This window comes from Dermacentor silvarum, chromosome 5, assembly GCF_013339745.2.
Source record: "Dermacentor silvarum isolate Dsil-2018 chromosome 5, BIME_Dsil_1.4, whole genome shotgun sequence".
Lineage (NCBI taxonomy): Eukaryota > Metazoa > Arthropoda > Arachnida > Ixodida > Ixodidae > Dermacentor > Dermacentor silvarum.
The window spans coordinates 63,064,225-63,136,313 of record NC_051158.1 but is presented as its reverse complement, the minus strand read 5'-3'; the positions used below and the strand labels follow the sequence as shown (position 1 = coordinate 63,136,313).

Here is a 72,089-nt window from a genome sequence, read left to right as displayed (position 1 = left end):
TGATTCACACATGTTGGTGTTAAATTTTCGTATAGTGCGGAAAGAAGCAACCTAAGGAAGTGAAATAAGCTACGTAAGAATGACATTTTTGTCTTTTTCTAGCGCAATTATTTTTCATTTTTATTATATTCCAGCACCGTTTCAACAGGTGGGCATGGATCTCCTCGGTCCGTTTCCTACGTCACCCGCAGGAAACAAATGGATAGTCGTCGCAACGGACTACTTAACACGGTACGCAGAGACCAAAGCTGTGCCCCGCGGAACTGCTACAGAAGTCGCAATGTTTTTTGTGCATGAAATCGTGCTACGTCACGGGGCCCCTTCCGTCTTAATAACCGATCGAGGAACTGCGTTTACTGCTGACTTAATGCAGGAGATCGTCACGCTGACCCACACCAATCATCGGAAAACCACGGCCTATCACCCACAAACTAATGGACTAACCGAACGCCTCAATAGAACTATGGCCGATATGATCTCGATGTACGTTGACGTAGAGCACAAGTCCTGGGACCAAATTCTGCCATACGTGACATTCGCATATAATACGGCTGTGCAGGAAACCACCCGATTCACACCATTTGAACTGGTTTATGGGCGCTCCGTAACAACACCTTTAGACGCCATGCTCCCAGTAGACAACGGAACAACAAGTGACAATGCTGACGACATCGTCGAGAAAGCGGAAGAAGCTCGACAGCTTGCTCGCAACCGCATCCGCAACCAGCAGAGTGTCGACGCCCGCTGTTACAACAGTGGCCGAAGGAACATTCAGTACGAACCCGGCGACTACGTTTGGGTGTGGACACCGTCCGTCACCAGGGGCTGTCAGAAAAATTACTGCGCAGATACTTTGGCCCGTTCAAGATCGTCAGGCGACTCAGCGACGTCCCTCAGAGTACTAATATGAGCTCTAGCCGACGGCGGGCACTAGCCGAGATTGTCCCCGTAGTACGGATGAAGCCGTACTACGCCCGCGAAGAAGTGCCCCTCTGATCCACTCTGATCCCACGCCCTCTGTCGCCCTTAACCCTCTCCTACCGGCGACCGGGACGGTCGCTTTTCACGTGGGGAGTAATGACGCGAAGTAAGCTGCCCACTACAGGCACCGATCGTCAGAAGTCGGCTGCCCACTACAGGCACAATATCGCCAGAGAAAAGACGACGAAGGGCGCAGGTGTGCGCGCGTTCTCTTGAGTGTCGGCCACCATTAAAGAAGGCTGTTATCTTTCGGCGAGCCCTGATTAATTATCTTCGTGACAATATAAATAAATTCACAATCATAAAAACTCAAAGATAATTCTAAGTAACTTGCTGCGTAAGAACCAGCCGTTGATATTGAAGAGGCCAAAGGCTCCTAATTGCATATATAATAAGGACGGCGTTCTAATCCCACACATGCTGAAAAACACCTCGCGAGTCAATCTTGAGAACTTTAAAGATAGTCGAACACAGCAAGATTTACTGAGTCATTTATAACGCCAATTAGGCAGCAGAAGAACGTCAGCAAGGGGCACCCGCGAAGAAAGGTTGTTGCTCATTACACACCGAGAAATAAACTAAAATAAATATGGGGACTATTCCAAAATTCTCACAAGGAGGAAATAATTTATTCAAATGATGACTCTGCGTCTGTGTGGAGAAGTTGGTAAGGGGAAGAGAAGCTTACTCACTAAGGAAGCTTTGCACACGACGTGCTATAGTGAGATAAGTGCTCTCTTTAATCTAGGTTAATTAAATATCAGAGGCCAACTAAGCATTGCTTAAGAGGTGTGAATGCGGAAGCTTAATGTGCAATTGGATACCGCTGATCTGTTCTTCGAATTATTAGCTACTCGCGGGCAAACGAACGTGTTGAAACGTTTGTCTTACGCCTCATATATAGCAAAGTACGGTGCACTTCGATCCGAAATGCCATGCTATCTTGCCCGACAGCCACAGAATATAATGCGCACTCTTCAGAATAAGCAGTAGTTATTTTGGCGTCACCGCTTTCATGCCGCGGGGCTTGGAAATGGAAATATCGGTCCATTAAGCATGATTTCGTAAAATACAGTTCATAGGCCTGCTATCCAGGAGGTGCTGATTTAGCCCAGTGGGTAAGACACTCGGCTTGTGAGCGTGGGGCCGATGGTTCGAGAGTCAAGACTGCCAAAATGTTTCCTTTTAGAGTGAAAGCTCTTCTATGTGTTGTCTCGCAAGGTCATTCATCACGTCGCAATGACCTTGAGCCATCGGAGCGCAAGGGTGGCAGGTGTGACGTCACGCCGCGTGGTCCACTGCCGAGAGGCGTCGCAGCTGCGCTCTCTCGGAGCCTCGAGGCAAAGTCAAGCAAAATGTCAACCAAAGGCAATGTTGGCTGCTGAAACACTGTGTGCATGAAATTAAACACTGTATGCATAGCCTTTGCGAAACCATGCCAAACAGATATTTCGCTCGCGATAACTAGGTTTACAAGAGTTAACCACCATCCAATCTTTGAGTTTATTCTGCCTCTATACTTTATTTCTTTATAGGGATTGCCGCGGCGATTACCGTGCGGACAACGAACGCGCGGATAACACAGGCTTGCGAGAGCGACGGTTACATGGCGTAGCGGCGATGCCCTCTGTCCTCAAGTAACACGTGGCGCGCTAGCCCGGCAGCAGGTGTTGCCTTTCGTGCGCTCTGTTCATTCGAGGCACGCACGTGAAATAGCGGGGTAGCCAGTGGGAATTTAGGTACCGATTCTTTGACACAGACGCCGGCTTTTTATCTCAATGAGCAATCTGGCGCTTTTGCGTGAAAACAATTAGGGGTTGTTATGCACCCAATCCCCAATTTGATAATGAGACACGCTGTAGAGGTGGACAGCCGGAATAATTTTGACTACTTGAAGTTTTTTTACGTGCAGCCAATACATGGTACACGTGTTTTTTTTTTAATTTCACTCCCCCATCAAGCTGTGTGGCCGTGCGCATGATTTAGTCCGTTGACCTCTTGCTTTGTAGCACATATCCATAACCGCTAAGCCATCACTGCATGTATACTAGCTCATTGTCGAACCCATACCTGGAACGGTGCCACCTCCTTAAGCCGGAATCATATGTAAATGTCTTTCTTCCTTCACATTTTCACACCAGGTGATGAAAATTTGGAGCTACCTCCTTCAAAATGCATAACATTTGAGATGCGGAGGGTAATGTGGGTGGTTATCGCAGCCAAGAGGTTTTCTCTGTGACCTTTCTGGAGGCAGAACCATTAGTGTTCCTGGACAAGCTGTATTGTATCTGGGGACGAAAAGATCAGTTTAGAGTGGCAATGAAGTAGTACCTCATTCACAAGCTTGTGAGTTCGCTCTTTAAACGGACCTTTAGCGTGGCCTGGTATTCATTTTACAGAAGGCTTATGGCATGTTTACCTCAAATCTTTATGTGGTACATGGCAATGTTCCACATTAAAGGTGGCTTTAGATAACGCAGTGCCATATGGATGATATGATTGAGGGCAGGCTGATATTTACAGGATAAAGTGCCCGCGTAGCAGAACTTAATCTAGGTGCATGCTGCAAATTTCCTAGGTTTCCTAGGTGCATGCTCCAGCAAGTTGATCGACCATTGAATATGTTCAACATCATTGTGGTATGAGGCTAAATTTGCTTTAACGATTGCTTCTCAAAAAGGGGGACTGCATGTTTCATTTTTCACACTGATACCTTTCCACATTGACCAAGCATCACAAAGGAACCAGCTAATGAAGGCTTTACTATTGGTCGTAGTGGTTTCGCGTAAATAATGAGCTTATTCTTGTGGATTAAGCCAAACATATGAGATTCTACAAATTGTCCGAACGAGCGTAGCCCAGAAGGTACATTTCAAACCATTACAAAGTACCTTATCTGTTCGTGTATTCATGCTCTTTGCGTTTTCAGCAAAATCATTTGTTGGTACATGCTCCTCTGGTTGGTCTTGTGATGCCGAACTTGCGTGTTTACATTACCTCTTATTCGATAAAAGACTAGTTACATCAAAGTATTCCTTGTACATTGCTGAAATTTTGCTGCATGGGGGGAGGCGGCGGAGTAGTTTCCACAGGCTAGCAAGTATTTAGTCAAATTGCTTGTCGGCACACGGAATCATAATCGATTTGTTCAACATCGACATCATGGTGTAACGCAATCCCAATTATGCACCCAATTCTTTCGAACTTTTCATGCAAGCTTCCAAGAAGATATGTATAAGAATGATAGGCTGCCTCCCTGCAAGTTTGCTGGAATAATACACAAAGTTCGTTGTGTTTACTTTGCGTGTACTGCGAAACAAGCAGTCTCGACAGGTCAATAAATTTGCGTAAGAACGGCGTGAAGAAGGCGGCGTCGTTCTTGAACGGCTTGTTTTCCTAGTTCTGGCGCACTTATTTTGCTTTTTAGGTTTCTTTTTTTGGCACTTCACTAAACTCACAATCATATGAAATCTCACGTGTGATAAGTTCAGAGGACCTTAATTGCATATATAAAAATCGCGGGGTGCATTTGCCGCAGATGTTGAAAAGCGCGCTGCGAATCAATCTTGAATACTTTGAAGATAGTCACAGACAATAAGGTTTCTGCAATCATCCACAAGCAAATTACCCGGCAGAAGAACTTTAGCAAGGAACACGTGTCATGAAAGGTCGTTGCTTAGTACACACAGAGAAATAAACTGAAAAATATAATGCCTATTTTTTAATTCTGAGAGAGAGAATAATTTATTAAGATGGCTCTGTCCCTGTGTGGAGAAATTGTTAAGGGGAAGTGAAGGTTCTTTACTCACTAAAGAGCCCTCGCACGCGCAGCGCTATAGTTGATAGGCCAAATAAATTTCCGAGAAGAGCTACCTACTTATACTGAGTTGGGAATGCCAAAGCATTAACGTCCAATTGGATGCCGCTCAGCGGTCCTTCGAGTTATGAGCTCCTCGCGGGCAAGCGAGCGCGTTGAGTCGCTTGACCAACGCCTACTAGATAGCACAAGGCCGGGGCGCTGCGATCCGTGACTTCATGATACCCTGCGCGACTGTTGTATAATTTAATGGGGGGAGTTTCCTAGTAAGCTGCAGGCATTTTGACGCCACCTCCTTCGTCATGCGGAACCTAGCAATGTAAATGTTGGTGCAAGTAGCATGATGTCATGAAGAAAAATTCACAGGCCTGCTTTCTAGAGGACGCTGGTTTAGCCAGGTGATTAAGACCCTCGGCTTCGGAGCTTAGGCCCGTAGGTTGGAAACTCACTACCGGCCGCTAGAATAATTGGTCGCTTAGTGCATTTTGATTTGTGCATGCGTTTCATGCTCATTACTATGAGGTGTTTGGTTGCACAATGTCTGCACCTAATCTGTTCTGAACATTCTTGCTGGTAGTCGGTAACAATTAAGGGTTTAGATGGCCCGCATGGTGTCAGTCGTGGTTTTAATCACATAAAGTCGGCCTTTTACAATATTTACCGATCCATAAAGAATGGCCGTAAAACGGCAACTTGAATACATATGCACGGCAATAACCGAATGAACCTGCAATCTACCAGGAGATTCCTTTGTTGTCTAAACCAAGAGTTTTATTGCGATATCAAATATATGAACACTCCAGGCGCATTTCTGCTGTCGCCGACACCGTGAGGTTCCGTATAAATTCCAGCGGGGCTAAAATTGTCGCCGCGTGCCATATGCTGTAAGCACGTGTGAAAGCGTGCGAATGAAGCGCGTGCAAGGGAGTACAGCGGGAAAGGAGCGCGCCGTCGCGCGCGAAGCTCCGCTAGGAGAGTAGGAAAGTGAGTGGGGGGGGGGGGAGGGAACGTTCTACTCCTAGCGGCCCGGCCACAAGGCTACGCGGGGAGGGTAGTGAAGGGGAGGCGGTGCTACTACGGGCGGCGCGGCTGGCCGCGCGTGCCCGCCTGGGCTGCTGTTTCTAGAAAGCCGTTTGCGGAGGGCGTTGCGGAAAAGGTAAACGGCGGCGCTAAGGCAGAGGATGGAAATGTCAGGATAAAGGCAGGATGCAAATGGGGGTGCCCATTAAACGCTCTCGCAACGGCGGCAGCACGCTCGCAGCATGATCACGTGCCTTCTACACGTCGCCGCGTAGGCTCAGCGCTTCATCCCACATTGCTTTGGGTGTCGACGCACCAGAACACAGTGGCGGGCGGAGAAGACAGAGGAAGTACGCCACGGCGAAAGAGGATACATCATTGTGAGGTTCTGAGCTCGTAATGCCGCTCGTCGTAACCGGTTTCGGGAGGAAGCGGCCATGGATGAATTAGATACACGTGTTCTGGGAATGCAGAACTGTTGGAGGGGCTTGGTCGAGAACCAACGAAGCCTTCGCCTTCACATTCCTAGAAAGTTCTAAGCGTCCCCCATAATTTAGTTTTTTTTTTTTTTCACCTTATAGAGTCTGTTTACAGCGCACCAAGACCAGCTTAAAATACAGTTCCGAAGTTTAGATTTGCAACACCGATGAACATGAAACTAAATAAATAATATCGAAACCACCCACCGTGACTGCATTTTTTACGTGGTCGTAATGCAAAAGTGCTAATTTGCTTTTGCGAGCACAGAGTGAAATGGATATTGAACAGAGACTGGCTAAGCTAAATGAACAGAAACGAGCGCTTAAAGTGCAATCAATATCTGTACGTTACAAACGTGAACATGGAATGCTTAAGAGAATGGTTAAAAATATGAAACGCTGTAAAATAAAGTGCAAATACACGAACCATGGTCATCTAAAAATAATTGAGTGAAGCATGCAAATGATAGAATACTGCATGGCGATTGACAAATCCCGGCACAAAAATTATAGGCAGTCCACGATACTCAAAGGACACTGCCTTGCTATTTCATGCTCGAGCTGGCTGCTCATAGACCCATATATCCCAGCGCAAATATTCACAACAGATAGAGCATCTGTCGGCTGCTGCAAGAATGCAGAGTCGATTTATCATGCCGTAATGGATCCAACAAAAACCGTAGTGAACGTTGACTTTCGGGAATGGTTGGCATTAACATTAATTACAAATAACTTTTTGGCCCTTAAACTCACCTAAAGATCTTCACAATTATTATGGGTAAAAAGCAGGAAAGATATAGATATAACCGGGGTCATTATTGGGATAGGGTCCCGTAACCTATCACAGATTTAATGAAGAGAGAAAACCTCAAACATAGAAGGGCAGAGGGCTAGGCTGAATAAGTGCTGTAAATCATTACTTGCTCAAGCAGGGGAGGTGAACGTTGCTCGCCACACCATTTGGGAGCAGGCTTCAATAGATGGCATTATGCGAGCATTGGTAATAATCACATTGTGCCAATAAATCAATTATCAACATTATGTGAGGCTTTGTGGGCAGGTTCACAAACCCTAAAGGTTCGAAATTATTTGCCCCCCCCCCCCTATCACTGCCTTAGCTTTCTCATTGACAACCTCTCCTAGTCCCTAGACATGCAGGTTCCTAACGAAATGTATTTAGGAAATAAATTATAAGGAATGCAACCGTCCTCTGGGTTTAAAGGACTATCGACCACAAATCAACCGGCCAACTGCTACTGGATTGCGTCCTTATTTTTAAATATATACTCTGATTCAAGCAAGTGTGCAACACCATGAGAGCTACTGAGTAATCCATGCTAGGGGGGTATTCTGTAACAGTCCACATAGTGGATGGTCCACTTCGGCTGTCGCGATGGGCTCCAACACCACGAGCGCAAAGGAGCCAGCCAGTCGCCTTCGCACTCATCATACTGGAGCCAATGGCGACAGCCGAAGTGGACAGCCCACGAGGTGCATTCTTACAGAATACCCTCCCCCCCCCTGATGTACGGTTTGGTACCGAAAGCCATACGAGGTTCCCCGTAGAAAACTTGGAGTTGATTTGGGGGCATCGTCTTTTTTTTTTTTTCTGTCTGGCAATTGTCATGGTAGCGGCAGCCCAACTGACAATTTCAAGCTAGTCTGGCGGGGCCAATGATTGGTAGGCATTCTTATGGGTCTGGGTAGTAGGGAAGAATGGTATCAATCGTATGAGAACGATGTCAACCGTAAAGAATATAGAAGGGGAGAAACCGGTTGTGGCTAGCGTTGCGGTATTATACATATATAGGCATAGGTGACGAATGGAAGAACAAGGTCCCCATTTGAGTGGTCGGATGCGATGTGCATGGCTACCAGGTCACCAAGGGTTCGATAAAAGTGTTGTGCGGTACCAAGTGGTGTTCCATGTGCGATAACCAATGGTGCATTCAACAAGCGATTGTTCAACGACTTTTGACGCGCCGTTATCAGCGCAAAATAATGGCCTCGCAATGGGCGCCGGTGGCGCGCAGCTGGCAGAGCTTATCGCGAAGGTCACAGTGAAGCTATGCTTCATAAAGTGCAGTTGTACTTGTGATCACCGTGTGAGGCATTAAATGGTCTCAAAAAATATGTTCGCAGAACTGAAATGCACTCTGCACTAGAGCACTGCACGGGCCGATGTTTGCGGCCCGGGCCCGGCCCGGGCCCGTTTTTACATTGTGCTGCCCGCCCGAGCCTGATCAAAACGTTTATGGCGAGACCATAATCTCCGTTACCCGCCCGGCCCGGCCCGCCACCCCTTTACCTTAGGCCCGAGCCCGGCCCGACACCGAAAAATACATGTTTTTCAGAGTTGAGACGCCCAAGAATAACTCGCTGCACGTTACATGCGCACCACCAGAAAGCCCGACCCTGACCCGGGCCCGCGTCAAAAAACCCGAGCCCTGCCCGGGCCCGGGTCAAAAACGCCGCATATCCACGGGGTGAATGATGATGAGTGGGCGAAGCTCAGGAGTGAATCATCGGTAAACCGTCATTCTTCCGTGTAATTCGCCCAGTCTCGCCGCACTAAATCGAACGATTCACTTCCACCAATGACACGCGCCATATGTGACGTCACTCCTATTTTATAACAGCGCATTATAATTGCACCATCTCCCGATTAAGGGGACGCTAGCACAAACGCGTTAGAAACGTGCAGTACTCTCTAGTAAGGGGAAGAGGCCACAGCGTCTTACGCAGCCGTTTACACATGCCGGAACGTGCACCGCGTTTGCCGATGCCATCAGCGTTTATGAATACGAGGGTAAGGCGGAGAGGCTAAAGCGTCTTACACCAGCTTTTTACACGGGCCGTAACGCGCTAGCACAAACGCGTTAGAAACGCGCAGTCTTTCGTTAATGTTGGGTATTTATTGCCATCGTGGTGCGTGTGTCCATGTGCGCTTCGTGGCGTAGTGATGCCCGAATATTAACGGGATAGCGCGAAGCCAGTTCCAGGAGTCTGTTCCCTTGAATGTATGTTTTTGTGTAATTGTGCTCTTCAATGTGGCAATAAAGAAAAGGAAAGGCTTCGTGGCGTAGTGGTTCGCGCCGCGCGTTCGGAAGCGAGGGGTCCCTGGTTCGATTCCGCTACGGACACAACTTTCGGAATTTTTTTTCTCATAAAAGTAGACGTGGCTACCTACTATATGACGACTACTACTACGACGACTACTACTACTACTACTACATACTGCAGGGACCCACACCCTAAGGAGCTTCGCCCCTAAAAAGCTTCGTGGCGTAGTGGTTAGCGCCGCGCGTTGGGAAGCGAGGGGTCCCTGCTTCGATTCTGCACTACGGATACAACTTTCGGAATTTTTTTTCATAAAAGTAGACGTGGCTACGTACTACGACGACGACTACTACTACTACTACTACAGAGGAGGGACAGACCCACACCCTAAGGAGCTTCGCCCCTAAAAGTACACGCCGTGCCCGAGCCCGGCCTGAGCCCGTGAAAAAAAACTGCTCTACCCGACCCGGCCCGTGTGTGTGGGCCTGGGCTGGGCCCGGGCTTTCGGGTAAGCCCGAACCCGTGCAGTGCTCTACTCTGCACTATATTTCGTTAAACTGAAATGCGTTAGCATGGGGTCCAATGGCGCTTCGGCGGTGGAATTAAATAAAAGTTCGTACAAATGAATAGTTTGTTTAACTAAAGTTCGTTCAAGTGGTACTTACTCACTATCACTTCCTATACTTATTTCCCTAAGTCAGCAATCATCTTGAACATCTAGGACGGTGAACAGGTCTCGTAGATAAACTTTTCTCATTTATATGTGTCACTCCGCTTCCTGGAAGATTAAGAGATATCGTTTATTGCTTCTTTTGACAAACTAACAAGAAAACACTATTCAAGAACACCGCTATTACCGTTGTTGAAAAACGCGGCTGCAAGAGCTTTTGACAGCGTGACGTGCAGTATATCTTACATTTGCTAGCAAAATTGGTTAAAAAAAGACCAAGTTTACAACAGCCACGAATGGGTGGCCCGTCAGTGATCTCTTATTCGTCAATGATTACCTGATTTTAAAGGAGAAAATCAAATAATAGTCGGTTGAAATGGCCCACGGATGTGATGCGGCACCCGCCTTTCCTTCGTTTGAAGCGTTTCGTTTCGCCATTCCAGGTCACCACTGTTGACGTGAGGCTCCAAGAACACGATAGATCATCCATATAAAAGCCGGTCTGCTTTCTGTTAAGACATGACAGAAGGCTAAGGAATTATTTCTTCCATGGGAAACAAATTGAAGGTTGAGTAAAAAGCCAGAAACTATTGACCATTAGTTCCTTGATGCGGTATTCTTTGGCTCGTTATGGGGGGGTGGGGCGCAGACAACATCGGAGAACTAATTAGAGGTTATTCCCATTCAGCTTATGCATTGCGCTGTGGCAGCTCTTCAGTGGACACCGCGAGAAACGAATTGCACGGCACCGTGGCCCCGCGAAACGCCGATGTGACGCCAGCTGAAATGTGCTTGTGCGTTTATGAGTCATTTTTATGAGTCGTTTATGAGTCAATTCGGTTTGTGTCACTGGACGCTTCCCGGGAAGGACACTGATGCCGACAATGACTCCGGCACGACGATGGGCTTTTAGATCTATCGTGCATGTGTTGCACGTGAAGAAGTTGCTCAAGCACGAGTAAGCACGCAACAAGCATCGACAAACAGAAACTTATTTGTATAGAAAATCTGCGATGCGAGAAGGTGGCAAAGACTTCCGACGTTGCTCGACGAGTGTCCAGTTCTGATGAGGTCGAAAACCTCCAAGCCGCCGCCAGAGGCACCGGCAACTGTCACGGACTCCGCGCGCGCTCAGTGCGAACGCGGGCAGAACGCGGACGGCGTCGACAACAGTTCTTCGCGTTGCTGGTGCAGCTACATGGGCTCCTGGCTAGTGAAGAGGCCCGGTGAAAGTCGGGAGTCGGAACGATATGGAACAACGTCTGTTGTTTGTAGCCGTGTAAGTGGTCCGCGGATGCAGCGAAGTAGCGGCAATGGGGATGAGAGGAGAGGTAAGCTTTGGAATTGTATGGGGCAGTGGGTCTTCAACGATGGCTGCTTTTAGGCGGTCAATAGAGACGGTGTCGTGGCGCCCGTGCAAATCAAACGTATAGAACTTGTCATTGCGCTTGATGATGCGATAACGGTCACCGTAAGGGTGCTGCAAAGACTTGTACACTACGTCACTACGGACAATGACACCTGTTGCCGTCTCCATGTCAGGAGGGATCAGGAGCGGAGCGCAACTGCACCACATACTCGGAAGGGTCGAGACAAGGCGAGGGTGATGTAGGGTAGAAGAGTTCTCCGGGAAGGTGGAGTGACGAACCATAGACTAGATCATTAGGTGTACACTTGATGTCCTGCTTTAACGTTGCCCTAAGGCTAAGCAAAACAAGAGGCTGGGAAAACGTTCAGCTGACCGTGTCGGATTGTGCTGTCAAAAATGCCTTCAGAGTCTGGTGGAAACGTTCGACTATGCCAGTTGCGATGCGGCGGTATGCTGTGGTACGAGTCTGCGAACTTCCCAGCAAGGCCGTGAGGTTTTTGAAAAGGGCAGACTCGAACTGTTTACCTCGATCGGTGGTGATGGTAGATGGAACGCCGAAACGTGACACCCATCCCCAAAGGAAAGCTTTAGCGATGGTTTTACGTTTGATGTCAGGACTGGGAAATGCCTCTGGCCACCGAGTGAAACGGTCAATGCACGTCAGCAAGTAGGTGTTTCTATCTGATTGAGGCCATAGTCCTAGGATGTCAACATGAACCTTGTCGAAACGGTCCGAAGGAGGTGGGAAGGAACCATAGAGAGACAAGGCATGACGATGGACATTGGATTGCTGGCAATTCAGACAACTGTGAGCCCACTCCCGAATATCCTTGCTGCTGCCCGGCCAGACAAAACGCGGGTGATAAGGTGTTGCGTGGCGCGGATATACCAGGATGCAAGAGGCCGTGCAGGGAATCGAAGACAGCATGACGGAAATCACTGGGAACAAGAGGTCTGGCGTTAGCAGTCGACATGTCGCAGAGAATGGGAACAGTGGCGGACGGAAGGATAACTTCAAGAACCTTGAGCGTTCCAGAGTCCAGGCGAAGCTTGGCGATTTCTGCGTATTGTGCTTGCGCTGCAGCGAGGGCGTTGAAATCGACAGTTGCTGCCAATGCGGCGCAAGATAGGGACATTAGTCGAGAGAACGCATCGGCGGCAGTGTTTGCAGACCCTTACATGTGCCGGATATCAGTTGTGAATTCCGAGATATAAGAAAGGTGACGACTTTCACGGGGTGAAAACTTGCTGCTGGCAGATTTGATGGCAAACGTCCACGGCTTGTGGTCCATGGCGGTGAAGAAACTTCGAGCTTCGAGGTAATGGCTGAAGTGACGTACAGCCATGTAAGCTGCGAGAAGTTCACGGCCGAAAGTGCTGTAATTGCTTTCGGTGAAAAGAATGCTAGCGGTTGCCACAATCCGTCAACGCGCTGTTGTAATTACGGCTCCAACTGCCACATCTGACGCGTCTGTCATGAGACAGAACGGAGCATCAGGTATTGGGTGAACAAGAAGGATGACGTGTGCGAGCTGGGTCTTAGTAGCCTCGAATGAGGTGGAGGCAATTCCATGCTATGTAATAGGAGCAGAGTTCTCCTTGTTTCCATGGAGTCGATATGTAAGCGGACGAATCAGATGAGCACAGCGGGGGATGAAATGCCGATAGCAATTAACCAGTCACATGAACTCGCGTAGCTTACGTACGGAAGTGGGCTGAGGAAAATCGCGAATGACTTGCACTACGTTAGGGAGCAGCCGGATGCCGTGGCGATCAACGTGGTGTCCAAGGCCAGTATTTTGTAGCGATGCCTTTCCGGTGTGAACGCCTTTTCGCGCTTATCGCGCTTTGTCAGTGATCAAAGCGACGGTCCGCTCGCGTTATCAACGGAATCAGCCGGCCGTGAGCGGCGGATGATAAGACTTGTATAGAATAAGTCATAAGACATCGCTACAAAATACCTGCCCAAGAAACTCAATATTTGGCGCGCCAAACGTACTCTTCCCAGTCAAAAAAAAAAAAAAACCATTGAGTCCCGTTGGATTTTTCAATTGGACCCAACTGGTTCCAATTGGACATCATCGGAGGCCCAAGTTCCAATTGGGCTTCATGAGAAGTTCAGTTGGTTCCAATTGGGCATCATGAGAAGGTCAGTTGGTTCCAATTGGACATCACTGGAGCTTGGTATGCCAGTAGTAGTATAACTTTTATTTTTAAAAATAATAATAAAAAAATTAAATCCAGGTCCAGTGGGTGGGTCCCTCAGTCCAGTAATCTCGCGAAACAGCAGAATAGTTGATAATAATAATATCACAGCTGTATTGTTAGTTTTAAAGTAAAAGATCTTTGTATTTTTGTGTGATCAATGGAGAAAAGCATTTAGCTTTCTGTCAAGTTAAAAATCTATCTTGAAATTTTACGAATTTCTCATGAACCACTGGCATCACTTCGTCAACCAAATTTTGCTCACTTATATAGCATCTGGCATGCATCTATCATAGTAAGTGGTGAGTGTTGATATATTTCAATGAAGATAATTGCCGTAGTGTGTTCATGCACTTGTATGCTTCTCGAAAGAAGTTTCAAGTATATTCATGTCATATCAAGGTTAAGGCCTATCTAGGCTTTTGTTTTCCTTTCCTTCATTTTTAATGTTGGTCCCAGCGAGCCCAGGTCAGAGACCAATTGGGTCCAATTGTGTTAGAAAAAACCAATTGGTCCAATTGGACCTGTTGGATTTTTCTAATGGGTGTCCCAAAACACAATTGGAAATATGCAATTGGTTCCAATTGAAAATTTTCAACTGGTTTGAGGAACTTTTTTTGACTGGGTTGGCTTTGTTGACGATAAGGTCGTACTCGTCAAGGCGTTGGAAAAGCTGTCGCAGGCGTGAAAAGTGCTCGTCTGTATCGCGGCTAAGATGACAAGGTCATCAATGTAGACAAGGCAGAACGGAAGACCTCGGGTGACTGTGTCCACGAAACGCTGGAAAGTTTGAGCGGCGTTGAGGGGATTAAAGGGCATACGCAGGTATTCAACGAGGTCAAGAGGCGTTATGACTGCAGTCTTGAGAATATCCGAGGGTTTGACAGGTATCTGATGAATACGCCTTGACGAGGCCTATCTTTGAAAAGATATTTGTTCCATGCAGTGGTGCTGTGAAATCCGCGATGTTAGGCAGGGGGTAGCAATCGGGAACAGTGGCGTTGTTCAAGGCGCGGTAGTCACCGCAGGGCCGCCAGTCACCTGGGTACTTCTTGGACAACATGTGCAGAGGAGATGCCCAAGGACTTGATGATGGTCGCACAATGCCAAGTTCGAGCATATGTTCAAATTCTGCTCTGGTGGTGTTGAGTAGATCGGGTGCGATGCGTCGTGAACGGCTGTGCACAGGTGGCCCTGTGGTGATAATATGGTGCGTGACATCGTGCTTGACAGGACGCATGAAATTCGACGGGCGAAGCAAGTATGGAAATTCTTCGAATAATTGTTCAAAGACCGATGAAGGTGGCTTAATTGATGGATACAGTGCTGACGCCGGCTGTGGACGCTATACCTTGCACCATTAGTTGTGTCGTAGCATCGACAAGACGCTTGTAGGCCACGTCCACAAGCAGGTAAAACCGACGGAGAGTTCTCCGGGAAGAGTTCTCCGGGAAGATTTCTCTGGGAAGCGAATCTGCACCAAGAATCGGGTAAGCCACGTTCGCTATTAGGAAAACCCATCGGAACAAGCTCCGGAGTCCAATGTTCAATGTGAGGGCGCATCACCATAAGTCACGATGTTGGTCTTGTTGGCGGCTTGCAGCGTAACTGCAGATCGGCGCTTCAGAAATGCAGGCGAGTTTGGAACAATGCTGACTTCGGCTCCCGTGTCCACTAGGAAACGGAGCCCAGACGCCTTGTCGTTAACCAAGAATAAGCGGCTGCTTGCTGGTCCACCAGCACTCGCCGCTTCGAGTGGTGAGCCGGAGAGTTTCCCGAGTAAATGCAGGGAGACGCGCACTTTCGGGCGGCTGCACCGAAGGTTCTGTGATACCAGCACTCGCTGGGACGCGGCAATCGAGATGAGGAACGCTGAGGTGACGAGGAGCAGCAGCGAGACGAGGATCGAGAGCGTACGGATAGGGTGCCAAGCAGATAGATGGTGTATCTGGCTCCGAAAGCCATCGCGAAGTGCCTGCAGATCAATTGCCGAGAGATGACAGCCGTCGTTTGTTGCGGGCGTCGTCGCGATCAAAGAAGTGGGTGAGGAGGCGACGTCCTTCACGGAGTCGGCAAGTGGCGCGAGATTCACCAGAGATAAACCAGCTTCAGTGGTGAGCACCATGCGGACAGTGGAAGGCAGGCGCTGCAAGAACAGTTCTCGGAGTAGGTATTGATCGAAAGAGGCAGCCTTATCCCCGAGGAGCTGCTGAAGACGGTGCAAAAGCTGTGAAGGCTTGCGGTCGCCTAGTTAATCAGCTGAGAGTATCTGCTGGAGTCGTTGCCTTTCCAACGATGTAGTACGCTCGAGGAGCTCAGCTGACAAAACGTCATAAGGGTTTGTTCGGGCGGAGTAAGAATAAGGTCTCGGATTTCCGTGGCAATCTCGGGAGGAAGCGAAGACACAACGTGGGGAAATTTTAAGTCTGCGATTGTTATCCGGGCCATCACGACTGTACCCTTGCTGTACCCTTGTACCCGGCTGTACCCTTGCGCTAACCACAGGGGGAGATCAACTGGCTAGAAGTTCGGAAGACGGAAAGAGAAAGCTGGAGGCGCCGGTGGATTCCATTCTCACCGCAGTCAGCACAAAGTCGCAAAGTTTACGAAGTCCATGGTTACCAATATTGTATTTGTATCGTACATGTGCTGCACGTGAAGAAGTTGCTAAAGCACCAGTAAGAACACGTCTACAACCAGAAACTTATTTATATAGAAACGTTGGAAGGCGAGAAGCTGGCAAAGGCTTCCAAATGTGCTCGAGGAGTGTCAGTTCTGATATGGTCGAAAACCTCCGAGCCGACGCCAGAGGCAGGACAACTATCACAGACATCGCGCGTTCGGTGCGAACGCGGGAAAAACGCGAACGACGTCGACAACAGTTCTCCGCGTTGCTGGTGCTGCTACAGGCTTGCTTGCAGCTACGCCGACAAGGCTAATCAGAGTGCGATGGGTCGCTGACCAAATACATCTCACCGGTAACGCGCTTGCCACAATGCCTGCGTATTCATTTACATTTATCCGTGCTCAATATGAATCCAAACATGGAAAAAATGCAGTGCAAAAATTGTGGGCAGTATGCACTAGTGGTGCAACGCTGGGTCACACCGTAGCTAGTTCCGGTTTGGCACCTCCCATCGATTTGCGGGCTTCACGCTGGAAGTTCTCGGTTACGCGCAGGCCCGGAACTGATTCTCAGCGGCGCCGAGCATTTTAGTCGGCCGCGTTCTTTGTCTCTGGCCCGAAACTTGAGATCCTCGGCGTTTGGCGGCGGCGGCCTTGGCGCGATGAGCAGGATCGGCTCTCCTTCGTCAATCGTAGCCCCGCTGAGCCACGCGCCGAGCTTCCTTGTAGGCGGCTTCTTCCTCGGGAGTCTTGCCCTTCTTCGGTCGTCCCATGCTAGCTGTGCGCGCGTGTTCACTAGACGAGAGAGGCGACACGCCTGTTGGCGCGCCGGCTGCTCAGAGGTTTGTAGCATATCAGTGACGTCACGGCTAAGCCAGCACTTGCTTCATTTCTCGCGAGGAGGTTGCGTGGCTCGGCGACGCACAGCTGGGGCGAGTTTTAGGGGCGTAGCACCTTAAGGCCGAGCCTCCCCCCCCCCCTCGTCGTCCGTAGCTCTGGTTTGCATGGAGTCCGCTAGGGGCGCTGCGGTGCACAAGGGCTATATAAGCCCTCGTTCCCGACGCGCGCTCTTTCTCTCTTCAGCCATGGAGGATAACGGTCGCTTCTGATAATGGCGCGTCCGCTATGGATGAAAAGGCGAGAGTGGCGGCTCAACTGCAAGCGGAGTCGAGGGCTCGCAAAGCTGCTGCAGTACGGCGACGCAGACAACAAGCGGACCCGGAGTTTAGGGGCGGGAAGCTGCAGCAATACGGCAACGCCGGCAAGCGGACCCGGAACTGAGGGTTCGCGAAGCTACAGCAGCACGGCAACGCTGGCATGCGGACTCGGAGCTGAGGGCTCGCACATCTGCAGCAGTACGGCAACGCCAGCAAGTAGACCCAGCGCTGAGGGCTCGCGAAGCTCGCGCTTGAACCGAGCATCGGCGCCACCAACCTTAGCTAGACAACGCTTCCGGCGTTTTGCCGCCTCTTCCCGCGCTCTCACCGCCTGTGGCTCCACTTGCCGGCGTCGCCGTGCTGATGCACTGATCACAAGGCAGTCTTAATGAAGGGAAAACGAAGTCCGCACCTCACTACCATATACGACCAATAAAACAACATTGTATATACTGTACGCATGTGTTGTCACTCATTTGCATGTTCGAGTGGGCAGTGTAGGAGGGATTCACGGTTACTCGAATGATCTCACGGTGCTTCGCCCACTCATCATCATTCACTTCGTGGAAATGTGGTGTTTTTTTTTTTTTTTGTCGCCACGAACGCTGACCTCAAGCTTAAGCCGGGGTCCATTCCGCCCAGCGGAGATTAGCTGTAGCGTAGCAGCCGGGCTCATGCATTTGTTACTGTTAAGGCTCATTCACACTGGCCACTTGAGGAGATCACGCGACCATTTGCGAATAGCGACCAAAAAGCGACCGAAGGCGACTGTTGTTCACAACGGCAAGCCCGGCTGAGAGCGACCTGCAAGTCGCAATCCCGGAGATTCTCGTTCTTCAGCGAGAATTCTAAGAATCTACGCAGTTCACGCGCACTTCGCTGGCACTGTGTAAATTGGTTTCGCGTTCCGGCAACAGCCATGGATTTTGATTCGAGCGATGGCTGGGTTTTGATTCGAACGAACAGGAAGAGGTCGTCCCTGTGCTTATGCGCTCTGCCGTGGTGTCAGCTGTGGCAACGCGGAAGCCTCCGTAGAAAACGCGACGCTGGTTAGTGCGCCCGTGCCTCCGCTCGCGTGAGGTTGCGTGCCTCCGCACGCAAGCCACCTCCTGCCCGAACTTTGTGCGCATGACAACGAGTATTATCGAGAGGAAGTTGTAATTTTTATTTCGCATTGCGTGGGATTCGGTGCACATTATTCAAGCGAAGCTGTTCACCCGATGATCACCTTTGGGTGGCGTGCTCATCCAATGAACGGCAGCTGGAAAACAATTGTCGCAGTTTCACCCGAAAGGCGAAGCATCAATTGCGATAGCAAATTAGTAGAGAGCTATACGGTGTAAGGATAGTAGTTTTATCAGCTGTATAAACTTGGACATGCAGCAGCACCAGCAACGCGCAGAACTGTTGTCGACGCCGTCGGAGCTTTGCCCGCGTTCGCACTTAACGCGCGCGGCGTTTTTATATAAATACGCATTTGGTGCCACAGCTACACGTCGCCTCCCCTCTCTCTCTCCCTCCCGTCCCCCCACAGCCTTTTGCGCGACGGAAAAAGTCGCGTTTGCTCTCTATATATGCAAAGGGGGAAAGAGACGCTTAATTCTGCGCCCCTTCTACTGGACTACGGAGGAATCCTCGCTTGGTACCGAGAGGGCGCCGCCGAGCGTTGCCTGGGCCTCACCCGAGACTAGGGCGACGTGAGGGGGTCCTCTTACGACAGCTACAGACTGGAACAGTACTCACGCCGGCCCTAGCCCGGCACGTGTGTCCCGGACTGTTTGAAAGTGCTACGTGCAGTGTGTGTGCGCGAGAACTGGCAACCTTAGCCCACGTGCTGTGGGGGTGTGACGCGTGTGCGGGGGGAACCGTGCGGGACTCTCTGCCACCGGACATGGAACACTACATCAGTTCGCCTGACCATCAGGCGCAACTCCAAGCCATCCAGCGGCTCGACGCGGCCCTGGCCCGGCAAAAGCGAACGGAGGCAACTCCTAGTAGCTAGCGCCGGACCGGTCCGCGCTGAGGTCTAGTGAGATAGGGGGTTGATGAAGCCCTACGTGGCCTGATCCACCCCTACATGCCGGATTAATGTCAATAAAGTCATTTTCTCTCTCTCTCTCTGGGAGCACGGTGCAGAACGCGTGTTTGCTTTTCGACGTGTGCTCGCTCCCTGTGAAAGCGCGCGTCCCTCGCGCCCTTTGACTCGCACATACAGCGTCCCGAGCGCGGCGACGATTTCATCGCCGTTGACGTCATACGGAACCTCACGGCGACGGCGACGCCGACGGCAGAAATCTGCTTGGGGGTGTGCATATAATGGCTGTCGCAATAAAAGGGTTTGTGTTGTGCTTTCGTTTCCTGTTGTTTGCTTCCAGCGAATGCGACTACGTACATTGGGTACGTTGCTGCAACTGCTGCGTCCCAGAATAACAAGACAAGACGCCAATTACCGGCCTGTAGTCTGCATGTAGTGGCGTGGACGTTGCATTTGGCGTGGACGATGACACATAACACCACTTTCGGCGTGGCGCTGATTGGTTGAGCAGCTTTACGCCCACGGTAGCGCGACAGAAAAATCGAACAGCGAGCGACTAGCCCAAAACGGTCGCTTTTCGAGAAAAGCGACCATTTGCGACTAACTTGGTCGTGCGACCACTGTCAGTCGCCGGTGTGAACAGGGCCTTAGACATGAACTGAACGTACTCAGTCGAACAATGAAAACATGCTTCTATAGTGACCACATTTCTATAAAGGGGCGGTAGCTTCTCGCAGAGTGTTTATGCAACACTAATATTTCGTATGTTTTAGAATGGCACATTTGTTTGCATCGACAATTATGGGCACGGCTAATGGCTTGTTGTACGCTTGAAGTACAGTGCGAACGATGCACCGCTGACAGCAAACAATGACGAAATCCTTGAAAACATGCAGGTTTGCGCCCATGAGATGCATCTCGTTGGACAAGCAGACAAGAACCACCCACCCACTTCAAAATATCACAGGCCTGCGCGGCGCACGCAGCATTGTCACAGCGTAAGTTGGTGGAGCGGCTGAAGAGTAGCTCCAATTTCGGCTCCACGCACAGCAGGGCGTTTGCGGCAACGTCTCTTCACCTCGTTTTGACGAGAACAATCTGAACTGTCCGCCCGGCATCGACGGCCAGCTGTGGCTTGTAATACTCTTAGCAGAGCACTCCGCTGAGTCCTATCAAGCCTGGGTGTAGCTACGCACGTAGTTCTACGATTGGCTTCTTCGGCAGCTGGAGAGGCCATAGCGCGGCGTCTCCTGCTGCTTCTTCAGCAGCAGCAGCAGCAGCAGCAGCAGCAGCAGCAGCAGCAGCAGCAGCAGCAGCAGCAGCAGCAGCAGCAGCAGGACACGCCAGAACATGTACGGAAGATGTATCCAGAATACGCGGTGCACATCTCACAACCCTTGACCCATGGCAAGGTACGTTATTGCTGTTTTTGATGATGATTATCTTCATTGTAAATTGGAATCTTCAAAACGGACTGGTGACAAATAGTCACCTAGCCTGCTTGAGTGAACCAGGTCCAGTTACATGCAGCATGCGATTGCTAAATGCAACTTACGGGTCGGGCACGCTGTGTTTCCAGGCACCTTAACTAGATGGCGCCACCATACTGGCGGAGGCTCGGGCATCTCCGGATCGCGTTGATTGCGCGCCTCACCTGAATCGCATCTCATCGTCTGCGTCTGCGCACGATGCGTTTGCAGGCACCTTACCTAGATGGCGTCATTATACTGACGGAAGCTCGGGTCATCTGCGCCTGCGCGCTTTCCTTGGGTGCGTTTATAGGGCATTTTTCCGCTACTGGATAGTAAGCGCTTGCGTGGCCCAGTGGTAAAACTATCCGACTCCCGCGCAACGGGCGTAAGTTCGATCCTGGCGGGGTCTCGGTTGCTATTTTTCGCATATCCGGCGGTAGCGCTTACGGTCACCAGCGGCGGACACCATCGCGAACCGAAACGGCTATTTGAATGAGCGCATGACAGCTTACGCTGTGAAGCGGCAACAAAAGTGCTCGCCGGGGGCCGTGGTCGGGTGGTTACCACTGATTTTGATTTTGCACTTCTGCAGGAATAGAGTCTGTGCGTTCGATAGCATATTGTTAAGAGTTAACTATGCGCGCATAAGCGCTTGAGCGCGTAGCATTCAAGCAACAACGCCAACGCCAGCCGCACTTGCGTGGCAAATGAGCGAGGTTGTTTACGCTGCAATATGGAACAGGCCGCTACTTGCCACCGCTGTGGCATAAGAGGCAAACTGTGCTTTTCAGTAACTAAAAAATCTATCAACATACCAATAAGCCAAGATATACCGCTGTACGTTGTCGCATTTCGTTCATGGAAGCACCGGCGAGGGCCACTGGCTGCCGTTAATCAAGAATAGTGGTGTATACTGGTGTTGGCGGAGCGCGTTGTTGCAACTTTACACTTTCCTTGTGAGCATCGTGCTATGATACGAGTGGTTCACTTCAAGTCGGTATGCCTAGGACTGAACCAGAAAACTAATCTTGTTAATCTTCTTCATTATCCTGTGGTTCAGGTCCGCCGGTAGTGCTCGAACTCATCGACTGTGCTGGACCAACTTAGGCTGCGTTGAACGACATCGACACCACCTCAAACTTGATGTGGGTGGCTGACAATCGCTGGAAAATTTAGGAAGCATGTTTCTACTCACATTGAGGTTAAATATATAAACAAGTGAAGCTGCGGCGACAATCGCATTACCGGTGCGATATTTTCACTGACCGCCCGTAGCATGGCGCTCACTCGACTGATTTTGTCGGCGTCATCGGCACGCCATGCTGTCACACTACGACCACTCGCGTTCGTCGGTTGCATTGGCGTCATCCTAACATGGCAATATCAGTCTCTCATTGACACGATGTGCCAACTAGCGGGCCGAACGTTGGCGTTGGCGGCAATTTGAATTCTTGTTTGCAATGGTCTTATGAATACCTATATGTAACCTATTACACTTTATTGAATTAATACTATGAACAGCTGGAATTTCTACCGGACAGTCGCTGATACTATTGTGGAATTCCAATGGTTTCACGAATTGATGTGTCGCCAAATCCCGCATAAGTTCGTCTGACTGCTCATATTTGCCTCTACTCAGTTTCACGAGGGCCTTTAATTGCCTCTCACCTTCTGCAATCACAAACGCGAAGCAAATAAGGACGCTTCTTCTAGCGTTTTTCGTTGTCCAAACTGCGAAGGAGCATGACTAAACACATTCGTTTATAACAAAAGAAATATTGTGCTGGTAGGGAGCGCACAATGGTATTAAGCTCGTTTTTGTGCCTTATCACGAGGATGTCATCTTCATTTCTTTGTCATGTCTTTCCCCGCCAAGTGATCGACAATATTACTTTCAAGCCAAGTGGCGTACAAGTGACCGCACTATTTTCGGAAAGGTAAGTCATAAATAAGTCATCATTGTCGGACCCTGATGTCGCCCCGACTGTTCTTCAGCACCATCCACCGAGCTTACACACTTCCACTATTGAAGACAGAGCCGAGAATTGGTATTGGCAAATATAAAATATCGAAAATAATGGAAATGTCAGCCCTGCCCGTCGCACCAGAACTTCAACAGCTTGTGAAGTAAAATAAAATTAATAGCACATGTGTCGAAACTACATGTTCAGAAAGGGAAAATTGGTGGTGCATCCATCCTTTAGAGATATTAAGCTTATTATTTGCTATTAGCACTCGATCTAATGGTTAGTGTGCAATTGTTATAAGTTTTATATCATAATTATGATGTGATGTGATATCATAATTATTAAGTGATACTAGTTGGCATAAAAGAACTGCATAGAAGAGAGGCTCATTACTAATTACAAATACCCAGTGACCAAAGTTGGCCGCAAAGAGGGCCACTGAAGAGCACCACATACCCAGGGTTACATACCCAGTGACACATATCCAGTCACCAAAATTGGTTCAAGGGAAGGTTTTCGACCTGCTGCACCTAAAAAAGCAGTCCAATATTTTATCTGCTTTATCATGGTCTGCCGCATTACTTAAGTTGGTGGGAAAGACCTTAAGCACGCCTATTCATAGGCACATACATGAAATGTAGTGGAACGCAAACTGGGCGAAGCTCCCAAAGTGTGGTCATAGACATAAAATTTATGTCTTACAACTAGAATTAAACCTGGGAGTGTTAGCCAGCAATAGGGGAAATTACTTGTACTAACTAATTGAAATAAAGAAATGACAAATAAATGAAAATGGATGAAAAAAAACCTAGCTTCAGGTGAGGAATGAACCCACGTCTTCACATTACGGATGCGATGCTCTCACCATTGAGCTATACCAGCGCCGTTTCCCCATCCGATTTCTGGGGTATTTATGTTTTTTTTTTTTTTTTACTACAACTAACCCTAGGAGTGTTAACCAGCTCCACCACTCACAATCCCAGGCGGCGGATGTAGAACATCCTTTCTGCCGCAAGCGTCACGAGTACGTGATCTTTTTTTTTTAGGCGAAGGCAACTGCTCAATAATCCCACAGATGCTACCTGAAGGCATCAATGTCGCCTGATTCGATACCCTCGTTATGTTATGTACGAGAAGAAAGGGAACCGAGGGGCCGAAATTTATTAATCATATAAGAAGCCAACAAACATAGACACCAAGAACAACATAGGGGAAATTACGTGTACTTACTGATTGAAATAAAGGAATTGTAAAATAACTGAAATGAAAGTGGATGAGAAAACAACTTGCCGCAGGTGGAGAACGATCCCACGTCTTCGCATTACGCGTGCGATGCTCCTGGTTTACCTCGTAACCCAATCCTAGTCATGCAATTGTTGCCACAGCTTCGCCGAGGTACAGTTATCGTCGCACAATCATCTTCATTTAGGAGCTTCGTAATCCCAAACCTTGCCACGCTAACGTCACGGTGCAGTCGTCATACTGTCGTCGAAACCCCATTGTCGCCATACTCGTTATCACATTGTCGACAGGCCGGCATCATTTTCATCAATATCACTCCTTGGCCCTTTCATTGTAATCAAGCTGTGGTAATTCAATCATGATTATGACGCCATCGGCATGCCGTCTTCCGCATACAGTCTTCGTAATGCATTCGTTTTCATATCATCATCATGAACCGTGTGGGTCGTACAATCCTCGTCTTTCCAGTTTCGTCATGCCGTTGTTTTCATACACTCATCGTCGCTCCATCGTCGCCACACAGTCGTTATCATACAATCGTCGTCATACCTACATTCGCAGTCCTGCCATTATCCTTATGCTAACGTCGTCACGCTATCGTCGTTATACGGCCGTCATCAATCGAGAATCATCATCTCATTGTCTTCATGTCATCCTTGTCACACTGCATTGAGCTGCGCTAGTGTGTACTAAGGAATCCGGAGAGCGCTCCAGCATCAGAGCCCCAGTACTTTAAGCGAGAAGACTTTATAACACCCGTTACACTGAAACTTGCAGGTAGCCGTACCTTCAGATCCCTAAAGCGATTCAGCTAGCTCAAGATGTGTAGCAAGAACGCTTAGCCTGCTCCACAGCTAACGCATAAGTATTAGTAATAAACTCTCGTAACGCGCCCCCGGTGAACGTTTTGTTTTGATTATCTCAACCAGAGTTCAATCAGTATCCAATAGTAGAGCACATTAAACCTAAGCACGAACCTGAACGCTTTTCGTTCCGTTTTGCCACCCTGATTTTAACAGTAATCAGAGCTAATTGGTCATTACACTTCACGCCTGTAAACGCAGTGTATAGTATCTCTGTACTGATTTTCATACCTAGTGTCCATAGCTGCGGAAGATGAGCATTCAGGGCGCACATCAAAGTTTTTTTGCGTTAAACAGAGGAGTTGTTTTCAGGCTGCAAAACTTTCTACATAATGTCTACTTCACTTGTGTGTACATCTTTGTGCTTTCTGTATTCGACGTATTTTTCTTTAGGACGTGAGTGCAGGTTAAACGCTGTGGCGGCTAGTTGCAGGAATAGGTCACTGAGCTTGTTCGGTCGTAAATAGGTTCAGCCTTTGGACGCTTTCAGTGAAACTATTGCCTGAATATTTTCAACATGAAAGTGCGAACATCGAAAAAGGATTGATAAAAGCTTTGGGGATATATCTCTTAACAATACTATTCTTTCACAAGTGACGGGCTATATGTGGTCGGGAATTCAAGCAGTGACAGATGTCTACCTAGCCTTATTTGGGTTGCGTGCTACTCAAACATATTACAGTTCTGCCATCTCTGATACTTACACCTACAATGACACGTCAACCGGCTAACACACTGCGCCGCCTTAAATTTCTGCACCGACTATCAGTAGTGCATTATCTTTCCTTTCAATTCTACACCCTCGCCGCTAACACACTCTCGCTCGTTACCTCACCCACCCGCCTTACATTCTCTCCCCTCTAGTAGAACCCTAGCTATACATACTGCGCCAAGGAGAGCCTCTATATGTCGCCTTGAAGAAGACAAGTCGACTTGTCGAAACGTTGGCTCCTGCTCTCACCTTGTTCTCGTTTTGCTCATCATCTCTGACACTTGGAAATTGCAAAGCTTTTGACTGTGATTCTGCTTGTTTGATTTCTAAACATTTTTATAACAGGATTTCCTCGAAGAATACCCAATTCACGAAGCTTAGAAGGTGTAAGCCTCACGTATTTTCCGCATTTTAACTTTAGCATTGTCGTTCATTCGGGGATCCTTACTCGGCTTTTATTCACAGCCGCTTTCGTCTACAGTGACACCGAGTCCGACGCATTCAGCATCATTTGTACAAGCTGTTGGTTGAAACAGCATGTGTTACGTGATGCCAGGACGAAGCGCCAATCCGTAGTAAAGATACTAGTATTGCGTTCGTGCTATAGGAAGGCAGAGGGTACATTGACAGTGCTGTTTTATTTTCATCAATTTGTTGGACACCGTGCTGAAGTGTTTCTTCATCCTGCTTTGCTTTCTTGTTATGTCTCTCTTCGTCACGATCGTATTGCTGGCACGGACCGTCAGTTTCCGTCATATCGTACATGTCTTCAGTGCAAAGCAAGTCGAGTGCCTCAAAGCACTCAGTGCCATTGTTGATATATTCTCCTGATAATCCCCATAGTAAACACTGTCGCTTTCCTGAAAGCAGCAACAAATGATTAGCACACATTATTAACTGGAATGGCCACACAGAGAGGCAATCAGAGTAACTAAATGGACTTTTCACAAGTTTATATGGGTGATCACAGCAAACATCAATTGAGGCCACTCACATATTCAGAATACTGTTGTCTTCAACATGTGCACTTGATGAAAGCTGATTATATTGAGCACCGGGGGGATGGGATAAAGATGGGGGGGGGGGGCGTTCTACTTGGGCGATGGCTTGGTAATTGCAATCAATGCGACGCCTTTCGGGGGAACTGCAACATTTTCACTAGCCGTGCAATCTATGACGTAATCCGGAAGGGACACTTCTGTTGAGCGGTTTTTTTTTAATAGTGGAGGTAACATTGACCGAGTGCCTAACGATGTGTATCCATTGATCGCAAAGATGACAGGTACTCGGGTACCTGAGCTTTTGTGTGAAATACGTCGATCACACTATTATGCTGCGTCTTCGAGCCATCATTTGGGCTCTATTGGTGGCACTGACTCTGAGCATGATGTTAAGTTCATGCGATTTTAATTTCGCGCAATGCCGGTCCTCAAATGAAGCCCGGACAGACATCAATTGTTCAGCATGAAATTATGTTTTCTTTCTATTCGCGAATAGCATACCTCTGGCACCAAATAAGACGTTGAACGAATGATGCACTATCATGTACCTTTTTTTCATTGTCTCTGAAGTATATGGCATCTGTTTTCTTCTGCTGGTACTGATGAGTGTAAAACTATGCCTAATATTTGGCGCTCGTGCCCGAAAGAGGCAGTTTCAATTTGTCAAACAAACGTCTTTAGTAGCTGATGGGCTTTACGCGTTGAAACGTTGAAAGATGTTATAGAATGTAGATAGTGGCCCTGTTTTGCTGATTACAGAATAAGCTTTTATTTTTATGTTACCACTACAACATTTTATACATTATTTCTTTTTCTGTGCAGGTTTTGTTCGAAAGTATGGATAACACATATTGCAATACCACCAGGTGACTTGTATTTGAAAACATATTTTTGGAAGTGAATTATTTTAAGGTTTCAAATGGTATTTGGAATCCGGTTGTAGTCATTAAAATATATCAAAAAGAGTATTACTAGTCTGACTTTATAAAAACAGCCATTTTGTTACAAGGTAGGATCATCATTAAAAACTTCCGCAGAATTTTCTATAGGGGTAACGCGACACACTGATAGAGTCATCAGAATCATCAAGAACAGTTACCTGACTCCTTCGGCCGTGGTCATGTGACCCTTTATCTTGAGTCATTTGACTCATCTAGAAAAGTTAAACTTCCTCAGCAGTAGTCTTGCAACTCTCTTGGGAGGGTCCAGGAGACTATTAGAAAAGAGTGTGCATGACTGAGGCGTGAGGAGTAAAGTAACCACCTTGTATACATCCCAGATGGTCTTGAAACTCTCTGGCGAAAGAGAGTTCCGGTGTCTCCCCCAAAGTGTTTCATATATGTGGCGAGTCCAGACTCATCGAAAAGGGTGAGGGATACTCTTTTTTTTCTTCTTAGTGTGCACAAAAATAATGTTTCGTTCTTTGCGACGGCCTTTTCACACTGTGTGGATCACTTGCACGCGTAGTTCACTACTTTTTCGCAATATAATTCATTCTCATGAAGCGTGATATTGCTGATTCACTCTGTCAAACCACTTGCGATGTGTACTAATGACAGTTCGTTCACGGCTTCGCAGCTAAAAGTGGTTTGTCTTAGCATTTCAACGAACTCAACGAAAGCCTGTAAAATGTGCGAACTTTGCTGAGGATGACAAATATTTGAAATCAAATTTGCGAATTGCAGTATCAAAATATAGGGGCTAGACACGGACACGACGTAAACAAAATTCCGCTGCAGCTCTCATTTTTAATGCACACCAAGCACACAACTACAAATAGTTACAAGTCACCTTGAAGAAAATTTCTATTCCGTTTGTCTTATAAATAAGATGATCGCGTACGAAATATTGTTATTTTTCATTTATCCCGCATCGTTAATTTTCCATCTCAACCTGCGTGCCTGCTCCGCTACATGTTTGGATCACTATACCTAGATATCGTTAGAGGGATCTAAACAGCCAAAAAGCGAATTCTTGAATCGCATGAACTACGTCCAAAACGCGGTTCGGTTTATGACAATAAAAGCAGCTTAAAGGAGGAAAAATGTTCCCTCTGGTGTTCCACATACGTTCCGACATTATAGGAAAAAGTAGCCTGCGCTGCAGCCAGATACAGGCTGTTATCTGTGCGTATATTGCTTCTGTAAAGCTCTTGATTCGTCGGGGAGAAATCTTGCGCAGTAGGGGTAAATCTCCACAGCAAACAAATCCGAGACACAGAAAAAGGCACCAGCTCTGATTTCCGACGTTTTAAGCATGTGTACAACTACGACCTGGATTCATTGTACGTTGCACTCTGGAGACGCAAAGAACTTCCATGACATCCAATTTCAAGGCACGGAAGACCGGTTTATTTCATTGGAATGCTGCACCCCATGCAATCTCTGACCGAATGTGGTGCAACTATGGATTTCGTTGCAACGAACTTCAGCCCGCAAGATGGCATGCGGGAGCCCCATGTAAACTTTGAAAATGTGGGGTCATTTTGTTATTTGCATGTCGCCTTTCATATTGTTACGCCCAGCCTAAGGGTTGGCTGGAAGTTGCGTTACGAACAATTCTTGTGTAAGCGCATTTTGATAATACTGATCCTGATACCATGAGAAGAGTTTCCACTCTGGTGTTGTGAAACATATACAAGTGGTCATTGCTGACAACGAGCTAATATGATGATGCTCACCAAGTGCATTACGAGCATGTCGGGGGTCTACCATTCCAAAATGTCAGAAAAACCACAAAGTGCAGTATTTCGTTCATGGAACGAAGGTAAAGCGCACGTACTCAGGAGGAGCTATTTACGTGAGCATGGTTAGTAAAAACAAGTTTACAAATTTCCGCCATATGTGAGGCTGGGCATAATAGTAAAAAATGCGTTGAGCCAATGGGTATGAACACTTGTAAAAAAACAAAAACAAAAACCGTTCTGAATTCGACACCAGCTGTTGAATGGTGTCGTGCGCAATCTTCCCCAAAAATGCGGTGGAGTTTCTTACTGATGCCGTTGTTGGAAATCGTGCTCGCGCGGCGCATCGAAGAGGACGAAGAGGGACATATGCTCGCGACCGGCAGAATGCTGACGTTAGGATTGTAATCTTCAGTTCGCCATGTTCTTACTGCTTAGCGCTCTGGGGTTCACGAGAACCCGCGGTTGTCTGACATGATCACTTCAATACCTGGTGTCTCTGGTTCACGGAGCTGCTGCTCAAGCGGTCGCAGGAATTCAAATGACGGATCAAGCTACAGCGACGCAATTGAAATATTGAAGCAGCGCTACTGCAACCGCAAGTTGATCAAGCAGAAGCTCTTGGAAAACCTACGAACGCTAGAATCGGTGACATCGTCCAACAACGTTACAACTTTGTGGAAGTTCCACGACATTCAATTCAACCTAAGATCACTCACAAACCTTGGGGGGAGTGTTTCATCTTACGCTTCGATGCTATGTGATATGGTAGTAGACTCAAGATATGGTAGTAGACTGCTACAAGCGCATGAGCATCGTGCCCACTACGCCATTGGTAGGCACACGCAACAGTGAGGACTCATCTCAACAGGAGTTAGAGCGCCTGCTGAAATTTCTTCAGGTAGAAGTCGAATGTGGAGAGAAGTGCGCACAGACTACAACGGCAAGGCTGAACGAAACACGTCTTAAACACAGTCCGAGCGTCAATATGTCGTCGACTCCTGCGGCAAGGGTGCTTCACAACATGGCAGAAGTCTCAGCAGAACCACGCTTTTTTTTCTGCCAAAGACCGCAGGACCAACGGTGACGTTAGTGACGTTAGCCTCGAAAAGAAGCGCATTATGCTAAAGAAAGACGGCAGATGCTTTAAGTGCACGACGAAGGAACACTTTGTGCGCGACTGCCATCACAGGATCCAGTATACCGCTTTCAAGCGTCGTCATGCTTGCACGATGTGCAAGGCTGAGGTTAACCAAAGCTCGCCGCCTTCAGCACCAAAAAATACGCCAGATGGTGCCATAAACGTTACAACGAACAACGCAATGTCTCAAATTGCTGACAAGATTCTCCTCCAGACGTTCCGTGCATGGTTGACGACTTCGACTCACTGTTGTTAGGTTCGCGGTGTTTTGGACAATACTAGCCAGTAAACTTTTCTGTGAAAAGACGTCTGCAAGAAGCTTAAGCTACCTTCGGTTAGGGAGATAGATTTGGTCACCATCACGTTTGAACGAACTCGATCATAGCACACTTGACGTGCAGAGGTCGTCAGTGTTACGCTTTGGAGCCAACACGACAACGCGTTGGTCCAAGTGGAAGCCGTTGTTGTGTCGTTTATCTGCGATTAAATGATAGGAGATCCGAAAACGAACTAGTTTCTGCAAACCATCATAACAGAGGGCAAACCATTGGCAGATACTGTTGTTTTTCCATACATCACCTGCGGGCCCAGAGCGAGCCTCCTGATCGGATCCGACCAACTATGGAAAATGATGCCCGATTCGAGTGAGATCCGATGGAATCCTGACAACAAAGCGTAAATCGCAACCAATAAAAACCGGTTGGACTCTTCAAGGACCAGCATCTTCCGAGACACAAGTTAGCCATCACACAAGCACGCATATCTATGTTTAGCGAACGGACACCTTTGAGAATGAAAAACTGGTCTTACCGTTACATCGAGTGTGAGAGGTTGATGCCATTGGTTGTGTGGACAAGTCTTTATAAAGCACCATTACGCCCCAAGAAACGTGGCCAAAACAAGAAGAGGGGTGCGAGAACTCACCTGAGGTGTAACTCGACGAAAGAAAACCAGCAGATGTTGTGGGTCCGATAGCCCAGAGTAGGGCACTTGAGCCTATATTACGTGTCACCAAATATAGTTGCTGGAATAAGGTCCTTAGAATCATGGCATGGGTGAAGAGGTTCCTTCACAATTGGCAAGCACCTCATACAGGACCAACGTGCCCTGGTGGACCGAGCCCGGGCTGCCGCAAAAGCCACAGGGGTCCCGGAATAGGAACCCCTCCTAGACTTTGTACGGGGTGGGCCCTTCTGGCTCGTCCCAAACTCTCTCTTTGTATATAGCGACGATAAATGTTTTTCACTCACTTCTAATGCAAGAAGAGAAGGGCCTCTTTTGGCTCAGGAGATCTCGGAAAGCGAAGATACCTGGCTCAGGACTTACCAAGCATAAAGCTTTGGAAATGAGATTGATGCACTAACCACGGATATAGGTGTCGACAAAACGTCAACCATGCAAAACCTTCACTCGTTCATGGATGCCAAGGGCATTATCGGGATCAAGACTAGCTTTGACAACGTAGCAGCTTCGCAAAACGTAAAATGTCTTGTATTCCTACCCAGAGATCATCGATCGTTGTATGCACCTCATCGTGCACAGCGAACATCGACGCCTTCTTAATTGTGGTGTCGGTGTTACATTCACCGAGTTGGGTGAGAAGGTTTGGGTAGTGCGGGCATGCCAGTGCGTTGAAAAAGTGCTTGACCAGTGTTGTGTCTGTACGAGGTATCGTCTTAAAGCTGCTTCAGGTCCTACAGCACCGCTTCCGATCGACGGAGTCTCGAGGCCTCATTCATTTCAAGTCATCGGCGTCGACTTCACTGGTCCAGCGTTTTTGACTTTTTGAAGGGAAACGTCTCTATGAAAACATTCATTGTAGTACTTACCTGTGCTGTAGTGCGAGCGGTTCACTTGGAACTAGTCCGTGACTTTGAGGTCTTTTTTATTGGCCTTTCGTCGTTTTATTTCGCGCTGTGGTTTGCCAAGCGTAATTTATTCTGATATGTTTTAACGTTTAAGGCAGCCAGTCGCGAACTTAGGCTGGTATAGACTTCTACCTGATGTCGAGGTGCAGAACTTTTGAGCATCTAGTAATATCAGATTGAAGTTTATTGCTGAGTGCGCTTCATCGTGGAGAGGCTTTTGGGAAAAAATGTTTAGAAAATTTAAAAATGGCCTCAGCAAAGCACTAGAAAAAAATCGGGCAAGTTTGCACACGGTCGCGCAAAGCTTAGGCACAGCGAAACTGTCGATCCTCAAATCTGCAACTGTTAGTTTGGCTGCAACTGTTAGTTTTTAACTTGGTGGCTGCTAGGTCTTAACTTGATTTAACCTAACTACGCATATAGGAAGGTATTCTCCAGCGATCATTTTCGGAGGTACCTTCCCTTTCGCGACTTTTAGCGCTGGACGCGTCGGCGCCTACGAGCGACAGCGCTCCTAACATGCCACAAACTCAGGCAGGCTAACCAAGTTTGGTCCCGTGCCAATAACGCTGTCGCTTGCCGACGCCGAACACGTTGGCGACATTTCGCGTGACTAGCGCTGGACGCGTCGGCACCTACGAGTGACAGCGCTCCTGGCATGCCACAAACGCAGGCAGGCTAACCAACGTTGGAACAGTGCTACATGCTTGCCGACGTCGAACGCGTTGGAGGCTAGCCGCTCGATATCAATCAGCCAGCTTCGCTGTGTCTTGAGCTTTGCGCGGCCTAGTGCGCAGAGAAGAAAAGCGGGGGTCGAGAAGGCAGGGAGCTGTCGAGGAGGAGACCGCGTGCGCATGCACATGCATGCACGCGGTCTCCTCCTCCTCCTCCGGGTTGTCATGGCTACGGCGCGGTAGTTTCTTGGCACGCACCACAAATTAAGGCTGGCTTAAACAGCTTCGCTGTTAAAAGGATGCTTTAACTTCGATCAGCTCGACACTTGACCAACAAAGGTCGAGGCAGTGATAAATTCTAGACCACTCACATACATCTGTGATAATGCTGCCGAAGCAGAAGTACTGACACCTTCACACTTTTTGTCATGTGGACGTCTGACTGCCCTTCCTAATGCGTAAGTTAGCGAGAACTCGGGAGCTCGCACAAACACACTGCGCGCCTGGAAATCCAGACAACAAAAACTAAATGACTTTTGGCTGCGCTGGTATCTAGACACTAAGATGCGCGCGCAACAGGTCACAGAAGCTCGACAACATTTTAAAGAGTGATGACCTTGTCATTATTATAGATGACAAAGTACCCATTACAATTTGGAAATTGGCTAAAGTTGTTAAAATCTTCAAGCGGAACGATGAGTATGTCAGAGCACGCAAAGTCCGACTAGCAGACGATATGGAGCTCACGAGATCGGTTCAACATCTGCGTCCTCTGGAACTGTGGAACTGACATGGTTGGCCGCGGAGGTTGTTGGAAATCGTGCTCGCGTGGCGCATCGAAGAGGACGAAGAGGGACATGGGCTCGCGACCGGCATATTGCCGACGTTAGGCTTGTAACCTTACGTTCGCCATGTTAGGGCGCCTTAGCGCTCTGCGCCAGTAAAACCGGCAGAAGTGTCTTTTCCCACAGCCGTCACTACTGCAAATAATCTTGAGCACCGGCCTAGTGCATATGAACGCAGAAAAGCAAATTCTGTGTTCATTACGGACTTTTATGCCTTTCAAGAACAACGTAGGCATATATCCACACCTAATCATTTCTGCAATCCCCCAAAAATGTACAAGCTGCCAGGCCTGTCAAAGCCTGCAATCAGCTCATTATTCAGTGCTGTGAAGGACGGTGTACAAGTGCTATGAGAATATCATCTCAGCTCTAACCCGCCACGATAGCTCAGTCAGCTTAGACGTTGCGCTGCTGAGCACGAGATCACGGGATCGAATCCAGGTCGTGGCGGCCGCATTTCGGTGGAGGCGAAGTGTAAAAACGCCCATGTGCTTGCGTTCTAGTGCACGTTAAAGAACCCCAGGTGTTAAAAATTATTCCGGAGCCCTCCACTACGGCGTGCGTCATAATCAGAACTGGTTTTTCCACGTAGAACCCCGGTAAGAAGAAGAAAAACAGCTTTGAATAACAATAATTGACCATTGAGCTACAGTCTATGAATTAATCCTGTGCTTTAAGCAGTTCTGTTGCTGTGTCAAACCTGCTCTTCATAGTGCTTGCCGTCGTCTGAAACACAGTTTATGCAAGCCCGCATTTCGGCTGCTGGCGGTTGCAAGCCTCCCTCCTGCACTCACGCAGGAATGACAAGTGGGAGTCGAAGTTGTGGCCTCGCTAATTGAGTGTCTCGCAATAGCAACCACTCCCTCCACATCCTTCTTAAATGAAAAAGAATTTCACGCCAAAAAGCACAATGATGTTCCACGCGCAAAAGACGCTAATGTAAAGTAAGTAGCGATATATTGGTCACGCCGTGCACTGCACAGTCAGATGACACTCGTCCCGATAGGTAATAAATTTTCTGGGTGATTAGTGCTCTGTCAAAGATTCCCTACCACTGCTCTCATACGATGCGCAAAACTCTTACCATTACTTGCCTGGCCATATGAAACGAGTAGGCAATCCTGAGCAGCCTTCAACACAACGTAACTGTGAGGAAACTCTTTTGGTGCATCTTCCGTTGGCTCAACTAAAAAAAATACAGTGAAATATTTGTTAGAGTCAATAAGTTCCCCAAATTTATACAGAATAAAGCCATCTGTATAAATTCTTGTATAGTTGAGGTGCGCATGTAAATTGTTTTGTGTGGTCTTACCGACATACGATTCTACTTCCATAAAACCTCTAAAAAAAGTTGCAGTGGCATAGCTCGGCTATGCCAGGATATACGTAGCGTTAGCAAAGGTTCAGCTGATTATTCTTAGCTTTCCTGGTTGTCTCCTACGCTCAACCGCTAATTGCCAGGCAACTACTTCGGGATCCGATGAGTCAAGCTTCTCCGTTCTTCTGCGCTGTTGAGCAGCATTTGCGCTCTCCTTCTCCATGGCTATACCACACTGGCAAACACCAGTCAGAAGCGCAGTGGCTCCAGCGCAGTGTCAGACGGGGACTGCACAGCGAGCGCGCGCCGGCGCCAGTGCGTCTACCACGGCTACGACGTCACTCCTCTGGAATGCGCAGACCGGCGGCGGTGAGTCGCGCGCGGCGGCGACGGAGTGCGCGAGAGGTGCCGGCTCCGGTGGCTCCGGTGCGCAAGCCGTGTGACATCACTGATCCTTGCGCATGCGCAGCACGGCTCTTGATGTGCCGCGCGAAACGGGCTTGGCTAGGCCAGTGTAGCTAACGCTACAAAAACGCCCCATGTGTAAACGTGTAAGCTTCATTCAGTCCCCTGCGGTAAATATTATGCACAGGTTTCAGTGCCTCATGCGAAGGATGGGTGACAAGGTTTGCTTTCTTTTGAGCCATCGTCTCCCGAATGGAACATGCACAATAAAAGAACGTTACCCTAAATACAATGCTTAGGATATACAAGGTACAGTTTTCACGGAGGTGTATATGGCTGGCTCACTTCAACGTAGGGAGATACATGTTCTTGACGACTCTCTGACGAACGCTTTTTGCTGCTGTATGTCAATGTTTTTTTTTATTGTGACAGGCATCACATATATTCAGTGTTGACAATAATATCATCTTTCTGCTCCCAAGCAGCATGACAATAATAATACAGCGGGTGCTCTAATAGAATTACTGTGAGTTGGGCAAGTTTGTATGCATTCATTGTAGCTAATCTGTTATTCTGCTCATATCATCGTCCTCTTCGAGCATTAGTAGAATGTACTAATCGAATTTCCCGCCACATGTGCCACAGCGTCTAATTATTCTTGAAACTTCGTACCTAAACGTCATTTGTTGCTGTGCGCTCGTCATAATGTGGTATATTTCCCAATTAGCACGAGCCTCGGCGAGCTTAGATAAGTACCCGCCAATGCTATCAATACACGTTCTAACCACGAGAAGAAAAGAAGAGGACAAAATGTCACACTTTTCAAACTGGCACACCTTCGTTAAAATATTGCTATTTTGGCCAGAGTAACACGTGCATGACACTATGATATAGTGAAGGATAAATGTCATGTGCATCGAAGGAAATATTGCAGGAGCAAACAATATGTAACTTCGGTGTCCTATGTGACCCTACAATTTCACTGGCTATCCCATAGCAAATGGGATCTTCCCATTTGGTAAACCTCTATGTCTTTCCCCTTTCTTCTGTCTCTCTAAACTTTATATCCCGAATTCTGCGCAGTAGGTAGGTAGGTACGTAGGTAAAAACTTTATTTTTGTCCGGCGCAGTACGCGTAAAAATTTCTATCACAAGCTTTCTGACACCAATGTGGTCACCCTAAAGATATTCCCTGCTGAACAAATTCCGGGTCCCATTTCATTTTACATTCCTAAAAGCGCCCTTGCAAGTTCTATTTTGTGAAGCGCTTCAGCAGTAATGGCGTTTCCTATTCAATTTTAGGCAGATCGCCGATGTGATGACCCCACGTAGCAGTTTACAGTTTGTAGCGAAACAAAAGGTTTTGGGCTAAATCAAGCTAGAAGTGAGGGTAGCGTGACGCAGAACCATCCCGAAATTGTGTGCCAAACACTCACGCAAGGTAAATGAGTGCACAGCGTCATTATAGAGGTCTAGAATTGTGCAGCCCTCATTCAATAAAACTTGGTCCCACGCGGCGCGGACAATCTTACAGACGGTTCCGGGCCTCAACGTAGAAAGCCTCATTGACAGTTTGACCTTCAGGTACAATTGAATGGCGCACGATCCCAAAACACTATCAACCTCACTTGGGTTTTTGCTTTGTCCTTCCGCAATTATTTTGCCACTTGCTCTACTTTATTAATGCGAAAGCATCAAATGACCCATGGAGCAGAAAAATGCGGCGTCTGTAGCATCGAAATGGCGCCTAAATTCCCAATGGTTGCGACGCCACCTCACGAACGCACCTCGATGGAGGAGAGGGGGTGAATCCGAACACCTACTGCCATGACAGCGCACCAAGTATTGGGTGAGGGGAGAGGGCATAGCCGCGACGCCCCTTCAGCAGCGTGCTTTGACGTAATTAATACGGCAATGCGACGCCGTGGGGCGAGACGGGCAGTCGTCGGACAGGCAGTGGAGCGACGCGCGCGAACCGTGTCGCTGTCTCACTCTCGGAAGCCGGAGCGCAGTCCGTATACAGGGTGTTTCAGCGAACACTTTCAAAAAATTTAAAGGTTGGCTGCGGCAAATAGCGCAATACTAGTTCATGAGCTGGTCTTCTCAAAGAGGCGGACATTACTTTCGAAAGAAATTAAAATGCGTAGTCGAATAACTAACAAAAATTCACTAATTAAGTTATAACTAATTATCTGATGGCCCATATTGCAATTTACCAATTGTAGCCATGGAGTTTGCAAGGCGGATCCACTTCCAACAAATTCTCCTGATGACACCAGTTTCGAGATATTAATTCCCGAACTATGCGGGGAAATGGATTGGCGTTCCAGTTAACCTCGTTTTATGCACTGAAGTACAAAATTAACTAAAACGCCAATGCATTTCTCCACAAAATTCGGGGATTAATATCTCGAAACTAGTGTCATCCCGAGAATTCGTTCGAAGTGGATCCGCGTTGCGAGCTCCAGGGCTACAATTTGTAAATTGCAATGTGGGCCATCAGGTAATTAGCGAAAAACTTAATTAGCGATTTTTTGTTATTATTCGACTATGCTTTTCAATTGCTTGTGCAAATAATGTCCGCCTCTTACAGTAGACCAGCTCATTAACTAGAATTTGGCTATCTGCCACAGGCAACCTTAAATAAATTTTGAAAGTGTTCGCTTAAATACCCTGTATATCTCTCTAACCCTCACTGTACTTAGCAACTGCGTACGCTTGCCCACCTTGGCGGCCGCTGCAGGTTCCCCGGGCTCTCGCAGCATTCTAAGTTTACGTCTTGTTACATTTGGCGGAAGTTGTTCAGTTGATGAAAATTCTGTTGACCTAATATCGCACTACAAGAATATAACTGAATTGAGCGCTACTATTATTGTCTAGGAAGTTCTTGAATATGTATCTTACGATTAGTTCTTTATATGATGCACCACTTTTTATTTATAGGTTTGACATAAACAAAAAATTTCATATATATTCTGCATTGCTCAAGACAACTGCGAACGTCATGCCATTGGCCGGATATCTTTGAATTTTAATAGCGAAGCTGCTGAAGGTCGAGGCTGCGCCGTCCGTCCGTCCGTCGTAGTCAGGCAGGTCACGCGACCAGGAGAGGATGAGAGCCGCGCCGGACGAGGGCAGGTCACGTGACCGGGAGAGGAGGAGAGGTGCGCTGGGGGAGGAGGCGACGAATGAGATGCCGCGCTGGGTGCAAGGAGGAGAGGACATTGGTATAACAGATTGTGTTTCTGTGCGGCGCGACCATTCGGATAACGCGCAAAGCTGCTGCCGATGCCTTCCGCGTTTTCCCGCGTTTTCGTCCAACACGCGCGGTGTCCGTTACTGCAGCCGATGCCTAAGGCGGCGGCTCGGCAGGTTTGGACCAGAGAAGTGGCCCCACGTCGAGTAACGGCGGAAGTCGCCGCCTCTTCTCGCCTCGCAACGTTTCAATATAAGTTGGTGTTGTAGATTTCTCTTTACTTTTGTTGACGCATTTGCATCGCGTGCAACAGATGCCCATGTAACAATCGTAACACTCGGTGTAACAAACACAGCTTCGCTGTTCGATCATCTTCACGGAGTGGAAGGGCGGTATATATTTTTTGAGCGCGCGCATAGAATCAAAATTTTCCATAACAACACTGCGTGTAACAATTGAAACTGCACACATCTTTGAAAATTATTTTTATTTGCTATTCATGAAGCAAGAAAATTAATTTTAAAAGCCGGCAGATCCCACGCCCTGTGGTAATCGATGTTATGCGAAGCAGTGTGCGGGGAGCCTACCAAGTTAACGAAACCCCCATGAGAACACCAAGACGTAGGCAGCTCTTTCGTGACCTACACAACACGCTTGTCATGAGTCCTCAAGAGTCCCTTTAGCTCCACCTAAGAGACCTTAGTGCTAAAGCCTTAGTCATACTAGTGACTATGACTTCTACCGCCATCCTTTAGTGTTTCCTACACTTAGTAGCCACGTCCGAAACCATTCAGGTGGTTTTTGAGTGTTAATCATTTTTCGCCGAGTCATGCTCATGACTATGACTTCTACCACCATCCTGTATAGTGTTTCCTTCACTTAGTACCTACGTCCGAACCCATTCCAGTGGTTTTTGAGTGTTAATCGTTTTCGCTGGGTCATTGTCATAACCTACAAGATACGCATGTCATGACCTATCACTTATGTTCGTCATACACTCCTGTCATACTATACCAATTTTGGTACCTACCAAGTTAACGAAACGATCATGAGAGCACCAAGACGTAGGCGGCTGTTTCATGATCTACATGACAAGCATGTCATGACATTTCATTTATGTTCGTCATATACACTTGTCATAGTATGCCAATTTTAGTACATACGAAGTTAACAAAACGACCGTAAGAGCACAAAGTCGTAGGCAGCAAGATAGATAGAGAGATAGATAGATAGATAGATAGATAGATAGATAGATAGATAGATAGATACTGTCAAAGTAGCAAATGTTCGCCAAGAAATGCTTGGCTTTTAATAATGATTTCTTACTGTATCTTATAGCCTTGAGATCGACTCTCGTCAGCCCATTCGCCTCATATACTTGAAAGTCAACCTTTATATCTCTGCAAAAAAAAATCAAGGGTTTTCAAAATAAACCACAGCTGCATACAGTTCATGAGGTGTTGAAGAAACGCTTCATTCATGGGAATGCACTACTTGCAGATTTGCAAATCACGGAGTGGAAGATTGGACAATGCAACGTTGCATTTTATTTATTTGTTTTTATTGATATATTATTTTGTTATTTATTTATATATGTTCTTCAAATAACTGAAATCGCCAAACAAGCTTGAAGAGGAGAGTGGTGTTAATATATACAAAGCGTTTCAAAATTCTGAAATACGAGGTGTCGTTATAGAGTTGTTAAAAAACGGCAAGATAAAGAAAGCACTCATAAACACAACACATGGTAGAAATCACAAGAGAATAAACAAGAATAGCACCTAGTAAAACGTACAATAAAATGATGAAAAAATTACAAACGTGTAACAGTGTGCAAGATGTGTAGATTCATTGTACGAGTATGCGCAGCAAGTGTGCACTGCGGCAGCAGATGTACATGATTAACAAAGAACAAACGAAATTCATGCTTCATTACCATGAATAAAAACTGAGAAAACATTTGCGGAAAAGTACGCCGTTGGTGACAAGTGATGGGCGGTTCTCGGTGGTTTTAGTCGTCATGAAGTAATGAGAGAAGGTTTTGTTACAACATGCGCGATTGTTCGATACTGCCGTCGATGTTCCGACATAAAAAATGACACTGCACACATAAAATACAATCGGTCAATGTTTTCATAGCGTTGCCGACGACAAAAAAGAAGCCGAATCCACTGTAGTCTCACAACGGACGACACTAGCTGCCCCCATGCGTGAGGCCACGATCCACCATACCGAGCGGCTTCTGTGGTGTCTGAGCCTGTCATGCGTTCCGCCCATTACGGGAATGGTTCGACTGCATTCCTCGCGTCTGCCTCACTGAAACATTGTGTTTCCCTTTTTAAAGACGATAGTCTTTCTCGGGGAACTTAAACGCTGAAAATTTGGTCTGTCTGTCTGTCTGTCTGTCTGTCCGTCTGTCTGTCTGTCTGTCACCCGATTCAGCCACCCGGCCAAAGTTGGACCACTTGCTTACCGCCCACACTACTTAAACTGGTACGGCTGTTCATACTTGTGAACGTTATCGATCACAAACTAAATATTACGCATATCTGAGGCGCAACATCATTAGGTAAGTATTAGGAGGTGTGTTCCTTTAATAGAAAATACATAGATACGTAACTCTAAAGACCCTAGTTGCTTAAGCTGCGCTGAAAATGCCATGCTATGCGCGCCGACGAACGACGTTCCCCGACTGCGCGCTGACGAGCGCCCTCCGCCATGGAGGAAGGAAACCCTCTGCACAAGCTCATGTTTCCCGATGTATTGCCAGATGGCGTCCATGTCTAACGCAGCGCCTCCTCAATTTTATCAATGCCAGCCAGATGCGGCCGATTCAACATAAAGGAAGCGCTGTCTGAGGCAGGGCAAAACATAAATGGCCGCTTGATGAAATAATGCGGTAAAATGAAATCTGTTCAAACAAACCTCCATTGCATTTATCATGTCAGGACGGAAATGGTACGAGAACAGCATCACGGGTGGCCGCAAATCAGACCAGCACTCATGTAGTACGGCCGGCAGAAGACTATCGTCTTTCGACGACATTTGCAGCGAAGCACGCAGATACGTGGCAATTTTTTTTTATGTTGGGAACAATTACCAGTCGCATACAATGGTGCGCCTCCGAGGGTATCAGTGGCGGCAATGATCTATGTAGCCTTTCTGCGATGTCAAATCTTGACGCTTGAAATTGTTTTTCGGTACCGGAGTTTGTCTGAACGGTAACCGACGGCTGCCTAGGACTATCCGTTCCTGTGGGCCCTGACTCTATAGACTGCTCTGATATACATCCGTTTACGTGACGCGATTATTAAACCTCCCGCCAAGTATCCGCTGAAATCAGCTAGTCTGTGTGAGCGAGTTTATTCGACAGAGCGCGAACTATCGGGGCGCGGTGTTCTGCACCACACGCAGACAACGGCGCAACAGCCAATTTTGCCGTCACTTTGCCGCCCAAAACTGAAGCTGCTCTCCATCACACGTGAAACTAAACCGTGCAGATGCAGCCGCTTGGCGCCAGCTCCAAACTAATACGTTCCCCAGCCTCGCTCTCCGCCACAGTTTTTACCCTAGCCAGTACCCCGACAAATGTGCTTTCTGTGGTGATCACCCAAACCTCTACCATTCTACGTGGGAATGCTCCAAACCACCCGGCTTACCCAGAATACCCAACCCCTCCCCATCCCAGTGGGAAGCCGCTCTTTCCAGCACAGCCTTCAACAACCAGCGATACCTGTTCGACCGGGCCAGCCGGATAGCAGCAGCAAATGGGGCCCTGGACTGAGGGCTCCACCCTCTGGGATTTCGTTACAAAACATCAAATAAAGTTTACTACTACTACTACTAGCTCTACCATACGCTAAGGCATAGCTTGCCCAGCCAGCACCACATTCTCCTAGAGAACCTTGACATCCGCTCCCGTATTAGTAATGGCTTCAACCACAAGTTATGTTAAACCACAGACACGCTGACTTCTACATTATAACTTTCGACGGGAAAAATCTTTTTCCCGTCGAAAGGAGGAGTGTATAGGCTGATGATGATGATTAATTGGTATCCCCTTTGAAACAGGGCAGCGACAAATAGTCACCTAGCCTGCTTCATTTAATCAGGTATAGTATACATGTTCTTTATCTAGCATTTTTGTATACCTCTCATTATTTTTATTTTTCAAAAGTTTACCTTGTACCGCTGCCTATGATTTTAAGAGATGAGGTCGTATCCATCTTTTCCCTGCTTTTTTTTTCACCAGTGCTCTAATCGTCTCTTGCTGATCTCTACGACTGATCTGTTGATGGTTTCTTCCACTTTAAACCCAAGCGCTTCTGGGAGTTGCACGTTACCTACGGTTCTCGCTGGGTGGATCCCGTCGCATTCCATTAGGATGTGCTGAGTGGTCTCTGGATCTTTGCTGCAGCATATCTCATCTAGATCCGAATATTTTTTCCGGTATGTTTTGGTCGTTAGGCAACCGGCTCGAGCCTCAAATAGCAAGGCACTGCCCTTCGTGTTATCGTACAGATTTTCACTTCTAATTTCTTTCTTCTCATTCTTGTAAATCTCCATTGTACTTTTTGTTTCCATTCTTTGCATCCAATTCACGGTCTCTATTTCTCTCACTTTCGGATGACTCCTGGTTGTCTATTTACAGTTTCTATTATCCTGTGCTTGGTTGCCAACTTCCTTGACCTCTTCCTTCATTCTGTGTCCACGCTTTTCATGTAGAGATACTTGTGCACTTTTGCCACCCATTTATTTTCATTCATGTTCCTGAGCCTTTCTTCAAAGCACATTTTGCTCTGTGCTTCTCTGATTTCAAAAGAGGCGCAACCCATGTCACCCTGCACTGCCTCATTTGTGGTATTACCGTGGGCTCCCAAAGCCAACCGGCCTACTGATCTTTGGTTAACTTCCAAACCCGACAAGATATCCGATTTTAAGCATATAATGGCATTTGCGAATGCTAGCGCTGGCACCATTAGTCCTTTCCAGATTCCACACACCACCTCATATTTATTGTGGCCCCATAGCGCTCTGTGTTTCATAATTGCTGCATTCCGCTTCCCCTTTATTTTCAGATTATCTTGGTGCTTGCTTGAGTAATTTTTTCCTTCGTTTATGTGTACGCCGAGGTACTTATATTGCTTCACTATGGGTATTACTTGCTGTTCAATTGACACCACGAAGTTACTCGTCTCTTCTTTAAAGATCATAATTCCTGATTTCTCTGAGCTAAACTTAAGGCCTAGATTTGTCGCTGCATTCCCACAGATATTCGCGAGTATCTGTAAATCTTTTTTATTGTCCGCTAGTAGCACAATTTCGTCTGCGTACAGCAGCCCAGGGACCTTCTGTTGCACCATTTGTCCATTACGCATGTAGGATAAATCAAAACCTAATTAGCTGTTTTCGAGTCGTCTTTCTATACCCTTGACCTAAAGCGTGAACAACAATGGTGACAGAGGGCATCCTTGCTTCAATCCTTGGTGAACTCCCACCATTTCATTTCCTTTTCGACCTTCCCATACCACCTGTACTTGGTTGTCTCTATATATCTCCCTCAGCAGCTCCACGAAATCGTCATCTATGCCTTCGTATTGAAGAATATCCCACAACAATTCCCTGTCTACGTTGTTATAAGCTCTTTTAATATCTAGAAATGCTATCCATAAAGGTATTTTCTGAGCTACTGATATCTCTATGCACTGAGTTAGTACAAACATATCATCTTCTAAGCGTCTGCCTGGCCTGAACCCATTTTGTAGTTGCCCCAATACATCGTTTCTCTCCACCCACTTCGACAGTTGTAATTTTATTGCTTGCATTGCCATTCTATATATCACCGACGTTACTGTAACTGGCCTTTACGAGCTCGTCTTATCCTTATCTCCTTTGTCTTTGTAGATGAGATTCATCTTGCTTTCACGCCATCCAACGGGAATTTTCTTTGTTCTAATCCCTTCCTCTATGGCATTAGTAAGCAGTGCCTTGCTTTTTGGACCGAGGTTTTTGATTAGCTGTATTGGGATTTCATCAGGTCCTGCTGCCGTGTTGTTAGGGGCATTTTCTGCTGCCTTTTCCAATAAAAGCTTGGTAGGCTAAATTTTGATTTCTCTGGCCTCTCTGCTGTTGCTGGATCTTTTTTCTGAACTACGCTTTTTCTCGTGCCGAAGTTATCCCTAATAACGTCTGTGATGTACCACATCGCAACATCTTCTTCGTAGATGTTACCGTCTTCATCCCTGATAGCCGTTTGCGAGTATTTAGTTGGAGCTCTGAGTGCTTCTATATGGTCCCAGAATCTTTTTGGAGCGCCTTTGTCTCTTTTGTGAATGTTATGCACCCAACATTCACTTGCGCATTTAATTTTATTTTGCACGAGCTCACTCGCAACCCTTTTCTTTTCTCGGTATGTATTCCATTTAAGGAGCACCTCTTCTTCTTGTTATCCCAACTTTTTGGCTTTTCGATGAGCCCTAGATGCCTCTTTACGCTCTTCTATAGCTTGTTTTATTTCCTTATTCCACCACTTACGTGGTTTCCTCTTTCCAATCCAACAGTTGTTTTACCGTGTCCGCCTTATTTCATGCTGCATAACGTCCACCAGCTCCTTATATTCCCAGACTGCTGTAAGAAAAGCCTCAATTTTCTTCTCTATGTTGTTTGCGATCTCTGTTATTTGCTTGTCATTCATTTTTAAAAACTCTGAGGCTATTGGTTCATGTTCTGCGCTGGTATCTTGCCCAAACTTTAATGCTAAACGTTTATGATCGCTTCCCAGGCTGTTTTTTCCATTTTCGTCTATTATCATTTGGTCTAATTGTTGGTAGACCATTTCTGAGACTAAGGCGTAGTCGATACATGAATGCCTGTTTCCGCATTGCCACGTTACCTGTCCATGAGACTTATTCTCTCTGTTAACTACTCTAAGGTTCTGTTCATCACACAGATCCTGCACTAAAGAGCCGTTGTAATCAGTATATCCGTCTAAATGGTCCATGTGTGCGTTCATATTTCCCACTAATATCACATGGCCCAATTTACTGAACTCATTAATATCGCTTCTAATGGAATCAACCAATTCCTTATTTTTTTTTCTCTGCTATCACTACCTGTCCATAGGTAAGCTACTCCCAGCCACGTCTTTTTACCTTGCCATGTGCCGCTAATCCATAAATGCTCTTTACATGTCCCGTTTACCCTTCACCACTTCCGACCCCGCCTAATTAGTACGCCTATGCCTCCACCTTTCCTTGACCCGGTCATTCTGTTGCACCCTTCCCATACAAACTTATCCATAACAGGCGGCTTCTCCAAATCTCTTAGACGCGTTTTGGTCAAGGCGTACACGCTAATCGCTTCATCCTTCAGTTGCGTTTGAATTTCGAGCCAATTTTCGTGCTTGCGACAAACATGCATGTTAATGTAGCAAATTTTACCTTCTCTATTCTTATCCTTTCTGTGTCTTTTCCTGACTCCTTGTCGTCTAATTCTGCCCTTTACTGGTGTTTCGCTACGTTCAATAATTAATCCTGCTTCCAGATTGCCTTGGGCCCACCTAAAAAGGCTACAGCTCAGGCCGCGAATCGACGTCCGACCGGTGTTGCTACCCTTTCACTAAAGTTTATCCCGGCACGCACAAAAGCGCCTTCGCGGCCTGCTCAGTGCACTTCTCGGTTGATGTCAATAACCGTAAAATTCATTGCTTTAGCTAGAGTCCAAATTTCCCAGTTTACTGCAAGAACTGCCCTTTCAATTGTATAACCCTACCTTTCAACCTCTGGCACCGTGCACACCGTGATTTGTACTTCCTTTGAAACATTCCGCAGGTCGGTGACCCCTTTGGCTATTTGCTTGGTGATCGCTGCACCTCGTCCGTGCAGTACGTCAATCACTCCGTCCATTATCACCACTAGGTGTCTCTCGTCCATTGTGTCCCACATGCATTCCTTGGCCTTCGCTATCACCTCTCTAATCGGCTTTCCCGGAAGGGCGCTAACCTGGAGTCGTTCGCCTGAACCTACCCTCTCTGTTATCGCCTGTGCTACTTTACGCATGTTGTAATTCCCAACAAAGACAACTCGACGCTTTTCTTCCCCTTCGCCGCCGAAAGCTGCCCCCGAGGTCATAATGACCTTCCCTCCTTTGTTGTCCTTGCTCTTGGCTTTGTTTTCTTCCGCGGCCACGTCAGTGGTGTGCCCCTCGTGACTATCACTGGCGGTTCCGCCACTGACTCCCGGCGTGGCGAGTTCGGCTGGCTCTGCATTCGCAACGGAGCACTCCGTTCGCGGTGCTCGCCTCGATGCATTCACCATTGCTTTGCGAAATTGTGGCCCTCAGCTACATTTCTGCTTTAGCTAGCTTTTCTTCTACCTCCTTCCTCTGCTTCCGTTTGCTCTTGAGTTCCTTTTCTAGCTTTCCAACCCGCTTAGCTAGCTTATACTTCTCTTGCTCTAGACGGGCTAGCCGCGACCTTAGCAAGCACATCCTACAGATCACCTTGATTGCCTTATCACCTTGACTGAATGATTTAGACGACAAACGCACAGTGCATCAGAAAATTTCCTGAAGACCGTTTCAGACGAAGACAAATTTAACAGCATGGCTTATATGACAATGTTCTTGTCGACTTTGTGCTGCGTTCTGGGTCGCGGAGAATTATCAGACATGGGTGTCGTTTTCCCGTGGAGCTGGTGCTCAAAGGTGCGCAGCAAACGGGTATGACGGAGTACTTGGAGCGATAAAATTGTTAAGCACCTTTAATCTCACGTCGTGAGCCCGAAAAGTCAATTTAGTAAACACGTGCGCCAGCATCGTTGGAATAACAAACACCAGGCAACACGACCGCGCTGCACTGAAAGCACGCACGGCCGCTTTAACAGCTCCGACACAATATGGCGGATGAGCGGCGCGCGCCTGGTCAAAGGGTGTCACCACCCTGTACGGCGGGAGGCGGCGTTGACATCGAGGCACCCTACTCGAGTGCTGCTTATTGCGCCCTCTCTGTGGTTCTTGGCATCGTGGTCAAGGCGCCTCTGTGCGGCTCTAGAAGCAATGCCTTGTGGCGGATAGACGAAGTCTGTATGAATGTGGCGGTATATATCCACACAGGTTGGTTCCGACGGCTCCTGCTCGCTGCAGGCGGCAGATGTTCATCGCCGCCGGAGATGACGAGGCGGTTCGTTGGTAAAATGAATATTGTTGCAAGGTCGTACACGATCATCGACGCATGAGAGCCAAATGCGCAGTTCTTATGTAAAGGACTGCTTGCTTCGGCGACGCTACGCCTGGGTTCTGCAGCCACCACCCGTGCAATACTCTATCCTCGATATTCAATCCCCACGCCAGACTTTCCGCGCACTCGCCTCCTCGTCCCCTCTCCCTCTCTCGGTCTATTCAACCCTGAACACGACGAATGAGTTTGGCGGCTGCTCCCATTAGTCAACCCGTGTGAGCCGGGCGCACCAAGGACGCTGGCCTTTCGAGGCGCACTCCAGCATCTCTTATTCTAAATTGTGTGCCCAAAATGTGCAGGTATGCGGCAGACTCTTCATTATATCTAAGCAGTCGTAGCTATAACATGCAGTTTCGAGGCATATAAACAAGAAATTTACTGGATGTCATTGGCCTTTCTACTGCACAGTTTACAGTGCGAAATTATTTTGTAGTATTAAGGCGAAAGCCTTAGGCGGCTCATGGGACGGAAAATCTGATGTCCGACGTTAACCTGTGCAGCGTTTATGGAACCAAAATTCCTGGCGTCGAAATTTAGAGGCAGTCAAACCGTCGGCTTTTGGTGGCAGTGGAACCCATGACCTTTGTTTGGAGTCGAACCCTCCGTCTTTGGTGGGAATGTCAACCGCAATCTTTGATGATAATTAAGGCAAATTAGGCTATGAATTTGTTTATGTCATAACGTCAAACTTTATGCATATCGCCTTCTTAAATTCTTTTTTAGCGAATTGTCTGTGCTATTACGTGTTGGGCACGTGTACATGGTCCTAGCGTCTATCATGCGCTGTTTTCGGACATATGCAGTTTAAAAATGTGTAACAATCGCAAAGATCGTGCAGTATTAAGTCCTATGCTCCTCCTGCTCTCCTCACATAAGGAGTGACGTCAGAAAGCGGCATACGCAGTCACTCCGCCTTCAGCTCGTAAAGGAGCAAATGCATAGAGCTCAGGCCGGGGAAATATAATTACATGGAGAAAGTGGCATAGAATGAGACTAGTGCTAACACGCTCTCTCCTCGCCTTCGCGCAGCCATGCCACGCCTGAAGAAATTCCGAACTGAAGCGACGACTGCACTATAAAAATGTGTGAAGGTAATTCAAGCTCTAGTTGACGTCGATCAAACCTTGACATTCCGCTGCGGCTATCACAATAATTGGTAGGGTTGATGAATCATGTTTCATCCGCCGCTCACTCAGGAAGCCATCTTTTTTTTTTGTCGACGTAAAATAGACGTTGCATTGCCTTCTAACTGTTTATCTTTGCAGTGGAGTGGGAAAGTAATTTGGAAAAAAATAGGACATTACGTACCGTCTTATCATTTTGTCCTTTCCGATTCTGAAAGATGCGCAATATGGCAATATGGCATTATTCGTTTGTCTAAGGAAGGTATCAATAAGTAGGCAGGAAAGAAGCCATGCTCTCATATTGAAATTCATAGAGAAATCTTAAGAAATTCATACAAAAATGCGGAAAGCGTGTGCCAGTAGAGTTTGGGAAACATGCAAAGTGTCAGAAAAATTTATTAGGGACACATGCGTAGATGTTATGAAACGCGCGAACATCTTACCTAAGGGAGCGTACATTGAAGGCGCATTCAAATAGGGAAAAAGCGGCCCTTTTTTGCCTAACCCGATGGAAAACTAGAATAAAAACGACTTAAGAAGTGTCTCCACGCTAGAAGGCACTTCCTATGGCACTTACAAGGGTTTTCTCCCTGCCTTTTAATGGGCATAGGCGTCAATCTTAAATAATTCTGGATTTGTCCACTCTTTAAGGTTTTCCCAAAATTCTCTAACGGGGAGGTTTATGTGTCCGATGGTGGTGCTTTCCTACTCAGCCCTCGACCAGCTAACGGGGCTACTAAACAGGGCCACCTGCCCACTTCTCAGGTAAGACACCATCCACACCGTTGCCTTCTACGAATAGCTTGACATTGTTTGGGACGTCATGCCAGAGCAAAGTTAAATATTTGAGCCATTTGGGCATGAGTACACTTAAACTGGATGCAGCTCTAATTCACAGATTGCCGAAAGTATCTGCTGGCCAATCTGTTCGATTTTATGGCGGTGTAAATTGCATGGACATCTAAGGAAAATTCTAGCTATCTGCATCGACGTCGCCGTGATGCTCTGTATATCTCCAAGTATGCATATATTCCAATAAACAAATATAAACAAAATTGTTCAATTGCAAGATTCGAAGAAAACATGTTTAGCACAGGAGCCCGATATTGTAATTATGTGGCAACGCACTCATTTCTTTCTGTATTGCGTGGAAGTATTATCCGTAATGTGGAGAGGCCACTATTTAACGCACATTTAGAGGCACAAGCGAAAAAATTAGGGTAGCTTGTACTAGTGGCGCAAAGCAAAGAACACAGCGGAGCTGATCGCTTCCTAGCTGTTCATGGCCATACGAAGTGTATAAGCATTTCCTCGTGGTTGTGGCATTGGGGAACGCCTCGCGAAGAACTTGCAGTCCGAGCATACGTAGGGGAATTGGGGTCAAACCTATGCACAGTGTACGGGCGGCGCGCATCAGACGAAACGCCGGGATGACGTCACGGCGCAGCTGATGGTAGGCTGGTAGCTGGACCGAGCCGCCACCAGAGGCGCCTGCTGCAGTCACGGATAACGCCAGCATTCGGCGCTAATGCGGGGAAACAGAGAAGTGTGGTTGGCGTCAGCAGCACCTCTGCGCGTTGCCTCGTTGGTACTGCTACAATTTGTTTATCTCTCTCTATCGCTCTCATTTTCTCTTTCTCTCTCCCGAGCATAGCGCGCGACGCTCCACGAGGTGGTTGCTAGGCAACGCAGTGGCAGGGAGCCATGGCTACGGCGCGGCTGGCTTTTAGTGAAACACACAGCTTTTACGGCTTGCTTAAACAGCTAAACTGTTAAAAGAAATGCAGACTGTACTTGTAGACAGTTCAATGGAAGTTCAAAATACACTCGTAGAGCCAAGCTTGGATTGCCGTCTTAGTGAGTGATAGCTTTGAAAGCGTCCTTCGTCATGTCATATTATCTAATAACGGACAGAAACAAAAATATACACAAAAGCTTTAACAGCAGAGCTGTTTAAGCGGGCCGTCAGTTCGTGACACGTAAACTGAAAGTGTGGACCGATTGTGGCGGTCGTGCAGAAAGGGTCCAAGCGCAATGGCACATGCTCCTGTGAACTAGCGAATCTGAGCCTGGCTAAGTCTAGCTAATCATTGTTGGGACTACTTAATCTCAGTCAATCATCGATAGCCAATTGATAGCCAATCAATAGCTAATCAATAATCGATCAATATTCAATAAATTCCGGAAAATGCTAGGGATGTCTTGCTAGTGGTTAGCTCAACCCAAATCGCGGCTAAGACCTTGCAATGAAGCCAATCGATAGCCAATCAATAGCTAATCGATAATAAATGAATAATCAATAAATTTCGGAAAAGCATAACCCATAAAGCTAGGACCAGCAAGGTGCCGATCAGCTCCGCTGTTTCTTTAGCATTGCGCCACTGGTGCAAGCTACGCAAATGTTTTTCGTATTTACATCGGTACATGTTAAATATTTTGACAACAGTTTTTGTTAAATGCCCACACCTTCTTTTGCTTCTCTTTCTTCCGTATGATTTTATTCTCATATCTCTTTAATCCGACTCTGTTTATGTTGCCGTTTTTCTTACTACTGGCACACCCTGTTGTATCCTAAAACGCGTATCTAACTCGTTCATTCATTCGGTGGTACTTTCACTCGGCACGCATAGTCTGTGTATATATGCATAACTCACATTCATTGATCACGCCTACGAAACGCATGTGTCACTAACGGAACGTAGCCGTCGTTCCCGATTGCCAGCGCTAAAGCCTGCCGTAGGTTACAGAAAAAAGAATTGCTATGCAACATAATCATCAATAAAGCTAGCCTTAACTTTAGCAACTACATGACGTTTACCAGTGCCATGTCAATTCGTTGTAAACACGGACTTACCACAGTAGCGCCGTTTAGTAGAGCGGTCACCTGTCAATATTTTGTCTTGCGTAATCTATCTCAGAAAGGAATATTGCACTGGTCTATATCGTCAACAGCTTGGCGGTTTCCTTACTAATGCACTGTTTACTAATCGTTGAATGGTAATGTTCTTACATTCATAGCGTTTCCAGTCGAACCCGTGACCACTCTATGAAGAATATCATGCTTTATCTGCGAAATACTCTAACATGCGACTAACAAGGTAATATCAAATTTGGGAATAAAACGAAAAGCTTCTTCACAGAGGGATATAGAGATTTTTCAAACTTTCAGTCAAAATAGTATAGGTCTAGACGAAGCGTAAAGTCATTTTAAGTTTACTTACGTCACTTTGATTGTATCGGGTGCATTGCTGAAAAGAAAAAAAAGAAGTAGCATTTTAGCATTGGTTTTCTTTGACGATGATAACACTAGTAGTTTTACATGAGCGCTGACACTCAACTCAGTTTATTTCACCCTATATTATATATATATATATATATATATATATATATCCCTGCTAATTGGAATGAGCATGCGCGTTTTACAGAAAATGCAAGAAATATCAACATGTCACATACTATTCAAAACCGTGAATTCTCATTAGCGAGTACAACAGATGGACTCACTCACGCACATATCTGCCTGCTTTACCATACAGAATTGCCATCTTTTCCAGCTTTCACTTTTGCTATTTGTCTCCTTGCTCCACGTAGTTGTGGCTAGTTCCTCTAAATATAGAGGTGTCACAGCGCCGCGGTACGCCAGGGCGGACGAAGGTTCTGGGTATGGGAGCAACATGCGATTGACAGTGATCTGTTATGGCGAAAGCTGATGGTAGCGTCCGGTCGTGGAGTTGGAGAATCGTGAAAAAAATGTCGCAGTTTCGTCCGAAAGGCGAAGCATCAATTGCGGTAGCAAATTAGTAGAGAGCTATTCGGAGTAGGGATAGTAGATTTATCGGCTGCATAACCTTGGACACATTCGCTTACTAACTCAATTAACAAGCGTGGTGTCAGCGCGCAAAAGCAAACATGAATAGATCACACTCGACGACCGCAGACAACCACTGTCAAAACGCTGGCAGCAAGCGCAGCCGCCACAGCCAGCAAAAGCTTGTGCGGTCTATCGCTTTAACGGAAACTGAGCGGCGAATGCACAGCGCATACAAAGGTCAGAGCCGCGCAGAGATCTCTTTCAAGATACTGTGCGCGTGACAGCCCGCACCGGCGCAAAGTATAAGCGCACTTGTTGGAAGAGTAGAAGCTGCCCGCCCCCCCTTGCGCGCGGTTGCAAGATACGCATTTAGTGCCGCAGCACAGCGTCGCCCCTCCCCTCCCTGCCTCCTATACCCCCACGGCCTTTCACGCGGCGGAAGTTGCGTTTGCTGTCCGCCGTGCGTTCGCTCTCCCTGATAGCGTGCGTCCCCCGCGCGCTTTCACTCGCACATACGGCGCACGGCGACAATTTTATCGCCCTTGGACTTTATACGGAACTTCACGGCGACGGCGATGACGACGACGCCAGCGACGACGACGGCGACGCCAACGGCAGAAATCTGTTTGAAGTGTTATATAATTGCTTTACGCATTAAAAACAACCCAGCACCACCACTAAGTACAATGAGGGTGTTGATCTGTTGTAACTTCTACACGCAGATTCGTAGCATATTTCCTATAAGGCAGTAAATGCTACGGAGGACTGAGTGTGCGCCTCGAAAGACCATGTATGTTCGTTTTGCTCTTTCACCAGCCAGATGTCAGTTCACGTCAGTGCAGTGCTTAATAATTGAACGCCTTGTTACCAGAGTTTCTTATAAAAGTTGACACCGTCTTGTGGTACAGTTTCTAATGGTTGCATAATTGTGGAACTACATTTACTCACGCGGCACTGATTATGCCTTCTGCATATTTGTGCCATTTGAATATGGGTATTGTAAATCCCCCCATTTTACCGCAGAACCATGCATCATTGTAAGGTGCCAAGAAGCCGTAATGAAAAACAGAAAGTGTCTGAGAATTAAAACTTTCATATTGTAACGAAAGTGCACTCTTGGTAGAACGGCTGGAGTATGTCATGGCAAACAAGTTTGAAGGGGATAATGAAGCTATGATTGTGTGCTTCAGTTATTGTCACCTCTTTGCGGCAGCCTGAGGTGGTTGAAGAATTTTTTGAAATCCTGACACCCCGTCCACTTGTTGCGCGCCATTGAAATACACGTACGGGTTTACATATATTGTCACCTGTAGTAGTGGGAACAGGGCAAGCGCAGAGGCACAAGGAAGAACTGCGCGTGCTAACCGCCCCGCTCGATAGTTCGTTCTCGCCGCCGTTTTCTACAGAGCCCAGCTGCTCTCAATAAACGTCGTCAGCCCCCTTTGAAGGCGCGTGGCAATATAGTCAACAGGTATAGTTGGGCATACTGTACGTCCACGTCGCGCACTAAGCCAGGATTCATTATCGAATCAGAATAGCCAACGTATTCTGTAGGTGTAGCCTGAAGGAGTGAGGGGAGAGCACTGGCCACTCTGCTAATAAAGAACGTTAAACACACAGCCGGCCACCGGCCACCATTATTGCGATAGCACTATATCGACACTCCAAGCGGATTTATGCCGTCACCGTCGCCGTGAGGTTCCGTATAAAGTCCAAGGGCGATAAAATATTCGGCGGGGCGCTACTGCGCGTGGCTGAGATTTTGTCGCCCTTGGACTTTATGCGCACGGCGGAGAGCAAACATGACGTCTTCCGTCGCGCGAAAGGCCCTGGGGGGGGGGGGAGGATGGGAGGCAGGAAGGGCGACGTTGTGCTGCGGCACCAACTGCGTACCTTGCGACCGGGCGTAAGGGGAACTAGCGACTGAATCTCGTACTCGAAAGGAGAGAGGTTGGGCGCGGGAGGGAGGGGGTGTGGCTTAGACTCGGCAAGCAACTGCGTTCTTGTACATTGCGCGGCTGCAGGTGGTTGCACGCGCCGTTTCTTGAAAGCGATCTGCATAAGACTCCTACCTTTGTCTGCGTGGTGCTTTCGCCGCTATGTTTCTGTTGAAGCGATAGACCGCATGAACCTTCGCTCACTGCTTCAGCTGCGCTTGCTCAATGCCAGCGTTTTCACAGCGGTTGTCTGCGATCATTGAGTTGATCTATTCATGTTTGCTTGTGTGCGCTGACACCATGTTTGCTAATTCAGTTAGTAAGTGAATGTGTTTAAATTTATACAGCCGATAAAACTACTATCCTTCCTCCGTACAGCTCTCTCTAATTTCCTATAACAATTGATGTTTCGCCTTTCGGTCGAAACTGCGACTTTTTTGTGGTTCGCAGTACATTTGTGTCATTGCATTATTGAAAAAAGCCTTCAAAATTTAGTAATAAGAGCAGACGAAGAAGAGAAGCGGCATCTATAAATCAATATTTCTGCAGAAAAGCGATAACAAATTTATGCCCAACAGTTAACATTGCGCTTCTGCAAGAATAATGACGGTATTTGTACAGCTTAAGTATTTAGAAATCGCACGACGTCAAGTCAAGCAAGAAAAACAATTATATGCTGTCTGCGAGCGATTTTGAGTGTAGGGTGAAGCTCTTAATCTACCGAGTGTTTATCTACCTGGTACAATATGCTAATTGCGGCCATAAGCTAGTTCGCTCGTGAACAATTGACAGCGTGCTATAAGGCATCAGCAGACTTCTCTTGAAGTAGCTTTGATGAATGAACTCCCCGGTAGTGTCAAACATTCCATCGGTGGTAGAAAAGCAGGTGACTGGAACGCACTTAGCAGTTACTGAAGGCTCAACTGCATTACTGGACACAAAACGCATACTTCCGTGATACGGCGGGCTTTCCATCAATGCCGTGGAAAAGCTCTTGCCTGCGCAAATTTCTCTCGTTTGGTAGTTGACAGTGGCACCTCACAGTTTCAATAAATAAAGGCCCAGGAGTACGGCGTACTTAGAACAAGGTACAATAGTGAACTCTGCCTTAATGAATGTTTTACCACCCTAGCTAAAACCCACTTTGCACACACCGACAAGATGCAACAACTCCCCACTTCCACAGCGAAACGCATCGGCATTCATGTTTAGGTGACTATTTCCCACCGCCCCGTTGTAACCGGCATGCCATTAAATCACCATCACCATAATTAACATCGTATCGGGCCACTTGGGCGCCGCGTAACGCCTATGCGTACGCACTTTGAATTGCATTTGCATAACATTACACCAGATGGCATGCCATGCAGCACTTGCATAGGTATTGCACAAGGGAGAAGGAGAAGTCTTAAGGAAGCGACAGAAGATTAAGGAGATGTATAAAAAGTCTCTATATGACTTTCATAGATTATGAAAAGGCATTTGATTCAGTAGAAATACCAGCAGCCATAGGGCCATTGCATAATCAAGCACTACAGGAGGCATACGTGAATATCGTGGCATGCATCTACAAGGATTCCACAGTTACCTTGGTTCTCCACATGAAAAGTAGTAAGTTACCTATGAAGAAAGGGGTCAGGCAAGGAGACAGAATCTCTGCAATGCTATTCACTGCATGCTTAGAAGTATTCAAACTCTTAGACTGGGAAGGCTTAGGAGTAAGGATCAACGGCGAATATCTCAGAAACCTTCGGTTTGCAGATGACTGGACTGGACTGGGAAAACTTTATTTAGGTCCTGCAGGACGCGCTTAGGGCGTAGCGGGCGTCTCCCACTTAGGGACCGACAGGGAATACCTGGCGGCCGCTTCGTGGGCCTGGTGGACGGCCCATTGCTGGTCGGCGAGAAGCGAGCTTCTGAGGGACTTCTCCCACTTGTTCGAGGTAGAGTCAGGATGAGTGTTTCTACGCTCCCAGAGCATGTGTGCGAGTGTCGCCGCGTATCCGCACGAGGGGCTTGCAGATGACAATCTTATTCATCAACAATGGGGACGAATTACCACAAATGATCGAGGACCTTAACGGAGAAAGTGTAAGAGTGGGGTTGAAGATTAATATGCAAAAGACAAAGATAATGTTCAATAGCCTGGCAAGGGAACAAGAATACATGATCGCAGTCAACCTCTTGAGTCGGTAAATGAGTACGTTTAGCTAGGTCAATTACTCGCAGGGGGCCACAATCTTGAGAAGGAAATTAACAGAAGAATAAAATTGGGGTTGAAGTGCATAAAGCTGGCATTAACAATTCCTGATTGTGAGCATACCACTTTCGTTGAAAAAGAACAGGGTACAATCATTGCATTCTACCGGTGCTAACATATGGGGCAGAAACTTGGAGGTTAACAAAGAAGCTCGAGAACAAGTTAAGGACCGCACAGAGAGCGATGGAGCGAAAAATGTTAGGCCTAACCTTAAGGGATAGGAAGAGAACGGTATGGATCAGAGAGCAAACGGGGATAGTCAATATTTTAACTGACATTCAGAGAAAAAAATGGAGCTGGGAAAGAGATGTAATGCTAGGATGGACAACCGGTGGACCATTAGACTTACGGAATGCGTACCAAGAGAAGGGAAGCGCAGTCGAGGATGGCAGAAAACTAGGTCAAGTGATGAAATTAGGAAATTTGCAGGCGCAAATGGGAATTCCCTGGCGGAAGACAGCGGTAATTGGAGGTCGCAGGAAGAGGCCTTTGTCCTGCATTGGACGTAAATATAGGCTGATGATGATAGGATGATATTAGGCCATGATGATCATAAAAAGTCCTAGAACAAAAACATGTATGGCATGCCTGAATAAATCAAGCAGGCTAGGCGACTCATTGTCATCGCCCTGTTTCAAAGCGGATGCCAAGAAATCATCATCATCATTACCAACATATCGCGCAACTTGTCACAACTTCACATGCGCGCCGCATAGCGTCGATGCGTGCAGATTTCGCATTGCAGTTGCGTTGCATTGTAGTAGTTACATGTTGTAATGTAGTAGTTACTTGTTGTAAGTATCTGGACCTGGTCAGCTCAAGCTGGCTAGGTGACGATTTGTCACCGCCTTGTTTCAAATGGGACGCAAATAAATGATTATCATCATCATCATCAACAACAACAACAGTATCGTATCGTGCCCCGGCTGAAGGGATGTGACGTGTGGCCGCGTAGTCTCGATACTTTTGTTTGCTTTTCGGTACAAGTTATGGCACCTGCTCACAAAGTAGACACATTCTACTGCATGCTGCCAATAATGGAGATCCTATTGAAGCGCTCCTCTAGCTTATGAGCGCGTAGGGTGGCGGTGATGTCCTGCGCCCAGGCAGAGAACCCCTGTGAAAAGAGATTGTTGGGGAGAGAGCACATGTGAAGAGCATGCCAGATGGAAGTTTGGCCGGTGTGAGTGGTCGTATTAGGGGTTTACCATGCACTACGGTGTTGATGATGCAGTGGTCACTGCCTAATGTGTCATTCATGTTAGTCCATTCAACGTCTTGTATATGTTTGGTCATGGTCAAGTAGGGACACGTGTCTGTGGTGACTGAGTTTCCAGTGCGGGTGTGGTAGGCTGGGTCTGTATGTAAGGTGATTCCCAGGGTGGACGTAAGTTCCGCTAACTTGCTCTTCTCTCTCGCATCCCCACAACCTCCACGGGACCTTGAAGTCCCCGATGATCACAATGGGGTTATGTCCAGCCGTTTTGAGTGCCCTAATGAAGATGTCCTAAAATTAGCGTGGAGGTTTCACAAAACTCCAGAAACGACATAAATTTAATCGTACCACGCGCACACGTATTCACTAGACTATTAAAAGCGGCAGCGTACGCCTCGCACCTTGAAGACTCCAATTGGGTGGACAGATGTAATATGGCCGCCCGACAAATGAAGAAAAATACCTCGCGCTTTCTCCGCAGTCTGATTGACCTCCCCCCAAACACGGGGGGGGGAGGTTAGAGAGAGAGAGAGAGAAAAGATGCGTAGAAAGGCAGGGAGGTCCACCAGATGTAGTTCCGGTTGCCTGCCCTGCAGGAGGCTAAGGGATAGGGGGATAAAAAGAGAGAGTAATAGGCGGGAGAGAGAGAATGACACACGAGCACAAACAAACCGCGTACACTATAGAGCGGTAGGGGGTGGTGTTCTTAAAGTCTATCGTGAAGACCCGTAGACTGCAGGAACCTTAGTAACACGAGCAAGGCCTTCAGTGCGGATGTTCTGTCGGAGAACTGATTTAAAGCTTTTAGTTCCGTTAGTGGACGATTGTCCAATTGTGCAACACTCTGCACAGCACTTGTCTTTCTGCATTATAGCTCGGGCAGACACATATAATGCGTGCGAGCGTCTATCACTGTTACACATGTCGCTTTAGGGCTGTTGGCCCTTCCATTAAGGAAGGCAGATGAGTTTTTAGTGATTCCAAGGCAGCCCTTCAGTGCCCACAGAGCCCTTCATAACTTCCACGGGACCACGACACAGCTAGCAGAGACACTTAGGGAAAAGTATCTCTGCCAACAGCAGGACCCACGTGGCCTGGAGTACCTTTAGGCAGGCAGACTAAAACCGTCGCTGGATGCACCATTCCAGCTGCACGACCTTAAAGCGGCTCTTGTAAAAATGAAGAGAGACACAGCCCTCGTAAAGACCGCATCACGTTCAAACTTTTGGCCAACCTACCAGATGGTCTATACATACACCTCCTCAATTACATCACCTCCATCAGGCAAGGAAAAACTCCCCTTAAAATAGAGTGGAAACGGCTTTCATCCCCAAGTCAGGGAAACTCATCAACACGGACAATCTCAGGCTTATGTAATCGACTTCGTGCGTTGGGAAACTCATAGTGACAATGGTAGGAGATCGCCTAACGGAGTACTTGGAAAACAAGGAGGTCTTCGCGGCCACCATGTTTGGCTTCAGACCACACAAATCGGCACAAGATGTCCCATTGCAGTTGCACATGGAGGTCCTCGAACCCATAGCCATGCCTCACAATGACCGTGTTGTACTTGCTCTCGATCTCAAAGGAGATTTGACAATGTGAAACACAGTGTCATATTGGAACACCTCAGTGCCAAAAACTATGGCCCTAATACCTTAAATTACAACACTGACTTTATCACGGACAGATCCACACTCATACGTTTGAAAACCGAAGAATATGGACCCTATCACATCGGCACAAGGGGCACACCTTAAGGCGCAGTACTGTTGCCCTTGTTAACATAGCGATGATGCCCTTCTCCGTTCAATTGGCGAATGTCAGAGGGGTACAGCATTCATTGTACGCCGACGACATCACCATCTGGGCAAGGGAGGCAAATTTCGGTCATATGTAGAAAAGCCTGCAGGCAACGGCTAGCGTGGCGGACGCATACGCTACACGCTTTGGCCTCCAATGTGCATCCACCAAATGCAAGTTTCTACACCTTAAGACATTACCTAAGGATAACACAAAGATTACCTTATCCCTATCTGCCAAACCTATCAACGAGGCACCGCAGATACGAATTAAAGGATTATAAATCCATAAGCAACTGCGGGTGGACAGAACAGGAGACAAACTCCGCACGATTGGAGACAAGGTGAGCCATATGGTGCACCGCGTCTCCAACAAGAAAGGGGGCATACGGAGCAAAGATGTCTAACGATGGCTACATGCTGTCGTCATTAGTAGAATCATTTACTCCTGCCCTACTTTCTCCAGGGCAAATACGTTAACGACAATATGGAGGTCATCGCACGAAAATTGATAAAGAGAGCACTTGACATTGCAGTACCTACCTCGAACAACTCCTAGTGCCTTACGGAACTAGGGGTTGTCAGCACTTACCAGGAGCTCAAGGAAGATCACCTCACAAATCAGTGCACACGATTAGCGCAATCATGCTCTGGTAAGGCATTGCTTGACAGGCTACATATACAACACGACGGACGTATAGAGGAAAGAGTGCGGGTACCTGAATTGTGGCGCCGCGCCACATTAGTTCGCCCTCTTCCCACGAAAATGGATATAGCAGAACGTAAGGGCCAACGAGCGGTGCGGACGCGTGCCCTCTAGCACCTTTATAGTGGACCAGATGGCGTCTACTACGTTCACATTGCAGGCCCAAACCGGAGGGGGTGGTACATGGCTACAGTATTTCACCAATCGCGACAGGTGGATGGCCTCACCTTCAGAGCTCCTGGCCCAACACAGGCGGAGGAAGTGGCCATTGCCCTGGCTGCTTCCAACCCTTATTCCAAACACATCATTACGGACTCGCAAAGGACGTGCCGTAACTACGCGGACGGATGGATCGCACCTCTGGCAGAACGAATATTGCGCTGCAGAATGAAGAAATCAGATTCTCCGACAAAACATATTGTCTGGACTACTGGTCACCAGGGTCTAGAGAGAAATGAGGCCGCGAAAGCGGCTGCCCGAGCACTCGTCTTCCGGGTACTTCCTGCAGACTCCATGGACCTGGATGAAGGCGAAATGCTCACCAGATATAAAGAAATTTTATAATACTATGAAGATAGTCAGCGTCGATATCCTATGCCCACTAAGGCGCTCGGGTGGGCGAACGAACACGTGCTCCTGAGACTTTTCACAGACACGATGATAATTATGCCTAGCTATTATGAAACATTTTGACCCTATGGGCACCAGCACTGTGGCGAGGTAGCAGATACCTACCACATGGTATGGGCCTGCGAGCAAAATTGAGCCTTAAACTCCAACCCCAATCCTACACGAGAGGACGGGGAGGCAGGCGGCCCTGCTTGGCTGCTCAGACCTTCAAGCACAAATAGCCTTGGTCCAGAGAGCCAGGATGGCGGCTTCGACCAATGGGGTCCTGGACTACGGACACCACCTAGTATGTAGGTTGCCACTAAAGGATCCACACGTCTCGTTATTGGGTAATAAAATCTTAACACCACCACCACCTCCAGCTCATGCTGGGACTGTGCTGCGTGTTTCACGCAGGCCTGTGAATTTTTTTGTGCTGAAGCTACTGGAGACTAACAAACGCACAGAGAAGCGGTCTCATTTATATAGTAGTGATCATATGATGGAATGGCGTGGGGGCGCTCAAGGCGTAGTTAGACCCACTGACTACCTTGAAAGGGAGGGCTGACAATACAAGGAGGTACTCTGCACAATATATAAACGAATGCGCTTATGCTAAAAAAATACATCAGTTTGAGAGAACCAGATCGCGGCGTTTTCGTGGCCAACTTGGCTACAGGAGAGTAAGCACCGTGACGAGGCTCTTTGCCCCAGACGTCAATAGCTGGATCCTGGCCAGAAGCTCCATGACGTTGTGCTCATCGAAATTCATGATCGGGTACGCATGTTAAGGGAAACACTGCTAGGGACGCAGTAACAATGCGCGAAATGGCGAGTGAAAGAATCACAAAACGATGGAACGGAGCAGGAGTAATTGAAATCTACTGCGGTACGTATTTTACTTCGCTTCTCTGGTTATAGTGTTGCAATGCGCCTTCTGTCGGGGATATGTGTGGTCCCTAAAGCCACTTCGTTAAACAAGGAGGCAAATGTAAATGAAAAATCACTGAACCCACATTGATAACGGTCTGCTAACTGAGCGTGTGTTTTATCTACTGAATGACAAAGGGTGATGCTCCCGACGGCATGTCTGCGTATGAATTGGCATACAAATAAAAAAACACAACTTGCACGATAACACAAAAAAGGTTCAAATAAGCAGTGTTCATGCGGAGTTCCTGCATGTATCTACGCAAAACAGATAGCGGTCGTCATGATAATGTAGCTGCCGGCACGCTGTTCTTTCTGCAAGCAGGAGTGACCTCGATTACTTAGAACGCAAGCCTAAATGTCTAAGTGCAACGCTAAGTTTACTGACGTAATAGTTCAGCGGAAAACCGCTAGGTGTAGAGAAGTAATTAAATGGAAAATGAGACATCCACCCCAATCGTAGCAATTGCTACAAGGGAAACCCAAAGGGTTCCTGGAAAGAAAAGCATCGCAGTATAAGAAAAATTCGTCCTGGTCCAGGACGATTGGGTGGATGTGCCATTTTCCATTTAGCTAAGTTTACTAGTCACTGTCTTTGGTTCGACCTTCGGGCAAAGCGGCGATTTTTTCGGGGAAGCTGCTAGGGCGACAAGAAGCACTCAAAATCAGTACAGCCCGTTTTTATGATTTCCTGAAAGAACTAGATAGCTCACAAAGTTTATATATTTTAGAAAAAGTAAGATACGTTATAGGTAATATACTTCAAATGTGTGGGTTAATTAGGATCTGAAAAGTGCTAAACTCTTGTTTTTGGTCTGCTTAAAAGCGTTATATGAAACGCCTAAGTTTCCCCGCTTCCTTAAATGCGCAGATATGGCACAAATTTCACATTTGGAAGAAATGGCGGCCAGTTTATGGGTGACGCCTATTGAGACATTTCACTGCAGGGCTGGAATATGTGGTTTGAAAGTAATCAATGAATACTGATTACTGAGGCGTGCAGTTAGTTTACCCGGTTTCCCCGGTGAACTATACGAAGCACGTAGCTTATACAGTGTTGAATTTGGAAGCATGTTGTGAGTCACTAGTTTAGGTTAATGCCAGCCTTGGAAAAATAACTTTTCTCACTCAAATGCACACATACTACATTGCCACTGCATAAGGATACATTGCATTTTACATATTGGCTTGAGAGGCCGGGGGACGAAAATGGTGTTGTGACATTGTACTTACGTGACTTTCACATATTTGTAGCAATCCAACGTCCTCTCACATCCATCGTTATGTTTTGCAGAGAACTGAGACTTCACACATACGCATTCAATGTTCATATAACCATATTCGTCAATCATCTGCAGATAAATATCGTCTTCACTTTGAAGAAACTTCGGAAAGAGAAAGAGACATTGAAGTGAAATGTAGTTACAAATCATAACTTTGGGAACAGACAGTCAAAGGTATTCACAAGTGCGTGTAATTATTCGCACTTAGATATTTGTGACATTTATTATTTTTATATCTGAATCGTAGTGGCGAAAATAAGATGCGCACGATGTATTTAGGATTACGAGACGGGCACACTCGGTAGAACTCCAAAAGGAAATTATTGGTCACGCCTATGACGACAATGCACAAATATTCTTTTATTATTGGGCAAAAACATTGTGACCATGAATCGCGTTTATTTACAAAAGGAAAAGTGCAAAGGTATCGCTCAGCGAAACAGTTCACGACGCCGCACCTGAGCCAGCTCCGCTTTGTTCTCCTCTCCTCTTAATCCAAACTCCTTTCATTTCCCCGTTCACAGACGATATCCACTGGGCGATTCATTCAGAAGATAGACTGTAAATGGCTTAATAAGCGCGACATGTGTCAGTTGTGTCTTTCTAGAGGGGCGCCCATTGCTTGTGACGTTGGAGATTAGGTGCGTAACGTCGATGAGGCGGTCAACAATGACGAAAGGACCGGAGTAGCGGGCCAAGAACTTGTGACAGAGACCACGTTTGTGAACCGGTGCCCACAACCACCCAAGGTAACCTTTAGTATAAGACACAGAATTATGGCGGGCGTTGTAACGAATCTTTGAAAGCTGTTGACATGCCGGAGTTTGGAGGCGTGCTATAGGGTCGGCCTTCTGGTCGGCACAATGTCTCGGCAACGGAAATTTCCACGTCCAGCGTATAAGGAAGATGAGAGCGAGCGTAGAGCAGATAAAATGGAGGGTAGCCTGTGGTATCATGCTTCGCGGTGTTGTAAGCGTAAGAGATATACGGTAGCACTTCGTCTCAGTTTTTGTGCTTGGAATCGACATAAATGGATACCATGTTCGCAAGAGTTTTGTTTGTGCGCTGTACGAGGCCATTGGTCTTCGGCTTATATGGAGTGGCACGGCGGAACTGGCAGACAGACAGATGTAGGATCTCCGCAACGACGTCAGCGACGAACTGACGCCCCCGGACACTGACGGTTACTCGTGGAGGACCGTGGATTAGAATTACAAAGCGAAGCCTAAACTGCGATTTCTGGAATACTTTTGCTGCAGGCATTGCCGCAGTTTCTGAGTAGTGCGTCATATTGTCGACGGAGACGACTGTCCACCGATTGGCATTGTTTGATCGCAGAAATGGGCCTAGGAGATCGACACCAACAGTCAAGAAGGAAGAGTTAGGAGGCGGTACAGGATGATGTCCGGGTGGTGTAGTCGGTGGAACATCATCAACGAGCACATGAACCTTGTTTTGAAGCATCGAAACTGGCGGAGGTATACTTGCATACAATGTGGTACGTCCAGCGACCTCATCTCCATTGGCAGCGCGGGCTAGTTTCCCGGTTTCGGAAATGAAAGCCGCGGTCAAGGCCCTGGCGATGGTAGTAGGCGGCGTCAGGCTTCGCCCAGAGGCAGGAGAGTCACTACGGACGTTCTGCTGGGACACGGGCTCATGGGCAATCGGATCCGAAATTCTGATAGGCCGTTGGTTTCACCGTGGAAATGTCGCACATCGCTCGGAAAAGGTTGCACGTGGACGACGTCGCTTAGGGCAGAACCGGGCGATATGTCCACGAACAAACGGGTAGCACACGGGGCGTTCACGCGGCACACGAAAAGTCGCGTTGTGGTGAGTGTACTGGACACACTGTTCCCAGTCTGGAACAAAAGAGGACGGTCGGCTGTTGTAGCTGTAACTGTCACGGGTCGCACAAGGCGGCTCGACGTTAGAAGCCGTTCCTAGTCGAACACTCAGCCGAGGCGTTGGAGTAGCTGCGCTCGTCGAAACTTGCAGCATTGATAGTTGTCGATGGTATATCGCACGGTGTGTCTCTAGCTTGCACAGGAAGAGCAGCATGCCAACGTAGTTCCTTGCGTACAATGAGACGAATGGTGGAGAAAAGGTCGGCAGACACTCAATCATGGCATACATCGGTGGTGGCGACCGCCGTGACGTTGGCCAGAAGTCGAAACTTCGAAGTTATGCAACGTGTTTTAACCGCCTCGAAGGTTCAACAGTGATTAACCACACCAGCCATTGAGAACAGACTCTTCTTGACGATCAGAAAGTGATAAACATACGTCGGCGAACTCACTCTTGAGTGCACTCCCTCACACTCACTCGCACTGATTTCGAAGGCGTGAGCGCGAGTGAGTGCCACTGAGTGTGAGTGCAGGTGAGTGCGAGTGCGAGTGAGTGCCAGTGAGTGTGAGTGCAGGTGAGTGCGAGTGCGAGTGAGTGTCAGTGAGTGTGAGTGCAGGTGAGTGCGAGTGCGAGTGAGTGCCAGTGAGTGTGAGTGCAGGCGAGTGCGAGTGAGTGCCTGTGAGTGTGAGCGCAGGTGAGTGCGAGTGCGAGTGAGTGCCAGTGAGTGTGAGTGCAGGTGAGTGCGAGTGAGTGCCTGTGAGTGTGAGTGGAGGTGAGTGCGAGTGAGTGCCAGTTAGTGTGAGTGCAGGTGAGTGCGAGTGAGTGCCTGTGAGTGTGAGTGGAGGTGAGTGCGAGTGCGAGTGCCAGTGAGTGTGAGTGCAGGTAAGTGCGAGTGTCAGTGAGTGTGAGTGGAGGTGAGTGAGAGTGAGTGCCAGTGAGTGTGAGTGGAGGTGAGTGCGAGTGCGAGTGAGTGCCAGTGAGTGTGAGTGCAGGTGAGTGCGAGTGAGTGCCAGTGAGTGAGAGTTCGAGGGCGCGTGAGTGCCAGTGAGTGGGAGTGCGAGTGCGCGTGAGTGCCAGTGAGTGGGAGTGCGAGTGAGAGTGAGTGCCAGTGAGTGGGAGTGCGAGTGAGTACCGGTGAGAGTGAGTGGAGGTGAGTGCCGTGAGTGTGAGTGGAGGTGAGAGCCAATGAGTGTGAGTGGAAGTGAGTGTGAATGTGGTGAGTGCCTGTGAGTGTGAGTGGAGCTGAGTGTGAACGGGGTGAGTGCTTCTGGGTGTTTAGATGTGAGTGTGAACGTGAGTGTGAGTACAGGTGAGTGTGAACATGAGTGAGTGGTTGCGAGTGGAAGTGAGTGTGAACGTGGTGAGTGCTTGAACGATAAGCAGAAGTGATATCGGTGCACCTTGCTTGCGGAAAAATGGAGCCACGTTGTGTTGACAAGCTCACTCGCGGTGATGACTTATCGCACTAGCAGATTTTGCACGCCAAGATAAATACCACTCACTAAGGTTGTAATAATCCAAGGATCAGGCATGAGTGAGATAATGTATAATGAGATGAACGGATATATTATATTGCGAAAGCAATTACATGGACACTCCAAGCGAACTTCTGCCGTGGTCGTGGACGTCGTTGTGAGGTTCCGTTAAAGTCCAAACACGGTAAAATCGTCGCAGCGTGCCGGCGGTACGCTGCGAGTGCGAGTGCAAGCCTGCGAGGGTCAGCCGACACTTGCTGCTCAATCTCGCGCGCACGAGGCAAAAGGTGGGGCGGAAGAGAGCTGCTTCTGTCGCGCGTCAGGCATTGGCGGGGGGGGGGGGGGGGGGGGGCGTCTTGCTCCGGCGGCGGCCGCGTGGGTGTCGTATCTCGAAAGCGATCTGCTACGAGAAAAAAGGGCGCGCGCGCGCGCCTCCTCTTCAAAGCGATTTGCGACGTGAACTATGTTCAACTAGAGCCGGTAGCTTCGTATGCGCCGTGTTTTCGACGTTTAGTTCGCTGTGAAGCGAGAGGTGGCACCAAGGTCAATTCGCTCACGGCTATAGCTGCGCCTCCTTACTCCAGCGTTCTGACAGCGAGTTCCCGCGGTCATCGAGCGAGATGCGTTCATGTTTACCTGTCCGCACGTGACACCGTGCTTGTCTATTTAGTTAGTAGGCGAATGTTTACAGGTTTATACGGCCCATTAAACTAATATCCTTGCTTCGTGTAACTCTCTCCTAATTTGCTATAGCAATCGAAGCTTCGCCTGTCGGGCGAAACTGCGACATTTTCTTTAATACACCAGCGAATATGTATGGGATGGGGCGCTGATGGCAGGCATATCCAAATCATGACCAGCAAATTTTGCCATGACTTGCACTGTGTGAAGACGTTTAATACTGTGTGATTTGCTACAGCTTCGCTGGTCATCCGCCTTCAGAGGGTGGAATGGCTCCTCATTTTCTTCCTGCTTCCCTCTTAAACGTACACGTACAGGCTCCTTATATAAACAGGCAAAGCGGAAGAGGGACTAGCCAAGTTAGCACAGAGTAACAGACACGCACGCTCGCATACATGGAGAAAAAGCGAAGATGCAATGATAGATACCGCTTTGTTCTCTCTTTTGTGTTTTTTCGGCGTTAAGCGGTTGACTAAGTATACGGACAGTCAATCTCTCCCTCTATTTCTCGCTTTCTTGGCTCAATCCGACCGGAGGGGAGCTTAGCGAGCATGGGCGGCAAGCATGCACACGTCTAATGTCAATGACAGAGAGATGGACAGAGAGAGTGTTTTGGGCTGACGTCAATGTTTGTCACCATGAATAAATTGAAACGAAAACTTTAGTCGTGCTAGGATTTTCACTGGCAATATCAGTGGGGTATTCTACCTACAAGAGACAGGCTTGAGCGCTGGAATATGGTAGCGAATGATTTATGCATACATTGCGCACAAACAGAAACCAACAAGCATGTAGTAAAGGAGTGCGTTGTAGCGCGCACCTTCTGGAAGCTGGTTGGAAGATTATTTGGAATATCCATCGTGCGGGCACCACGGCGGCGAGATCGGTTTGCGAGTCTCGTCTACTACAGCGTTAGCTACGTTTTGTGGTGCTTCCGCAACATTGCAGAACGATCCCGCCAGCCAAATAGAGCAATGTACCCCAGAGTGCGCAAACTAAGGGTGATAATATGGGGTCATCTTGAAGAACAGCTCTTCAAGCTCGGTGAAGCCGAGTTTCTTCGCCGCAGGTCTACGCGGTACCTAACCGTGTCTCGAGGCAAAGTTTTGCTGCAGCCAGAATGATGCCGAAACTTTGTTTGCCTGAGTAGAAACTGTACCAGTCTGTGCTTCGGATGTCATTCATGAATCCGAGGCTGACATTTATGATTTTGCATGTACACTGTCGTAGTGTTTGTGATGTGTGGCAAAGTTAATGTCAAGCAGACGCAATTTACTGTTTTGTTTGCTCATCTGTTCTGTTTATATGAAGTAGGATGTATTGCATGTGTGGTACGTTATATTGCATTGTATATGTTCATACAACAGTTGTACGCGTGCCTACGGGTAAATAAATTTCCTTGTCAGCTAGTTTTGCTCTACTTTGCAGTGTTAATAAACCAGCTCTCTTTAATAATTTAGTTAATGAATCCGTTAATTTGTATTTATTAAAACATAACCTTATTGCCTTCCTCTGCACCCCTTCCATTCTTGCAATGAGTTATTTTGTGTACGGAAACCAAACAATATTAGCGTGCTCCAGCACTGTTCGAACAAGCATTTTGTAGGCCAGCAAATATTATCTGGGGCGCAAGACGAAGGTGTCTTCTCAGAAAGAAGTGTCGGTTTAGTGCTCAGCATGGACATTTATTTCCACTTGAGGTTATTTTTTTAACATGGCTTTCCCATCGGAGAGCTTATGTTATAGTGACACCTAAATATTTACGCTGAAATGCATAAGTGAGAGGTGTGTCATTAATATTATAAGTAAACTCAGATATCTGTTTCTTTCTTACCGTTAGCGTTACAGATGTTTCGGCATTTAGAGTTCTCTGCCACTCCTGACACCAAGAAAAGACAGAATTTTGTATATGGTGATTATAACTGTGATTAATTTCGCGGTACGAAATACAATAGTCAGCGAATAGACGGATGTTACCATGTAATCGGTAAGGCAAATCTTTTATGTATATTAAAAATAAACCTGGGTCCAAAACACTGCCTTGCAACACAATGCAACAGGTGCTAAATTGAAAGCTTCGTTATGAATATACACGAATTGTGAGTGGTATAGATCGGTACAGTGACTCATGAGTGCACTCACTCCCACTCGCACTCATTTCAAAGGGGTGAGTGCGAGTGAGTGCCAGTGAGTGTGAGTGAAGGTGAGTGCGAGTGAGTGCCAGTGAATGTGAGTGCGAGTGCGAGCGAGTGCCAGTGAGTGTGAGTGCAGGTGAGTGCGAGTGAGTGTGAGTGCAGGTGAGTGCGAGTGAGTGCCAGTGAATGTGAGTGTAAGTGAATGCGCGTGCGAGCGAGTACCAGTGAGTGTGAGTGAGTGCCAGTGAGTGTGAGTGCAGGTGAGTGCGAGTGAGTGCCAGTGATTGTGAGTGCAGGTGAGTGCGAGTGCGAGTGAGTGCCAGTGAGTGTGAGTGCAGGTGAGTGCGAGTGCGAGTGCGAGTGAGTGCCAGTGAGTGTGAGTGCAGGTGAGTGCGAGTGAGTGCGAGTGAGTGCTGTGCAGGTGAGTGCGAGTGCAGGTGAGTGCGAGTGAGTACCAGTGAGTGTGAGTGCAGGAGAGTGCGAGTGCGAATGCGAGTGAGTGCCAGTGAGTGTGAGTGCAGGTGAGTGCGAGTGAGTGCGAGTGAGTGCAGTGCAGGTGAGTGCGAGTGAGTACCAGTGAGTGCCTGTGAGTGTGAGTGGAGATGAGTGCGAGTGCGAGTGAGTGTCTGTGAGCGTGAGTGGAGGTGAGTGTGAACTTGAGTGAGTGTGTGTGAGTGTTCTCCCACACTGCCGACCTATGGTGACAAACATACTCAGCAATACTTTTCAGAATATGGCCCATCTTGTCTTCTTCCGCCATGTGGGCATCCACCGACTTGCCTAATTTCAGTATCTCTTCTGTGTACGTTCTGCAAGTCTGCCCATTGACTTTAGCCCTCTGCGACAACACCTGATCCGCACGCTTCTTCGTCGCTGGGTCTCGAAAGCATTTCCCAATTTCCTCCAGATATAGTTCCCAGGTTGTAAAACTGTCTTCATGGTTCTCAAACCATGAAGACTGCCAGCTTGCTAGCGTTATTCCAACCGATAGATTGGCTCACCCGCTGATAGTGGCTGAGCCACTCATCCACGTCGTCACCGGGTTTTCCTGCGAAAGTCCGTGGCTCCCTGTAGTGCTACGGAGATGCCCTCGCGGGCGTTTACTGGGTGCCTCCGTTCGAGGTCCTTTCTTGAGGTAGTGGTGGCAAGCCCGCAAGTTGGCGGCTGTGGCGAAGGTCGTCCTGTTGTGCTTCCGTCATTAGCAGACGGTGTATTTCAGGTAGAACTTGGCAGCAACTGGCTTACCCCGCACCTTTCACCAAAATTGTGACGATGGATCGAGTTTATTTACAAGATGAAGAATTCAAAGGGATTTCTCAGCGAAAGCATTTCACGGTGCCACTCGTGAGTCAAACCAGCTTTGTTTATCTCTTTCTCCAACCAACACTCGCATGTTTTAATATGATCAAACCTGCACCTTCATGAGTTATCAAGCCAGGAACTACGGAAAGAGACACGCTGCGGCATAACACTCGAAAGTGAATATGCTCAAACAGAGAGAAATAAATTATGACCCTGCTATAGCCATTAGTTTGTTAACTGCACGGCTCATCTCCTTTTGCCTAACGTACTGTTCGCGGCGCCGCATAAACGCTAATGGAATCACGGGAACTGTACAAAATATAATTCTCTGTGAGAAAACGGAGGTAACGTTGCAAAGAAAATACCCTATTTGGATGTAAATTATGCTGCCACGACCACGAATAGAACATGAGGAGGGACTCTTAGTCGCTTGGGAAAAGAATGTATATATATACAGGGTGTTTCAGCGAACACATTGAAAATTTATTTAAGGTTGTTTGTGGCAGATAGCCCAATTCTAGTTAACGAGCTGGTCTACTCGAAGTGGCGGATATTGCTTCCACAAGAAGTTGAAATGCATACTCGACTAATCAACAAAAATTCACTAATTAGGTTTTTAACTAATTACCTGATGGCCCATATTGCAATTTACAAATTGTAGCTGTGGAGTTCGCAAGGCGGCTCAACTTGGAATTAATTCTCAGGTTGACACCAGTTTAGAGATAATAATTCCCGAACTTTGCGGAGAAATGCATTGGCGTTCCAGTTAATTTTGTGTTTCAATGCATAAAGCGACGTTTTGTTAAGCAACTAACTTGAACGCCAATGCATTTCTCCGCAAAGTTTGGGATTTAATATATCAAAACTGGTGTCATCCCGAGAATTCGTTCGAAGTGGATCCGTCTTGCGAACTCCACGGCTACAATTTGT

General features: G+C 47.4%; 1 long non-coding RNA gene across 1 annotated transcript; it reads right to left on the bottom strand.

Annotated features, from left to right (window-relative positions):
- Positions 1-26,301: 26,301 nt before the first annotated feature.
- LOC125945369 (uncharacterized) lies at positions 26,302-40,206 on the bottom strand. Its single transcript, XR_007466858.1, has 3 exons — positions 40,132-40,206; positions 34,971-35,072; positions 26,302-26,534 (listed from the first exon to the last, which is right to left on the bottom strand). It is a non-coding gene; the product is annotated as an uncharacterized LOC125945369 (long non-coding RNA).
- Positions 40,207-72,089: the final 31,883 nt, after the last annotated feature.